Consider the following 72089-nt stretch of genomic DNA (forward strand, 5'->3'; position numbering starts at 1 on the left):
ATCAAAAATAATTAAGATCCTTGCTTGGGGCTAGATAGTATAAATCAAAAAAGCCTTAGGTTGCAAAGAAAATTTAATTTAAAAAAGCCCTTCCTTGTGCCAAAGATTTATCATTTCTAAAGCCCACTGGGGCCAGGATACTTTTATTTTTTCTTAAATTCAAAGAGCTGCACTTCTGTTTCTATTGATAAGTCCATTTGACTTTGTGTTACTAAGTCTTCTGAAAACTCTGTGGTCATCTCGCTTCTATTTTGTCTTCAAGAAAAGGAAACAGTTATCCAAATTCCTGAACATCTTGCATTTGATTGATCTCCATGAAGAATAATTAGATGCTGAGAAGTAAAATTTGAAGTCACTTCTTCCAAGATATTTTTAGTTGTTCTCCAGCATGGCTGTTATCTACTTACATTTCAGTTCTCCATAGAGAGAAATGTTTTTATGTAACAGAGCCTTGCAATCAGGCAGCATTCCTGGCTGATAAGTATACTTCTGTACTTATTAAGCATTTATTAAGCACAATATTTTTTTAAATATTAAAAATCAGAGTAAGTAAAGGAGGACCAAATTGCAAGTTATTATCCTGCAGGGAAATATGCTTTTACTGCATAAGGAAGAATTCCATTTAATTCAACAAGACTACCATGAGCAGACTCTTAGCTGGGAAACACAATCTGCAAAAGACACAAGGTCATAAATGGAAATGCTATTAGTGAAATCTGTAATGCCCTGATATTCAAGCTTCAAATGATCATTTCTAGCTAACAAGTGAGATGTGGCATACCACAAATTGAAAAAGGAATGAGGACAGAACAGTGTAAGAAATGGGTGTTGTGGAATTAGCGTTTTGGTCTTCCTGCTTTTACTTCTGTAAGCCACACCATTTGTCCGACAAAACTGTGAGAAGACAAGAGGTAACAACTAGCAAATATGAAGTGGAAAAGGGAACTACAATACAAAGAAGAAGATAGGCACAGATGGAGAGAGGAGCCATCAGGTATATACGTCCGGGAGATGAGATGAATCTGATTATCTGAGGCATGATCAACTGAGAAAGGCAGGAAAGCTGAAGCCAGAATGAGAGAATTTGATAATTCTTAAAGAGGAAGTACTTGAATTATAAGAGTGTTTAGCAAGAAAACAATGAACAATTTAATATGTCTCGTCTCAGAATAACTTCAGTGATTCCTGGACACTAACTCATATCACTCCCATTGTCAGACAACTCCACTGACTCCTCATTAATTTCAGAACCCAGTGCAAAATGAACTTCTTGATTATAAAATCCTCCACGGGCTTGCTCCGGTCTCTTTTTACTTCCTCTGCACATCTAGTGCTGGGTTTCTCTTTTTCCCTCCAGACAACAGCGTTGGTGTGATTAAAAGCTCTTGTTTCTACTGTGCTACCACATCACTTACTTTTCTGGTTTGCCAGTGGCTGTATGAACTCAGATTATTAATAGAGCTCATGCTGTCAGAGCGGGAAAACAAACTACTATTAAGAAACTGTAATGTGTTGGATTTTGAAAAAGAACAATTCATGTCTGAAGATGCATTTTCAATTCTGCAGCTGCGTATGCAAGAGCTTAACCAATACAAAATGTTGTGGCTGTAGCTGTACATGATGCTCAGTGTAACTCACCTTTAGTCTCAGTGATGAAAATCCTATAACAGGGAATGGAAAAGTAATAAACATCTGAGAACCAGCTCAGAACTTAGTTTAGTGCACCAAAAACCAGAGATGTCTACAACTGACATGTGAAAAAAATTTAATTTGTGCCTTTAATTTATGAAACTCAATCAGATTCCTGCTACTTTTATCTATCTGCCTATCTGTTGTTTAACTGTTATAATTATTGTTAGTTATCATGCCTTGTTAAACAACAGCACCTTTGGTGTACATATTAATCTGTTAGTTTGAATTTTTGTACTGCTAGAAGTACACTTTTGTTCGCACAAGTATATGGATTTGTTTTTAAGAGTATTTAATTTATCTTTGGCTTGCAAAAAATCTGCAAAAGAGACACAGACTCTTCTCTCAGAAATAGAAGGTTATGTTCCAAAATCAAGCTGCCTGTAAAGGAAACAAAATCCTTTGCCCACTATACTTATAGCCACAAGCAGGCAAATGTATGAAAGGGACCAATTTAGCTCTTTTATCTAATGTCACAAGAAGGCAGCTGCTGCCCATGGCATCTTTCATGGATTAAAATCCTTCTGTAAAGCAAGCAAAAGAACAGCATTTCGACATACTGCTGTATTTTTTAAAAAGTCTCATTACAGCCTCTTTGTAGTCTTTATATTTTTTCATATGCATGGTATCAGTCATGTGAAAATTAATACATAACCACTAGAGACCTCTGTCCATCTCACTCCTCTTGAAGCTCTGCAAAAGGTGGGATTGGATTTAGAAACTATCTATTAATATATATTTCTAGCTTCTATGACCAAAGAGACTGAAGACTAAAAAAGTAAGATTAAAGTTTACATTTTTTCCCATTCCCTACATTTATGGGAGTGCAATAATTCTTGAGTTATCTCTGACACTAAAGGTATAATTATTTTATTTCCTTTTTAGGTATTGCTCAATTTCACAAGAAAGTTGTAGGGAACCAAAATAATGTCATTGTTCCACTGCCCACCATTTATGTCTTCATAAATATGGGGAGAGCCATAATCAAGAACCTAGAGAAACATGAAACCTCAAGAAGCAATATCCCTGCAAAACACTCTGTGTGACAGAATGAAATGACTGAATTGGATCTTAATTCTCCACTCACACAAGTGAGCCACAGCTGCTGGCAAAAGTGTTAAGGCCATGTAAAAGAATCAGGTAAAAGAAACAGACAAAAGAAGCAGATACCTAGTAGTCAGCCTTGAGGAACGTCTCAACAAAACACAAAATAGGAGATCCCAGTTATCATTGTTCCTCCTTCTCTTCGTGCCACCCCTATGTATGGAGCATTATTAATGCAACTCTTCTTTCATAGGTGGGCAATGCTTATTAATTTACTCCCATTCACTGAGTGACTGATGTACATTTCTAAGTTACAGGCAGCCAATTTGGTCCTATTCCCCAAAAAGTTAAAGCACAGAGCCTGTTCTTGCACACATTCTGTGAGGAATCCATCTATGTTGAATAGCGAATTTTATTTTGGTTTTGTTGGTAGTCGTGCCTTGCATGCACCAATGATTTTGAAAGTAAATTCAAAACATGAAAGAAATTCCAGGAATTTCTTTTATGTATAAATATATGTGTATATGTAAGTATCTTGAGCATGGGTTTCATACAAGCTGGAAGACCCTGGATATTCACATAGCAAAATCAGTACAGTATTCTCTTTGAGTAGAACATATGTTTTCTACCAGAAAAGCCATTAAAAGGCTGCAACTTTCTGTTCAGAGATTAGTCAAAATATGTACAGAAATGATCTGAAAAGACCCTACTGGAATCATAAGGGTGGAAGGGAAGTTAGATTTTTCCTGCAAAATATAGACATATTCTAATAAAATTTGTTGACAGAATGGAGGTGAGAGGTACTACAAGCAGAGGACAGGCTGCACAGAAAGAAAGTAAGCATCACCTTGAAATAAATGTAGAAATAATAGATGGAGAGAAATGTACAGAATAGAATAGTGCAGAAATAGCACAGTGTAGAAAGAATCATGCTGAGAGAATAAAGTAATACTGATTTCTACAGTATGCCTGGAAATAACAGACTGGCATAGCTGAATAAAATAAATTGCTGCTTGTTTTGATCTAATTGCATATATAATTTGTCAGTGTGATGCCTGTGAGAAGGCAATGAAATCTTAACACTTACCCATCAAGCTGTTTTCAAGTAAACTTTGAAGTCACACAGAATCATAGAAGTCTTAAGGCTATTCTGAAGAAAGGTAATAAGTTCAGTGCAACTGTATGCAGAGCCATTACCACAAAAGTTGTACTGACACATAAGAAAGACTGAGAGAGCACATGGTCAGCCTTACTAAAGCAGGTCTGTCGGGCCTGTCCATGAGTCTAAAATGAAAAATAAGAGAGACAGAACAGGTTGCACAAATATTAAAGACAAGGATAGTGCTGACAGAAGACTAAGTGAAGATAAAATTGCTGTGAATATATATGCCATTAATCAGAACAGATCTGTACTTTTCAAAGCAGTTGTGGGAGTCAAAGGCAAGCAGATGCAAAAAACAGTGCTAGGTGTATTTTCAGAGGGAATCCTGTGATAACATTACTGTTGAAAGCAGCATCTTGAAGAATCCAGAAGATCACTCCAAGCTATGCTGAGAGGAACCTGTGCTACGAAAGGAGATCGTTCTCATTGCTGCAGGCAGGGACCACAATCAGGCTGGCAGTTTTGTGCTTTTGGCCAAAGCACAGAGCTGGAAAGGAATAAAGGTACTAGAGGAAAGATTCATTCAGCAGTGGAGTTGGTTTTCAGAAATACAGAATTCTATGATTGCTGCTTCTTCTATTTTACAGCATCACAGTATTATGATGTAAAATATTACAGTGAGACAGTCTCTGGTATCATTGCTTAGATTTCTCAACATTAGCCTTGCTTCTGTCTTAAATTCTGCCCATCTGAACAACCAGAAAATGTCCCATACACTCTTGTCCTGCCTGCTTGTGTCACTGCAATTGGAAGCAATAGAAGAAACAATAACTCATGGGATTACACCATAATTTTTGAAGAAGCTATAAGTGAAAAGCAAGATGCTACCAGAATTGAGCAAAAACAAGATCCTATCCTTTAAGACTACCAAATGCAGACAGATAAGGTAAGTTCAAACTATTGCTAAGAAAGGGATTGTTTTTAACAAGACACTCAGAAAGAAAGAAATTAAGGTGGGTTTTTTAGACGGAGAGTTAAAGAAAGAAAATACATAAAATGCCTGGAGTCTGATGTTACAGGAAAACTTTTACTCATTTCTTGATTTTCTGAAATAATCAGAAACATTATGTCTTTACTGAGGAAAAGTTCAAATTACCTAACATGCATTTTATGAAGTAAATGTTATATGTACATATACAGACATTTTCATACACGTGAAGAAACAGGAAAATGTAAATATGGAAGAATAAAATGGAAAAAAAATGTAGAAAAATATGTGCCAAGCACCACTATTGTTAATACACAGTTGGTACATTTTTTATAAGATTTTTCGTTCTGTCCTCCTACACAGAAACATTAGTAACACATAATAAAATGTGTCCATTATTTATTATCGACAAACAAATTATGTACATGCTCCCCTAGAGAAAGAAAACTGGAGATAAACAATCTGCAAAGAAAGAGAAAATATAGGGAGAAAAAAAAAAACCAAACAATCAAACAAGAGTAGAATCCTTTAGCGATAAGGGAAACATACTGATACAAGATAAACAGCCACCCGGGAGTTAGACTGATGATTTGGAGATAAATTAAATAGCTTCCCAAGAGAGATCAAGTGTTGGTATGTATTTGCCAGTAGCCATTCAGAAGTGATGTGGAACTCTCAACGGCCATTTGTAAATGGCTCTAGCTAGCTAGCTAGCCTGGTCTGCTTTATTTTATTAGCTGCACAATCTCATCTTTGTTTGATTGCTTCGTGTCTGTATACACATTAGGGGACAGAACATTTGTTATTTTCTCAAGTCTGCTGTTTACTCCTCTGGTCTACGCTTTTCTCGATTTTCAAAGTCAATACAAACTTTCTTCCCCTTAAGAAAAGACTTTCTTGTTTCTTTTTTTTTTGATTCACTGTTCATACAGAGATTTCAAAGAAACATTCCCCTACAAAAGGGTGGAGGGAAAAAGGACTGGGATTTCACATCTTTTCTGAGGATATAAAGCAGAATGCAAGTTTGCTGTGCAGTGATGAAAAGGCCTTCCCCAGTGCAATTCTGGATGATCCTTACTCTTAACTTTTGCACTGCAGTGTTTATACTTATTTCTCATCACAAAGCATCTAATATTAGAAGATTCTGAGTTTGGGTAAGGAAAGTGTAATTTGACTTTCCACAGAAAAATCAGTATAAGAGCCACTCCATCAAGCATCTGGGAAGACCTTTTCATATTTTGATACATCTAAAGAGGAGAAGTTTTGCAATACCTCTCCATTTAATTAGGCCTCTAATATTTTGTAAATCCTTTCTCCTTGTACTTTCCCACAGTGGCTGTAATCTCATTTCCAAGACACATGTTAAACACCTTGGAGTGTAGTCAATAACATCCCTGCTCTCACAGCAATAAGCCATAAAATGTACGTTTGAATTTAGAGTCAACAACCCTGCTGAAGGGGGAAGCATGGAAGAGGAGAACAGATGAATAGCTAGGATAATATTTTTTATTATCATTTCAATTCACTAAAGCAGATGTGATAGGAGTGATCAGTGGGGATATATACAAATTGTAACAGGCAGTAAAGCTATAGAACTAAGCAGCATGGATGATACATTTACATTTCTTAGAAATAAATATTTGGCACAAATACCCTCAGGAGGATTCTTGAAAACGTGACAGTGCTTTTTTACTAGACAAATAACTATTACACTATGTATAGGACAAAGGTGGAGGCAGTTACCGTGTTTTTTCTCTGTATTCACTACAATATCTGTAAAAATTCCTGAGGGAGGAGTGAGGAGAAAAGTAGGAAAGATCACTTAGAGGCAAAAATGGAAGCCATGACAACATGGGTGTTGCAGCTGGAAGTACTATTGATAATTTGTGATAGACATACGCTTACAATCCTCACTGACAGAGCAGCTACAGGCATCTGAGTGTCAAAGACATGGTGATAAAAACGATCTTAGGGAAAACATGATGTCAGTAATGCTGATACTTAACAAGAGTAATTGCCCGTTTACAAGCAATTTTGGGTATTCAGCCAGACGTGAATAAGTTGGAAGACTGAGTGTTTTAGAGGACTAGGCTATCTGTCCAGCTCCTTTGGCCAGCCTGTTTTGAAAATGAAGGTCCTTATAATTTATCTGAGTTCATCTGAGTGCCTTACACCAGCTTTTTGATTTTGACCAGTGGGACATGAGAAAGTCGCGAGGAAGTCATAAGGAGGAAACAGAGAAGTCAGGCTGGCAGCTCTTACAGCTCAGCTGCCCTGAGGATCCATCCCAGGCATGATAGGACAGGCTGAAAAAGCTGGGGCAGCTCAGCCTGGAGAAGGTTCTGAGAAGATCTGAGAGCAGCCTATCAGTGTCTAAAGAGGGAATGTAAGAAAGAAGAGGGCAGACTCTTTAGGAGAGTCAACTGTGAGGGAGAATTAGAAAATGATTTCAAAATAAAAGAGGGGACAATTGAATTGGATATAATAAAAACATTTTTTACCATAAGGGCAGGGAAGCACTGGCACAGGTTGCCCTGAGAAGTAGTGGTTGCCTCATCTGTGGAGACATTCAAGATCAGTTTGGACTAGGCGCTGAGCACCTGATGGAGATGTAGGTGTCCCTTTTCATTAAAGGAGAGTTGGACCAGATGATATTTAAGGGTCCCTTCCAACTCAAATTATTCTATGATTCAATGATAGCAGAAGGTTTTATCATAGTCCCTTGTAAAGAGTAGCAGGGCTGAAAAGAACTCAGTCTTACCTAAAAAACAGGCATTTTTTAATTAGGAGTCAGTCCTTAAGTGCCCTAGTGTGACAGGGCCATTAATTCTTCCTAAGAGTCTGATCCAATTTCTACTGGAATAAAAGCCATTTATGAGTATGGTTAACTATTAGCCTTAAGTCAGATATAAATAAGCATAATTATGGGCTCTTAAATCAGTAATGATCATGCTTCGTTATTTTATTTGCGGTAAGCTTTGTTTTCTTTAGGGCAATTTTAACTTTCTTGGCCTATTTTCAAAGATGTTAAATGGTTTAGCTTTGTTTTTTTTTCCTGTTTCTATTAATAGAAAGAACAACAACTACTATGTTCAGCTTCCAAGTGAACACAAGAAATTCCAATATGTTATGTTGGTCTGTTATGATTAATTATCACTTGAACATCATTTTAATAACCTTATCTTAAACATCAGCTGTTAAAACTGATGTAAAAATATTCCTATTCGAAGCATCTTTAAATAGTACTTAAATTTTCAGTTTTTATTAAAGTACTCAAAATATTGATAGTTTGAACTGCTTTTGACTGTATAACTACTTTAATCAACCATGCCCATCCAAAATGAAGCATATCCATCTTTCCAGGGTGAAAAGAAAATTTCTGCTGACTGCAGACTGATCTTTTTACTTGACTGCAGTACATCTGACATTTCTTTAAGTAACAGAAAATGCAGCAGGCTAGCTCAATTCTTCCCAGAGACTGGGAGGATGTGTGCATTTTAAAGCATTAACTGGGTCTTTTACATGAAAGATCCACTATCTACAAAGGTAGTTTTTCAGTCTGTGTTACAGTGACTTCTCTTTGCAATTTTTTTTCAAGAATTATATTTGCTTCATAGCTAAAGTTTGCAAATGTTGACCCTAAAGTTTCTCAGTGTTGATCATTTTCAAAGATGTCTATGATAAGGAAGAGATCAATTTGCAAGCACAATGCTTAGGATTAATTCAGCCTCTAAATTCTTTTGAGTAATTTGTCTCAGTAATTTTATGCAACACATCAGTTGAAATTATGTGATATTGGAAATCATAGGTATAGATGTTCTGAAAAGTCAGATCTAACTAGTGTTGTTGTCTGGCTATGGAGGTTGATATTGAGGTGGCAAGCACTATAGAACTATCAAAAGTATGGAGTTATCTGACTGGGAAATATTTTTTGCTTCAAAGAATCTTCAAAAAATTATTTGCTGCTGAAATAAACTGAATGCAATGTTTCAGATTTGTACTGGAGTTGAGAGTCTGTTCAGAATGGATGCTACCAACAGCACTGGAGAGAGAGGCTCAACCACCACCTATCATTATGAAATGCTTGACAGCTGGCTGGAGCAGAGGTATGGACTTTCAGCTGTACATTCTCAGACAAGTCTAAAATTATTAAAGAAATAATTGCTATTAATAAGGTACTTAATGATAAATGCAAAAAGAAGAGGTTGTTTCTATTACTGCATATTAAGCAAGTGGTCTAGGCAGAAGCCCATCACCAATCTTTGGAGTTACTGCATATTTTTTGAAAATGCTGCTTGCCTCATACTTAAGCTATAGACAGTTAATAATTTTGAGAGCTAGCTGCATGTTACTGGGAAGTCATTTAAGTTCAAAAGCCACCCCACAAGCATTTGTAAGAACGATATATTGAAGACCACTGATTTGAGAAAGAGCTTAAAGCATGAAGAGACAGGGAATTTAAGTGATTCCATACTAAATTTTATGTTCCAGGAATTGGTGAATACCTAGGAAAATTTTAGCCCCCTCAACAAGAAACACCTTCTGTCAAAGCTCTAATTACTGTTAGAACAGTACATGATGAAAAAAATATCTGTTTTCATAATGCATGAAACTATTTAATTTTTTCACAAAAACCTCCCAATCTCAAGACATCCTGAAGTCATCTTGAGAAAAACCTCCTTGATTATGTCTACACTGCAGTCACTCAACCTAAACAAAAGAAACATATCATCTGCATACTGGCAGCAAAGGGTACATGAACCACAGAATGACAAACTTCTAGCTTTTGACAGCTTGCTTCAGAGTTCCTGTACAGGATCTTCCTTTATGTTACTGTTCATGCAATGTAAATTAATGGTTGGCCCTAATTATGTGATTTCACCTTTGGTGAGCCTCACATCTGTGTCTGGTAAGAACATGGAACAGATCAACCTGGAAGTTACATTAAGGCACACGCAAGATGAGAATGTGATCCAAGACAGCCTGCATGGCTTCATCAAGGTCATATTGTGCCTGACCAGTCTGGTGGCTTTTTATGGTGGAGTGAAAGCATCAGTGGACAAAGGAAGGGCAACTGATACCATTTACCTAGACTTGTGCAAGGCCTTTGACATTGTCTCCAGCTATCTAAACGTGCAAGTTGTTTCTTTGAAAAGGGAAAAATAAATGTCTCTACCGCACATTCTTATCTGCATGCAAAGAACCTGAAAAATACATTTTCCTCGTTGTAAGAGGAATCCAATTGGAATTGCATGTTTCTTCTAAAGCTTCAACTCCTTTTAGCCAGCATTAAACTCAAAAGTTCTCACTAAGCCATGCTACAGATTTTCTTAAGCCACAGAAACCCTTGCCTTTTAATCATGGCCTTCAGAGATGCACATGCTCCCATATGAAAAGCACTCTGAAAAAGCATTCAGAAGCATGCTACAAGTGCTTTTACTTTGACCAATGGCAGATGTGAACATTTAGGTTGGAACAATTTCTGTTTAATCTGCTTCTTGCATAACAGCAAGCCTTGCCATTTCTTATCATTGTCCTTCAATCAGTCTCTCTTCCATCCTTTTTTGAACAGTCATTTTGTAATCCAGAATCTCAACTAAACAGGAGAATCCTTAACAATCAAAAGCACTAATACAGAGCTTGTTATTTATTAGTATTGGATGTTCAAATAAGTTTATTTGACTACAGAAATGAGTGCAGTCTGTTTAAAGATCTTGTACTGTTCCTGAAAATGCAGTGAACTATTATGATCATACATAGGAAATACTACAATGGATTATGTTTAAATATATTTTCCATTTGCTTGATGCAACTGAGAATGACCAGTTAGAAAACATGAAGATCCTAATTAAAAGTATTATTGAGCTTTCTACACAACTTAACTTCCATCCCTGCTGATTGTGCCAATCACAGAGATGAATATTTTTTAAAGTTTCTTTCACTACTGTATCAGAGAAAAAAATAATTTGTATTTTGAATCTCTGCAAAATTGTTCATTATGCAAATGTATTTTCTGAAATAGGTATGAGAGTACCAAAAGTGACTGGAACTGAAAAACAAAAGAGTCACCAGGATATGGAAAAAAATAAAATAAAACAAAGTAAAGGTGAAGAAAAGTATTGTTCAAAAGTCCAATATCATGTTTTTATTTGTTTCATGCACAACTTGTCTGAAAAAAAAAAAAAAGCATACAAAATCTTTTAACACTAAAAATACCTATTTAATATCTATTTAATCTGTATGGAAGTAATAAAGTCTGATGTCTGCAGTACCTTTCTACAAAGCTTAACAATGAACAACTGTACTGCAATATTTTTACTTCAGAACTATTCTTTGGATCATGTCAGTCAATTGGCTCCAAATTGGTGATATAAATTTGCTGATACAACGACTGCCTCCTTTAATCAGATAAAACACCAATTAACAAAAGCAGGCATGGCTCATTTTATTGCTAGGTTCCTACCACATATGTTCATATTTCCTCGAGTATGGCAACTCATTGACCTTGGCAATCTAGATTGATTTATCCAGTTCAAGGATCGCTTAGCTTCTGTGGTGAGTAATGGTTGCTCAGCTAACTGCAATCTTTTTCATTTCCTGTTGATGTAATAGTGTTTCTTATGTTATAGATTATCACAGCATTGAATTATAAGTTTGGATCCTAACTCAATTTGGCCTCTTTCAAATCCCTTTCTAGAACAGTTAATCAAGGAGAATCTCTAGCCCCAGTCTATTTCCTAACATATCCATAAATACAAGTATTAAAAAAAGGACATACATACACACATTAGAGAGAAAGAGAAGTCATAATATAAAAATATTAACCTCCCCACTAACATTCATTTATTCTCCTACAGACAAGGAACCTTTTATTTTCCGAGCACTTTTAGCAGTTTTAGCCAGATAGATGGAAATTTTATAAACGTATCAGAATCCAAACCAAAACTCTAAAATTTGTCATGAGGTGAATAAAAATATATTATAAAATCCTTGCATGAATATGCTTAAATGAATCATATGTCAAGAAATGAAAGCTAGATGTGAGTTTACACTACAAATACATGAAGTATATGCATATTCACCGATTTATCTCATCTGCTTTTTCACATGACAGTTTTCTGATGTTGCAGAACAAAAAAAATTATCAGGATAGTGAGAAATGTCTTACATATGCAAATTGTTATTTTCTTATTTTCTTAAGACTTGACAATCTAATTCCAGGCGTAAACTCCAATAATAAAACAAGCAGAGGAATTAGTAAGGATGTTGATCCAGCTAGTTGGTTAAGAAACTCTATGTATAAATATTCTTGAACTAGTATTAACAACATCATAACTTTCTGGGTTCTGACTAAAGCTTTTTGCTGGTGAAAAGGATAGAGGTTATTTCTGAAATGCAGCTACTACTCTTTCATAAGTAATTCTATAGCATTCAGCGCAAGGTAGAGTTACCTGAACTACATATTAGTGAGGCTATATGTAAAATAAACAGTTCAGGCACTTGCTACAAAATGCTGCAGCAGCATGCAGCTCCTTGCAAGCTAGTTTATCCCATTTTTTGGCACAGGTGCTGAATTGAATGCAGAAGGGTTTGGCACCACACAATGCAGCACTAGAATGTTCAGAAGAGTAGATCTATGCTCAGCACACAAATCTACGCTGGCACTGAGCTTCAATCTGTGTCTTCTAAGCACTCTCACAGTCCATATAGTTCAGAGTGACTTGTCTATGACAGAGTGAAATCTGCCACTCTTAAATGATCGGCATCACAGTAGCTCAGCATACTACCATTGCTTATGAAAATAGCATGTAATTTTTTTCCCCTGGTCTGTCATTTCTCACATGACACAGACCATATATTTTAACTTCATGACTAACTTGAGTGATATTTAGGTTTCAAAGTTTACTTTGGCTGACCCACTCAGGCTGTGCTCTGCTAATCAGGCTTTTGGAAAGCCCACCTGAAGCACGCTTTAATGATTTTTAACACTTGGCTTTTGCTCCAATGGGCTTCCACACTTGGCTTTTTTTCCAGATAGACTCAGCCTTCCAGTTCTCTCCAATCAGCCGTTCTACAGATTTCTGTCCTTTGTTGGTCATCCCATCCATCTGTCTTCCTCTAGTAATTTTCAGACTAGAGTGCTCTGGTAACATTTTCTAGCATATCATTGCTCCCTGGAGCCACCGAGGCTACACCATAAAACTGTCTTCCTTATGTCTCACACCGGTGCCTCCAGCTTCATGCCACACATCAGTGGCCTCCAGCTCATTGCTCTGCATCACTAGCTTCCTAGCCTATACTCAAGGATATCGTGCCCCATTTTAATCAGGATAAAACTCAAACTAAATGTGAAAAGTATTAAGTAAAAGCACAGATAAGGCTCAGCTACTTGCAGGCATGGTCATTTGTGCTTAATGAGCATTTGGTATAAACAGAACTTTACAAAACAAAATGGCAAATACTTTTTAATTTTTTTAATTATGGTTTTTTTTTGTAATTATGTTTTCAACAACAGTGTAATTTTAGATTTAAAGAGAACAGGCACCCTGTCACCCAAGACTACATTTCCAAGCCTGTCACATACTCCTGTTGTGATAACTCAGTGCTAAGCCAGCCTTTTTCACCACCTTTTATCTTGTTCACCATAGAACATGATCAGCTAAAGTCACACACAAGGTAGTTTTTTCAGTGCTTAATGAAATTAGTAAGATATTGTTAGACGGAAGCATATCTGTTACACTAAGTTGCAAGGGAAAGGAAAAAAGACCAGAGGTTCACTATAAAATTAAATACTGTACAGGAAAAAAAAAAGAATAGATCCACAATCCTGGAAACACAATTTGCTCTATGCACTTTCAGCCACAGTTCTGTTCAGAATTTTTCTTTCCATACTTATATATGTGGCTAATAGTTCTCACAGTACATTTTAGGTCATTTTGACACCAGCACTATCTTCTTCAAGGTGTCAAATATAAATCCCTTAATTTTCAAGCAAGTCTTCAAAACAGTATACATTTTATATCTAAATAGTAGTTTTATAGTTTTTTGGATTTTTTTTTTGCATGCTTTATATATGAGAGGAAAGCGATTGCTCTGAGGAATGTGAGTCACCCACTTGAGTCCTTATGCGAGTTGAAGACCTGGAAATTGTCTTATACTTGCTGCTCTTACAGATAGAAAATAGAAGTGATTTCAGTAGTAGCTTTATTAATTATTCTAGAATAAAATCAGTAGAAGTGAGAATATTAAATGTCTTTAATGTTCAAACACTTGACATTCTTAAGAATGTTTTAAATATCTAAAGTATTTAACTAACCAAAAGCAGGAATACTTATAATGTGATAATACGTATTGTTAAGTCAGATCCTGAGCACACATATAACATCACTTGCAAATTTAACATAATTGCTGCCTTTCCCATTAATGTGAACAGATTAAAACTCAAATAACACAAGTCATGAACAGCTGGCATAATACAGAGTCATACAGTGGCTTGGGTTGGCAGAAACCTCAAGGATCATCAGGTTCCAACTGCTGTGCCACAGGCAGGGCTGTCAGCCACTAGATCAGTCACTAAACCAGGCTGCCCAGGGCTCCATCCAACCTGGCCTTGAATACCTTCAGGGACAGGGCATCCACAGCCTCCCTGGGCAGCCTGTGCCAGCACCTCACCAATCTCTCAGTAAAAAGTATTCCCTCCAACATTTATCCTAAATCTCCCTTCCTTTAGTTTAAAACCATCCCTCCCACCCTCCCAAGATCTGCTGTTTCCCAGCCATTCTGCGATCTACGAGATCTACACAGAACAGATGAGTTAATGAGTGCCTCACTAGGCTCACTGGACACTGTGAGGCTCAGTATACTGCAGTCCAAGGGACCACAAGCCTTACTTACAGAAACTGCCTTTGCCACACACAGTGGAAGTCAAAATCAGCACAGCTACAGGATTTTGCAGTGTTACTCTCTGTCAAGTCAACCTAAGTCATAAGACTGAAAAATAGCCACATCATTTTAAATCAAAGGAGGAGTATGTACTCAGAACTCCGAAATGAAAGACATCTGTGATACAAACCTGTATTTTTTACACGGTACTGAAAACAAATTAATCCTACGTGGTGAAAGCCTACACAGTTTTCAGTCCCTGTTTGGGGAAAGGAAGTCAGGAGGAGGAGAACAATGTATCACAGACATTGCTTAATTAGCTTGGGTCATTTTTTTATTACATGAATTAGGTTGTATTTTTTTCTTAATTCCACAGTAGCTCCTACATCACATCATCCCAGAACTGCCAATTCAAGACTGTTTTTTTTTGTTTTTTTGTTTTTTTGGTTTTTTTTAATGACAAGCATTCTTCAGAAAGAAGAAAATAAAGTAAAACAGCCAGGAAAAATGAAACATAACATTCTAAAGGGAGTTAAAATGTCAAACACGCACTTGATCTTTTCATCACCCTTTTAGATTCAGAAAAGCAATGAAATGAGTGACATAAAAATATAAAAACGAAGAGGGCAGTGTATAGAAGTTAATCAAGTCATAGAGCTTTACTTTTGTCACCTCCATCATATAATATAGGACAATTTAAAAAGATTATACCCCTCAGGAGCAGAGAGAAATTCTCTCCAACAAAAGGAACTACTACAGATAAACTAGAGCTGTAGATAATTAAGTCTTGCCACTTTACTTATATTCCAAAATTTCCTATGAGAAGTTGTAAGGATAGGAAGTAGCAGATATAGCTACTTTTAACTAGTTACAGATCATCCTAGAAATTAGAAGTTACAAACTAGTAACAGGAGAAATTACTTACTGGTTTCCCAGAACCAGGATTCACTGAACTCTCCAAAGGTTAGGAGGGGTGGACTGTAGATCCATCCACCCAAACCACCACTGAGCCTTCTGGTCACTCAAGTGAATTGCTTCCACCTGCGCTCCCAGGGCTGGCTACCCCCCCCTCACCAGATGCTCAATCACTGGCTCAGGCTAATGGTCTCCATACAGAAGTGTATGTGATTTTTTTCCACAATCCAGTTACAGATAAGAGGGAAAGGAAAAGAAAAAAAAGACTCAGCATAGATTTTCAGATTTTGTCCCTGTTTCTAGACTGGGATTCTGACCAGGATCATGTGATCGACATACATTCTAAATATTCCACTGCATAGCTAAAGGCAGAAAACAGCAAGCATAATCCTGTTTTTATTTATTTTTATTTTTATTTTTATTCTTATTTTTATTTTTATTTTTATTTTTTTAACTGTTGATGATTTATGTTGTCTCCTCATTTTTTTCCTTCTCTCATTCTCATTTTTGGTTTTCTGCCTTTTTGATCTTCTTTGACTCTCTTACTTTTTAACTTATTTACAAATTTCTGTCTTTTGCTCTCTGCAACAAATAACATATACTTCTCTCTCAGTATCCAGTCTCACAGCCTTCTGCTATGTCTAACTCACTCCCCAGGCAGTGGAGAAAATGGTGTCTCTCTTGCTCCAGCAGTCTTCAGTGTCATTAACCAGGAATCTTTCATTACTCAAATCCAACCTTATTTTCTGCTTCAGTGATGGTAGTTCTCAATTAATTTAGCAGAATTTAGACAAAATAAATGATATTTTAATGTATCATATTTTTCCTGCCAGGGTAAACTATCATCTATCTGAATAATAATCACAGAGAAAATCATAATTTTAATGTATAACCAAAATCTCTTTGATGGGGGAAAAAAAATTCACGCAAGATAAATCAAATGGAAATTATCACTTTTGCTTGAAAAAATATTGTTATGGAATTTTACATAGACTGCTTAATTTTTTAGATGAAGAAAGAATTTTAAATAGCCTCAAAGTCACACATAACAGAGTGTAACATTAACATGAGTGTGAAAGATTGAATGCATGATTTTAGAGGAAAGATTCAGGTGATACAACAGACTTACTCTGATGCGGATCAGTAGAGACAGCAAGGACAGATACCTAAAGAAAATGAAGAAAGTGGCCACGCATTCAAGGATGTTGTACCAGTATGTCCTCTAAACTTCCAACATTTTGCACTTCTAGATGTCGTGGGGTTTTTTTATGGCTTATGAATCTTAAATGATTTTCCTTCCACGACTTCCCAAAATTGTTTTTATTATATGAGTTTTTCTAGGATCCATAGTGTCCTGAGTCACTTCACCATAAGCAGTGATTGCTGCTTACCTGTGCCCTGTGTGGTTGTTTTGATTTTGCTACGTGATAGTTTCATCTAACACTCTTCTTCCTCAAATTCTCCTTCAAAGGTAATGCAAATTATTGTTTCTAACTATTCTCTCCTGGTCTGATTGACTTCTATCATCCCTCCCATCAATCATTTATATTTCTGACTGAAGAACCTTGAAAATTGCTCTTCAGAATCCTCTCCATATCCTTTATCATCTTTACCACTTAGCTTTCTAGTCCTATTATGAAGCTTTTGATGATACAAGAACAGCACAATTATTAATCCAAGAATCCAAGAATGGAAAACATAGAATTGTCATGAAGAGCATAAAGATATTTATATTCCAGTTCTAGTAGATATCTTTTGCTTTATTAGCTGTTACTGAGCATTGAACTGATCTTTCCACAGCACAGACAACTATAAACACCAAAGACCATTTTTTGAATTTATAATGCATCACTGGAATAGCTTTTCCCATTTATATCTGTGGTCACTGAATGTCACCTGCCATTTTATTGTCTGGTCACTTGGTATCATGAAATAGATCAGTAACTTCACATAATCTTTTGTCACAGTTTATTATCATTGCCACGGCTGGTCCCTTCTTCCCTTTTTTCCAGACCATTTACAAATATGACAAACATCACAAGACCTGATACTGAACCCTACCAATGTCTAGCAGTGGTCAGAAATAATTTTTTTTCTTGCCTTTTATTGCTCTTTAACCACTGTTATTGAACAGTAACTCTACTCACATACAATAATTACCTAGCTTAGCATCTTTAAGACATTTGGTGAGTGAACTTTGTGAAATGCCTGTTTGGAAATTCAGGGAGGCTGTATCAAGTGATTTTGCTCTGTTCAGATACTAGGCACAGCTTCCCTTAACAAAAGCACTTCTGACTCTTCGTTAATACATTATACTACACGTTACATTCATATATGCAGTGCACAGGGTGAGAACAGATACTATGGACTACCTATCCAGTGCTTGGTGGTGAGCTCAGGCTGGGAACAGGGAAAAAATTGGGATGGCTGTAACTGTATATTTTTTTGCTTTTCAGATTGACAGCTGAATTGTAAAGGCCTTTCAAGTGGATATGTGGACACACACTGCAAGGACTTCCTAGCCAGGTCTCTAGTGAGATAAATGCAGTAAGGAATGAAAAAAAAAATACTCCCAGCTGGCTACCTTGAATCTCTTTGCTCAGAGGAATGTAAAACACATAAAATGGCATTTGGGATCAAGCATAAAACACACCTTCAGGAGGAAAACATGCAATATATAATCAATTCTGATTTTAAAAAATGATAAGGTGTGTGTGCATGTATTTAAATTCTTCTCCACATAACTAAACATATGCTACAAACATTTTTCTCGAGTGAGCCTCAAATTAAAAACAAAAAAAGAAAAAAAATCACCTTATGTCATTTATCAGAAAGGTAAAGATTAGAGATAGTACAAAGAGTGAATTAGGAAATATCAAAAAAAGATGTTTAGTTTAGAAATTTAATTCTGTGTGTTGTGTGTGGATATTGCAGTGGACCCTTTACTAACATATGGAAATATATACATGCAGATGTACAGATGAAAATTTAAAATCTTTATGAATATCTTCAGTATTTTTATGTAGAAAACTGCTTTCTGCTTTCAATTTGTTACTTTGGGATCAACATAATAACATGCATTGGTGTTATAAATAAGAAAATGTCAGCAGAAAAATATCAAGTACCTTTGCTTTGTCTGAAAAGAATCAACAACACAGAAAATATATAGACATATCAATAAATAATAAAACAGTCTAATTACTAAAAATATTAGTAAATCTGGAGCAAATATACTAACATAAATATAGCCATTGTCAAATAAATTGAACTTCATCTCTTTCACTGTCAGCTTCATTAGATACAGAGGAGGGCTTTACAACAAATCCAGGCATCATTAAGGTGTTATTAGAAACACCTCAGGAAAACAAGCAAACAAACAACAAACAGCTTTTACCAGATGCAAGGAGTGTCCATCAAGACAGTTCTGTCACCTTTACCTCCAGAGGCCTCATCCAGGCTCTTTTATCAAAACACCTCAGCTGATTTCACCTGTTTTTATAAAACATAAATGGGGAATGAATATGAAGTGGTTTCTAAGGAAACCAAGATAGTAATCACAGAGATCTTTATAAATCAACAGCTGCACCTGGAAAGAAAATTGGAGATTGGAGCATACCCTGGATGAAGCAGTGAAGTATTCTTTCACATCATGCTTATGGGTTTGTTTGTAGGTGTGGGACTGACATTGGGAGAGAGAGACGCATTTTATTTGGGTACCCAATACTTCCTATGGACTCATCACTTGTTTCTCAAGATTAGCTCATTCTCTCTCATACGATAAACTAACATTACAAGTGACTGTTCAGAGACCTCCCAGGCACCTTCTGTCACCAGCACAAGGTATTAGCTGCTGCAGCCACACCTGGATTTACAGTCAAACTCCAAAAAAAAAGAAGCAAGGCTTAGAAAGAAAATAGGTGAGACCAAGTATCAATTTCATATTAAAAGAGTAGGAGGGACAGAAAGATGATTTGTCCAAGCCTACTTTTGAGGCTACGTTTGAGAATGTGCAAAGGACACTTGAAATTACAAAGACTATTTCCACTTCATTAAGACTGTGCTTACAAGACTGTTACCTATGTAAGCAATGGCCAACAACACAAAAAACTGTGCACAGAGAGAGACAATTGTGCTTCGACAGCTACATATGGAAAAACACACAACTATCCCAACAGCATTATCTTCCTCTATTAGACTTGGTTTGAGGGTAAGCCAGGAAGTGGAAAAAAAGAACAGGCTAAAAGTGTACTCTTTTGTTTTTTCCCTTATTGATATATGTTGATCAGTTTGTGTCGTTAGCTTTGTTAGTTCTTCTTTGTCTATGAGGAAACACAAGAATATTTCTATGATGAGAATTAAGTAAATGGAATTGGTAGAATTTACATATTTAACCATTTAATAAACTGTTTAACGAAGATATAGTGTTTATTACAAAACCTGGGAGTCTTAGTCTGGAAAATATACCTCTTACTGTGTCCTTTAATGTCCTTTCTATCGTTAAATGTTCTAAAAATTCATCTAAACACCTGCTTTCATTTGTGAAACCTATATTCACTCAATCTAATTTGCAAAATAAATACGAATATTCATTTATTTATTACAGAAATTATAGGTTTCTGTTATCCTACTGTACAGTAAGCATCTCATGACACAAGGGCATTTTTGTGAGCTCAGTGCTTCCTTCCTATCTCAGGAACATGGACATTTTGCTCTTCTTCCCGCATCTGTGCATCTGTGAACTAGTAGAAGTTTATAATAATTGCTCTTAAAGAACAAGTCTGTAGTGCACAAGAGTTTGCTTTTCCACTTTACAGATATGGTTTATATTTCTTTCCACAGAGCAATGACACATTTGTCTCTTAAGGAATCTTTTGGATGTTTTGTTTTCTGACAACTTACTACTTCTGTCTTGCAGCAAGACCCTTCAATTCTTGATGGAAAAAGTGAATATTTTATATTGCATTCACCCATAAAGTATCATAAATATGATTTTAAAAAACAGTGATGCAAAAGGAGCCATCTGTCTCAGAAGAGAATGATAGGGCAGAACAAGCTGGCCATTGGTATTTGTTTCTGTTGTTACAAAAGAAAAGAACAAATGATTTGGGAAAGAATTACACTTCTTATGGAAGACCTGTGAAATATGGAAATTTCTTATTTCTGACATTTTAAGCAACCCAAAAGCAATTGTAATTTATACTGTTGTAGAGATGCAGCTGAATTAAACTCTCTGTAACAGGGGAATGGAAGTAACCACGATGCTGTTCTTTCTTTCCTCCAGTATTGTTAATAATCTTGCAAGTTGCCATTGTTGTTTGGGGTTTTTTTGGTGTTGCTTGTTTTTGTTGTTTATTTTTTCTCACCAAATTAGGTTCACAACATAGTAAAGAGAAAATAGCAAAAGGTAGGTAAATGGCTTACGTTTCATCTTGGTTGAAAGGTGAATGCCTTAGTGAAAACCTTTCAACTAATCTGAGGTCGAATCCTAGTAGTGTTTGATTATCATAACAGAATTACTTTATCTCCCCTAAAACTGTATTGAATACATCCAAAAATCATTCTGTGGATTTTTCATTACATATATATGAATTTTAAAAAAGAATATTTCCATCCCTTTTTATTACTATATTAATTCATTTAGATTTAAAATAATAAAGAAGTCCTTTTGGAAGATCTAGATGATCTATTATAACTTTCATAATATAAAAATTCAGAGGCACATTAAAGAGATAATTCCAAAAAAATTCAACATGTATATTTCAAGTCCCTTCTCTTTTCCCTCTGAATGTCCTCTTGCCCTTCTTTCTTTACAACATTCTCTGCTTTATAAGGCATTATCCTCTACTCACTTTTTTTCAGACTTTCCAGAATCCAAATATAAAATTATTTAAAGGGACTTCGATAACTTTATGCTAATAAAGCTCATTTGTATAACCACAATACTTTTTTTTTTTTTTCCTCCCCCCTGTGAGAAGAGAGAACAAGCAAAAAGAAAAAGAGAATAATGGTTGGAGAATTCATTTGTTCCTCATCCCACCTGCTTCTAGCTTTGGCTAGTGCAAAAGGATTAAGAGAGTTTCCCAGTCAGAACTAAGCCAGATTTCATCCCACACTTTCAAAATTATTCTAGTTCTTTCCAGTTGAAAAGATGTTTTAAGACATCTTGAAAGGAGGTATAACATTCAAATAATCTGCATTTTGACAAATTCAAGTACTTTTTTTAGTAATTACGCAAGCGTTCAGAACAGTAAGATTAGAACAGAAGAAGCAGGTTAATGTGCCAAACAAAAGCATTTGATAGAGCAGTTAATGTAATGTAAACCATGCATTTCTTTCAGTCAAGTTTTTTAAAACAAATAAAGCCTTTGAAAAACAGAGCAAGTAGTTCAAAAAATCCTATTTAAAAAGGAATAGCATAATACATATTGTATGCGCTTTAAGTGCAAAAGTGATCTCAGTCTCTACATTGTATGATATTTTCATCCACCCATCTCACAGTCATTTCACATTTCATCTCTTCTGAGAAGGAGACGGGAAAATACTTATCACTTAAAAAAAAAAAAAGAACTCCAGCTGAATTGCACACTTATACCGTACGATTATCAATCCCGTCATTTCCCAAAGATTGGCCTTCTGCAGCCTTCCTGTCCTTTTCTCATTCCAGAAATGCAGACACATTGTGCCATGATTACTATCATATTCAAAGTATTGTGGTAATTCTTACTATTATAGTTCTTCCCTGCAATGGAATGGAAACCTAGGGTAAAAACAAGTAGCATTCTCTACTACTGGCATTCAGAGATGAAGCAAACAAGGCTTGCTTCAAATCTATTTTATTTCTAACAACAACATTAAAAAAGAAACCAATATCTCCTCTTCGTATAGATAATATTTAGAGTTTCATCATAAAACATCCTTGTAAAAACTATTTAATTTACCACTACAGGGAGGGAGGATTTGATCTCTTATTAAACATTTTATGGAAAAGTCTAAAAGTGCTTTCAATTATTTATCTGAATTGAAATCTAAGCCCTGGCAACTGCTGGTATTACACACACACATAATATTATCAGCCCACTGAGTGCTATTAGGTCATAAAATGCTGCTGTAGCAACATCTCTGTTACAGCTGCTGGTGCTCATGCAACTTTTACTACAGTTATAAAGCCATTTATTACATTTTCTTTATGATGCTAATGCATTGCGGTCTGTTATTTTATTGTTCCCACTGTGATAAAGACTGAAATGTATGATATTGTGCAAAAAAATACAAGTCTAATAACATACCCTGCTGCATTAAAAATCTCTTAGATAAGCTTAAGAGGCTCATAAAAATATTAACAGGGGATACCAAAAGGGAAATATTTGGTGGGACATTTTCTTTCATTTATTTTATTGTTCCCCAAAGAAAGTTTTTTAATTGTGCTTTGTCAAAATATACAAAGGGTAATATGGATGTAACTTCTTTTCTTAATTATAATGTCATCATTGTGGAAGAACATAATTTGCAATATGCTATGAGGAAAGATGACTAAATAATATCTAAATGATCACTGAAAAGTAGAAAAGTCATTAAAAATAATCATTCCCTCATATCCAGAGGTGCATAGCAGTAGATAATTATAATTTGTTCAGATTTTCTAAATTTACCTTCCTCTTTAACGTAGTTCTGTTTTAAGAAAATGCAGTTTATTTTGAGAGACAATCAATTCATTTAATTAACTGCTACCTGGTGCTAAAGCTCATTTAGAGTCTTACCCATAAACTGTACTATAATTCAAATCAAGATTCATTACTCTTTAAAGAATGTGGGATCTCCAGGGTAGGTCTTGGGTATGGATGTGAATTATGCTTCAAAAGCAAGAATGGAAGAAAAAGAATGACTGGAACGTTTGATGTTTATAATACTGCACAAGGAAGACAATACCTTTCAAGAGGACTCTGACCACTGAGGTTGTTGTACATACAATGTCTAATTCCTTTTTTCTTAAAGCGCAAAAATTTCATCTTAAATATTGTAGCTTCCACTCTCCTTTACTGCTGTATGTAAGCTTGCATTTCCTCTTTTTCATTCACCTCTTCTCACATTTAAGTGCTTCCTTGAACCAGTCAGATATGGCCAAAAAGCTCTGCATCTCCAAAGCTTTCCTGGATAGTTGGCACAATCAATATCCTCAGAAAAGGCTTTTGCTCTGGAGAAAAGGCCACAACACCTTTCAAACCATCAGACTGGTGCATTTTGAAGTAAGAATGAAAGAGACATAAGGAAATAGTCCCGTAAATCCTGCTGTACAAGATTAAAATTTACTATGAATATACGAAAATCCCTTAGCAAGAGTCATGCAGCTCCCTTAAAAAAAATTATTCTATAAAAACGCACTCATTGTAATAACAGGGACATTTTAACACAAAGATTTAAAGTATAAATTGAAAGAATCTTAAGAAACTTGAAGAACATGAGCTTTTTCTTCATACTCACTATTTGTTAGAGAATATATCTTATTCTGTAAAGTTCTCCAAGCTTTTTTATGCTGCTAAGTTTGCCAAGGATTATCTAGTTCCCTAGACAACACTGAGCCCTAAAAACTTCTCTCCCCCCCAGCGACACATACAAGGCACAAACAGATGAAGTTTGAAACCAGCTTTTCTTTACATTTAGGCCAGTAGCTTTGTTTCACAGTGAGCTGCAGGCTTTCTCTCTCCACAACTAACAGTTCCTAGGTCACACGCCTCTTCTAGCATGTCTGTAACACACCTGGGCTTTTATTTTCCATCAGCAAAAAAATCCAATCATCTTACAGTAGACTGTGCACCCAAAGTCTTTCACAGCGCAGCATAACTTCACAGCACAGGTACTGGCCAACATATGACTTTGTCTTCTGGATCATCATAGTGGTGTATAGTAATTTGTGTTCTTAGCTAGATTTGCCTATCATCTAGATTAAATCTGTACTCCTCAAATTTGGCATATGATACTGGGGTCAAACAGATATGCAAACAAATATCTTCTCAGACAGAAATATCTTTTATAAGTGAACATGTCCACCTAAACGCCCTCAGTCATTTCTTAATTGACTAAACAGTCTCCTCATTCTGCTTGCTTAAACTGGACAGTAGCAACAAAGCAATAAAGGTTTTGAAATCCACCCCTGAGAACATCTAATTTTGCACCCATGTCTTGGTTGCGTCAGCTGACACAGAAAAAGTAATTCACTACACATAGCTTTAGGGCTATAGACATTCTTTACAGTGATATACCCACACACTCTCCTTTTGCTTCTATGAATATCCTGCCAAAATACTCAAGAATGCCTTACCTCATTATGACTTCATTATTTTGTAGTTTGTTCCATCATTACAATTATCAGAGATAGAATAGTAAATCTAACATGCCTCACACAATAAAACAAGGCAAAAGGAAAACAACAGTACAAAAGAAAATACATTAAAAATTAAATATTAATTGATGCTACTTAGAAGATGCACAACATCAAATAAAAGGTTATATAGCAGGGAATCTAGCACATATATATTTCTACATTCTGCACATTATTTTTCAAGACAAAATTATAATAAAAATTGAAATTAAGTTATGTTTTAGTTCTCTGTGGTCTAGTCCTTAGAACAGGGCAATGTATGATCTACTACTGGACTCTGATTTTAGGTTAACAGAACAATAATATTGCCAAGTGTTCTTAGGCCCATGAATGGGAACTCCACACTCCGGGGGTAATGTTCTCAACATGGTGAAGTAAAACAAAAATGGCAAGAAAATTTATGAAGACATTGCTCTGAATATGTAGCCTAGCTCATCATCCAGTATTGACAGAAACATCAGGAGAATGTGTACAGCTGCTGACAGCATAAACTGAAGCAGTATTTTGCAAATGTAGGTGGTCATTCTTTGGAACCAAAACAATAAGAGGAAGGAAGAGCAGAAATGGTTGCAATCTGGTAAAGAAAATATTTCTATGCTGAGCAAAATAGTGGAAAGATATTTTTTGTGTTTTAAAATATTTAGGTTACACAGCAACTGTTAATATTTTACCTGAACAAATGGGTAGCTAAAAGCAATAAATTAGCAAGACCCATCATCAAGTATATTACTAAACACAAAAGATTAATAGAGAATAGTGTGGGAAATAAATAAACCAGTCATCAAAAACCATCAATGAAAATATCCAGTGGCTGAAATAGAAGACAGGAGAGAAAGGGGAAAGAAGTAATTCAAAAATAATATACCCAAAAAGAAAATACTGAAACTTCATATTGTAATATCACAAAAGGTGAGCTGAAAGTATTGAGACAATCAGCAAAATTGCAGATATTGCAATTTTTAGAAAGTAATGCTTTGAATATATTTATCATTCTTTTCAGTTTGTTTCATAAAGACGACTAAGTATATGACAACTAATTTCTTGAAAGCAAAAGAAGAGTGCATGACACTCTTCACCACAAGAGAACAATAACTAAGGAACACTTATTTGAAAAAACATTGGCAAGAACATAACAGAAGCTGAAAGTTTTATTTCTGCATGCTCTGGAAGAACTTTCTGAAACTTGCCAATTAGTTGTTGGGATTTTTTTTCAATAGAAGAAATTATGAGAGTAATGGTTAATTCTCATCAGTGAGTGGAAAAAGGTGGGTAAATTTTCTATAGTGACAAAGCTATATTGAGGAAAGTGAAAAGCCCCTCATGAATGTTGAGAATATTAAATGAAACCACATATTAGTATGTTGTAGGAGTGTCTGACATTATATTTATTTTGTTACTGACATTTATATGTAAGAGCAAAGACATACCTATGTTTTGCGCATAGGTACAATGTCAGATAAAGGAAGATGTAAGAATAGAATTTCCTAAGCAGATTATTTGTCATTCTGGTTCTTTGTTATCTGTGTTTTTCAGAAATACAATATTGAAACATTAATTAATGACTATGAAAGCAAAGCTTACATTACACTTTTAAACAAACGTCCTCAAATCATGAGGGCAGAATGAAATTTATTAATTTATTAATTGAATAATCAAATTTTTATTTATTTTTGAAAGAGAAAGGAATAATCTCCAGGTTAAATCATATAGATATATTAAGATACTCAAAGGAACTGTACAAATGTTACATTTTTGGAGCACAGAAAGGAGCAATAGAAGATTTATTTGGGAACTGAAGTCTCTTAAGAGTTTTTGAGAAGCAAAAGGTTCATAAACAAGGAAGAAAAGAGCCCAGAAATAATGTTTCAGGAGTTACACAGTCTGCTGAAAGCAAAGTTGAACTTGTAAAGTACATTTCAGGTAACATATGTATGTTTGAATCTAGAATTGCACTATCCCAATTCTAGTATTTTCTTAAGGCTAGAAACAGGGATAACATGAAAAAATGGCCTCATAACTATCGACGTACTGTGGAACAAAAGTATGTAATTGCAGGAAAGTGTATGGGGCAGAAGATCCTGAATTTGATTCCAAAATTAAATGAGAACTATAGTCCTAGTAGAAAGATAACATGAATATACACGTGAACATAAATTCATGGGAAAAAAAGCTATAGTGGTTTTAAAAAAATCACAGATTTGGCTAATTATATGTGCACTGTCAGAGGAGGACTCAGAAAAGAAACTGAGAGTTTTATTGCTGTGGAAAAAAAACCAGCATGTATTATAGCAGAATGCATTACAGAAAAGACAGATGGTAGCAAAGATGTCAGTCCAAAGTGCAGGGTACATAGCCAAGCCCTAGGGACAATTAGTATTATTGTAATTGGATTCACTGAATTGGCCGGAAGTGAATATAAATTAGTGCATGACAAAACTGGCTATAGTATGTGCTGGCTGCTCTGCAAGAATGGATAGAGTGCATCACACCCTAGACAAAACTGTAAAGAGTAATGTAAAATGATAGTGACAATGTAAAAATATTGGAGGATCCTTCAGTTGTCATTGTCACAGAAAAACACACTAAAATGCACAGTAATATGATTATAAATGAGAAACAAAATTTCTGTCCCAGCTGCTTACTGCTAATATAGAAAATGGCATTGGAAATACAGGAAAAAATTGATAATATGAATAGTTCATCTGGATAGACTCAGCTTCTGAAAAAAAAAAAAAAAAAAAGATAACTCTTTCAAGTCACATCAGATATGTGGTTGATCCTAAGGCCACAACTAGCAGTGTTTTCTGTTCCTCAAAAAACAAAATACAAAAAAAAAAAAACAAAAACCAACAAATTGCACAGAAATCATAGTTGGGAAACAACCTTCATATAGTTCAAGCTGAAAAAATGTAATCAATATTTACTGCTCTGTCACGTGAGAGGGATCGTTATCTATTAAATCTACTAGTGGTAGCTGGAAAAAAGTCAAAGTGAAGATTCTTTTTAGAAGTATATTTGATGTTATTCTAAATTTGAGCAACAGTTATTCTCTTTTCCACTGGCACGTTACCAGTTTCTCATGGGTGGATCATAAATGATCTGAGTTTTCAAATACATAACCTTAGCTGTTGCGTTTCATCATTATTTTAAACATTTTCTTACAAATTTGGTGAAAGTTGACAGTTGGACACTACAAACATTATGAAAACCATCAAACAATTCTTCATGAACTGCAGATCCTAAACAACATTATTATCATTTCTACCTGACAGCAGTTTCTTTAAGCTGATTGGTGCATGCTTCCTAATTCCTGCTCTCACTGCTAAGAGCTACAACCTTCTGTTTAAAAAAAAAAAAAAAAAAAAAAAAAAAAAGCAAACAAAAGCATCATCAGGTATTAATTTTTTTTTTTCCATGTGTGAGATTATTTGGGAGATAAATCCAATTTCATTTCGCTGTATCTATGTCCCATAGGCTGCTCTGAGAATGAGAGATGCCCCATCCTTGAAGGCTCTCAAGGCCACATTGGATGGGGCTCTGGGCAACCTGGTCTGGTAGCTGGTGGCCCTGCTCATGGCAGAGGGTTTGGGTATAGATGACCTCTTAAGTTCCTTCCAGCTCAAAACATTCTATGATTCTGTGATGATTCTATAATTCTATTGAAGAAGCAAGGAACCCCAGAATTTTCTCTGCTTGATGTGATACCATCTAGGATTGTAGGACATACTTTTGTTGATTTTATTACATACATTTCTAGAGAACTATATATAAGTTTTGAAATTTCAGAAAAATATCATGGAGAAATAAAAACAAATTTCTATGTTAAAAAAAGAATCTATAAACTTTATAGTATAGTACACAAAATGTATCACCCTGGGTTCTACAAAATTCCAGAATTTATTAAAGTTTTCCACATAATACATCTAATCAAGATAAATACATAAAATAAACATGCTGCACAATCTGTCACTATATTGAAAGTCATCTATTTCAATACTTAAAAAACTGAGACTTTCAGAAATGTTCAAACACACAGATTGAGAAGCAGATTCCTGTGACTCAGAACACAGAGAAGCTGAAGAGAGACAAACAGATACTTCAAACCAAAGAGTCAGAAATGTCCAGAACAATTCTAAATTTATTTGTCAGAGGATTACAATAATTCTAAACAATGAAGCATTCTTAATCTAAGTATTCTTGCATTTTTGCAAAAAGCTAAGAAATATTCTCATCCCACTAAGAACAGCCATCTGATCAGTGAGTCAGGTCTGAGATCAGAATAATCTTTTCCTTCTCAAAGCCTAGATCATCCCTAAGTACACCATCTCACAGCAGCTGAGGTACAGCACTGTTGAGTCTCTGACTGTTCCTGTTCTCCTGATCACTGGAGATGAGATTTAAATTTAGGCTACACAGTTCAGTGTTTTCACTAACTAATATGTTTGCGTTGCAGCATTAGATCATTTCTCTAACTAAGGACTCATAACAGCCTTATAGCCAGACCAAAAAACCTATCTACTTTATAGAATATAAATCAACTTCGAGATAAGAACACTTGAAAGAGAGTTTTATGACAGAATATCCATTTGTTTATTGCTAGGCTGGTCTTGAGGGTGGAATGCTGACACAAGGCAGGGTTTTAAGCCTGGCTCTTCTTGACAGTTCTTCTAATCATGGCCTTTGGAGAGAAGTATTTCTGTCCTCAACCAGTTCCTTCTTCCTCACTGCACTTTGCAGTTTTTTTGTTTTGTTTTGATCGTTAGGCATTCTAACCCTTCCAAGACTTGAAATCTCAAATATACACAGAGAACACTCTGATCACAACTCCTAGCTCACGCAGTCTAAGAGAGTTAAAATGAAAAAATGCCTCGCTTTTCAATCCAGGTAATTAAAGATTTAGGTAGCTCTATACACGTCCTGGTAGAAAATTCAGTGTTGAGGGACTCCAGACCTCACAAAGGAAATACAGCAGCTGAAATGGGATTTTTTTTTTTTTTTTTTTTTTTAATGGCAATGATGTTTAATTTGGATTTAGCAGACTAACTGCCATATTAAGAAACTAAGTCTCTGTAGTGAACTTTCCCCAAATATCATCTGGCTGGTAACAAAATCAAGAAAACTTTGCAAAGTCCCATTTTACTTTCATGGAACTCTCTTAAGAGTTTTTAATACCAGAGTTGCTCCAAAAATAATGCCTCTTATTTGATTATGTTGGCCCATGATGTCAGAGATGGGTGTTGGTGGTACGACAGCAGAGATTGAACCTTGCCACCAATATTCCATGACATGTTGTTGCCATGTGACAGATGGCAGCAGAGGGGCACTCTGACAAAATGGTGTCTGACATGGAAGTGCCTATGAAGCAAAGGGGTGTTGGTGAATTCCTCCATGTAAAAAAATTGCACCAACTGACATTCATCAATGCATTTAAAGAGACCAAACAGTGAAGTAGTGGGTGGTGCTTTTCATAGCAGCTATGAAACTGGATCACCACAACTGATGCAGATTGTTACAAATGTGGCACGCAGGCTCTTGTTCACTTCTGGCAAAAAATGTGCACCTAATGGTAGTGACTATGTTAAAAAAAATAGCGTTCTGTAGACAAGAATTTGCACTCCCAGACTGTGTTATTGTGCTCTCTGCATCAGTTGCAGTTTCTGTGGAAATAAATAGGAGGCATTATGTTCTGAGCAACCCACGTAAATTGGGCTTTTCCTTTTGTTTTAACAAATTGGAGCTGGTATCACAGCAGTAAGGTTTTGGTATAGCAGATACCACAGTTGGCTCCACTGCCTTTTCCTAACACCTGATCTTTCATCTATCAACCTTAAGCAGCATTTTGCTTTCTGCCATTATTATCACACATGGTATGTATCATACTTGGCAGCAGCTTTCTTATTATTTAATCAGGAAGTCAGCTCTTTTCTAAGCACTAGTGGTGCAATTTATGTCTCATGCAAAAGCTCCAAATTGTAACTACATTCGTGCCATATAAAAGCACTGCTCACAAATTGAGATGAAGAGACACAGGAGTGAGCTCTCTGTTGCTACCAATACTCTACACATTTAATACTCAACTGTGTACTTAAAAACAAACAAAAAAGAGTATTTTCAGTTTCCTGTACAGAAGAGCATCACCAAGACTTAAATCCCTAATATGAAACTAATTTCAGAAGCAGATGGCTGTATACATTTTTGATGGCCCTTCAGTCTCTTTATTGCAAATAAAATACTTGCTAGGTTTGGTAAAACAACAGCAGAGCACAGTTGTCTTATCTGTGTATATTTTGACTAAGCACAAGTTATCAGTTTATAAATGATGCAACACAATTAAAATAGAAAAATTATTTACACTACATTTATCATTTGGAGTCATTACTGAACATATGCACCTAAATGAGTAGGCACAAGGTACATGTCCTCTAAGGGCAGCTCATCAAAGAAAAATAAAAGTAAGCTTCTTTCTAATAACAGAAGGCATCCTTCTGATATATATATATATATATATATATATATACACATATATATATATATATGTATATATAAGCCTAAAGCATGGTGGTATAATCAAAATTATAATTGACTGTCATAAGCCTCAAGCAAATGTAAAGCACTATCTGTTTTATGAAACTTTGATCAGATTGAGATTAAATTATTTTTTATAGATAAGCAGTATGTGTCAGATCTCAATTATCCAGAGCTGACGTACTTGCAGGGAACTCTGTTCATTTCATGCAACAATTTTTGTATGGAGAGCTTCTATAAAGAGTAATTTTGGTAGTTTCTTCTACAAAAGATTCATTTTTCCCAAATGGCAAGCTTACAGATGATCTCATTTTGTCAAGTTTGTTGTTCCCGGAGAGATATGAAAGAGAAAACCAGTAGAACAACTACTATCTACTGGCTTTCTGAACTGGGAGATATGAATATCCTTTCAGAAAGGAAAACAAATGAGTGTTCAACTTGCAAACCCAGTCTGTCTGTCCTACTCTTACTACCGAAAGCAGTGAGTGACAGCTATATTTCGCAGGATAGGGAGACAGCTGTGGAGCAGAAAGGTTAAGAGCTACTGAGTTAGATTTGCTAATATCCACCTCGTAAAGTGATGTAACAGTAACCTCTTACCATGTCTGTCATTGCTGTCAGATCTGGTGCAGTCAAAGTGTACAGAATGAATAAACTCTTCACATATCGCTTCAGATTCGCTTCACTACATCCCTCCTTTCTTCACTCAGTGTTTTGTAGGGCCATGTAACAGTACTGCCTTGTAACAGTAATAACACCTTTTTTTTTTTTTTTTTTTTTAACCTCCAGCAGACATTGTTCAATTACCAAGGCTCATCCTGAAAGCACTATATATTTATTTAAACAAATGAATTTTTATTTATTAGCTTCCTATCAATAAAAATAAAATGTTAGTTTTGAGAAAAGTGATATAAATTTTTTAGCTTTAGAAATAACACTTCAACAACCTCATCTTTTGGACTGAACAATGTCAACTCAGAAATTAGACTTACACAGAATATCCATATAGAAAAGACAGTTGCTTCTATAATTTGCCATACAGCTGAAGTGAAATTTTGCTACTTCAGATGAAGAGCATTTATTCTACCATAGGTCGATATTTCTATCTCGATCTGTCTGGTAATCAGACTGCAGTGAGGAAAAAAGTAATAAGAGACATGATTTACACTCAGGGGGGAAACCAGAATTTGAGAGGTTCTGAGGGGAGATAGAATCATATATGAGATCTTATTGTATAGTAGTCACAGTACATCAAAGTGAATTACATATCAACCTATCCCAAAAGGAGAACTGACCCTTCCTCTTTGGAAAGAAATCCTGTTGCCTGTTCAGATACTATAAATATTTAGTTATTTGAAAGACAGGTCACAAGGGGAAGCCTAGCTGCCAGACTGCCAGTAACTTTCAGATGTGCTGTTGTATTCACAGCACAAAACCAAAGTTTCCTTTTTTGCTCAGAAACTACTTCTCAAAGTCTTTTAGTTTCCAAAAGCTAGGTTTACTTTATCAATTCAACATATGAGAGACATTTTTTTAAATCAGAATCATAGAATGTCTTGGGCTGGAAGAGACCTGAAAGATAATCTAGTTCCAACCCTCATTCTGTGGGCAGAGTTGCCTCCCACCAGATCAGGCTGCCAGGGCCCCATCCAACCTGGCTTTGAAAACCTCCAGGGATGGGGCATTCACAGCTTCTTTTGCAGGTTAGTTTTTTTTTTTGGTTTTTTTTTTTTTTTTTTAATCAGTTCTACTATTAAATGTCATTTTAGATGTAGGAAATAGCTGCTGAGGAAATTCTTTGAATTGTAAAGACCCTTTGCAATCAATTGTTCTACCCTCCTGTTTCTCTTGCGTAACTTCCAGCTTTTAAGTCCCTATCCAGTTATTTTTCCTGGTAGTTTCTATCCATCTAAGCTTGCCGATATTTAAGCATTTAGCTGATTTAATTTTAGTGCCACCGCTCTGCTCCTAAAACTGCCCTCCTATTGATGTAGTTATATTTGCAAAGAAGTGCTTTTCCATATAGCTGTTATTTCAATAAGCAATATATGCTAACAAGTCAAGAGCTTATATATCTAGAAATCTGCTAGGGCTCTGTTGGCTGGACTGCATCATAAAATAGCTGGGAAATAACAAAAGTAACTGTGACAGCAACAAAAAAACAACTTCTAGTGTAGACCCAGTATGTCATCCTGTCTCTTTATCTAAGATTATTTTTCTTCTTTATTTTTTCCCTAATAACCCTCTCTATTATCTTCTCTGGCTTTTGATATTTCATGAGTAACTGCATTCACTGCTAACTGAGACACTCCATTGCTCATTGTTCGTAAGTTCCCCACACTTCCAATACTATTTAATTTGGGAGGGTGGGGATTGTAAAACTGAATGCAAGTAGGAAAAAGAGAAAGGGTAGCTGAGTAGGCTAACAAAGATATTCACATCATGTGTCCAAGAATGTTGTCAGTATTAGACTTGGTCATTAAGGGAAGATCGGAGGCCAAACCCACATCATTCCCCACTTAGCTGAACATCCAGCCTTTGTTCATTTTCTTTCCATTCTTACAGGCATATCAATTTGTAACTCTTAGAAGTTTAGATACCGCATTTCTTTCAAAGGCAGTTTCTTTGCTTATAAAGTGTAGGAATTCTTAATTAAGCATACTGCCCCCTTAAACACCTTTGTCATTAATTATGAATGTGAACAATCAAATATTCTATCCTCATAATAATTCTAAGATTAGATTAATATCAACTCTGAACTTTAGGATGACCTCCAAAGTTCAGAAACAAAAGAGCAAGCAAGAAACAAGAAGTATTAATTGAAAGGAAACTCCTCTTTGCAAGTTGGTGTCAAGCAGACAATGATAGGATTTGTCACAGCTACATCTGCCTCTAAGTTTGCTGTCTATCTGAATTAATATGGGAGAAAAATGGACCAAAATTCTCTCTCCTCTTTCTGTTGTCCAACTAAATGTGAGAATACGTCTTAGCATGAGGATATTTGTTGTATCAGTATCTATTTTATGACTTACTCTTTTTTTTGTTCATAAACAAAGGATTTGATCATAGATCATAGATCTACTGGACTTCACTCAAGAATATGTTATTTTTTTCTTTTAATATGTTGTTGTATATGCAGCTGTACAGTTTCGCAAAATCATATAATTGCTCAGGTTGGAAAAGACCTTTAAGATCATCAAGTCCAACTGCAACCTAACCATACTACCCTAACTCTAACAACCTTCTGCTAAATCATGTCCCTGAGCACCACATCCAAACAGTTTTTAAATACTTCCAGGGATGGTGACTCCACCACCTCCCTGGGGAGCTTATTCCAGTGCTTATCAACCCTTTCTGTAAAGAAGTTTTCCCTGATATTCAACCTAAACTTACCCTGGCAAATTATTTAGTGTACTCATATCAATAGATATTCTATATTAAACCCTTGACAGATGAAAAGTAAGGAGTTTTAAAAAATGATTTATAAATAAGTATATATTAAAAGCTATGGAAACATATTTCTCAGTAGCAAGCTCAATCTTGTCCTGATAGACATTACTGTCCTGTTTTGACTTTTCTACCCACAGCAGACCTCCACTGGTAGAGAAGGATGCACAGCAAGATACAGAAGAAGAGACAAAAACTCTGTGCAAAAAACAGTTCACACTTGATGGGCTAATTCTGATCTTTGTAACACTGGCTTCATTAATAGCACCAAATGAACAGTCCTGCTAGTTTCATTTAGAAGGCCTAAAACTGTGGATTTCAGGGTCAACTGACTCACCTTGGACATATTAATAAACTATTTCAATAAATATGAATTATGTATGTAACTCCCAGATAAGATATATATGAAGATGCTACATGCAATAACCTTACCACAGCTTTATAGTGACACAAGCTAATAAGCATATAGTTAGGAAAAATACATTTTAAAGTTGGAAACCCCAGATTAGATTTAGCTGGTATTTAATGGCATATTTTTTATTATATAAATTTTTTCTCACTAGGTATCATTGCTGGACCAAATTAAGACTGTGTGGTGACTTTAATCTCACACTTCTGATTTTAAAATGATTAGAATTCTTGTAAAGGTATATTAACTTTAATTTGAAAGCCTTGAATCCTTACTATGGAAATAATTACAAAATTCCTGTAAAGTTTTATGTCTTTAAGTTATTCATACTTATCCTGCCTTAGCACTCTTTTTTCTTTCAAAGAGGACTTAAAAAGAAATTCAAAATGAATGCTACTATATGCTGTCCTTAACCAAGTGAAATAAATAGGTATTAAAAATAAGTATTTTTGAATTATATATTAAGGAAAGATTCGTAGGTGCCAGCAGAAAACAAGCAGACTGTTTTGATGTGAGAGCTGGCTGCCTAAGCAGAGAGAAATGAACTGAATCTGATCTTTGTTTTGCCAGTCTCTCTCTGTTTAAAGTGATAACAAACAGAAGCCAAGCTCCGGACTTGCTGAGCTCTCTTTTCCTTTACTTAATGAGTGATGCCTGGCAGAGAAGAGAGTACAGGGGGCTATAGTATTTCTACTTCCGGGAGTGCCCTATCTATGTTGCAAGTCTGCTTTCTAGAAGGAAATTAAACAATTGCTTGCACTACTTCTTCTGCCATGACAGACCTAACAATTTGCTGAGCCATTGTTCAAAATACATTATCTGTTGTCTATAATGACTACAAATACAATAAACACTATTAATAAGCTAATTACCTGATCTATAAGGTGGCAAGGAATTTGGAACTAGATGAACATTAAGATCTCTTACAGCCTTAGCCATTCTATGATTGATTACAATTCTGTCAGAATCTGTATGAGACTTCAACCCATTTTAACATATACATAAAAAGTGTCTCCATTGTTTTGCTGAAACCTATAGTGACAAAGAAAGGATGGACAAAGTTGCTAAACTCCCCAGAGGATCTAGCATGTAATTAACGTAAGTTAATTAATGACTTCACACATCAGCTCTGTGCCCAAAGAATAAATGTAATTTTGTGAAGAACATGTAGTATTTCTCAAAGATAGCAAGATGTTCAATACCTGATTTAAATGCAAAATCGAACTCCTTAACTCAAGAGTCATGACAAGGTTTTCCATAATAGCAAGGAAGAAATTAATTTGATATATCTTATTGATATAGCTTATTGCCATGTAGAAATAAATCACTATTTATACCATATTGCACTTTACAGAATTAGCAGAGTTGAGAAAATGTAATTAAAAGGATAAGACAGCAGTCACATTGCTTGTAGCAATGGTAGAATTTCTCTCTGAATTTTTGCTCCATATTTGATGCTTTTTAGTTTTATAAAAAGTTGATGAAATGGCCTGGTCTCTCTCAACCATTGCTACATCAGCCACTTTCTGCAAGGTTTCGGCCCCAAACAAATTGGAGACTATGCTTATGATCATACTAAACACATTATCACTAGAGCACACATTGTAAAACAAAAAGGCAATACCTATGTTCATGGATGAAAACAGAAAGGAATAATTTCTCTGTGTTTCTGTAAAACAGACACCTCTAGTTCAGCAAATAAGAAAAAATACATGCCATCCAGTTGGTATAAAGTTTTTATAATAGTTATAGAAAGATATAGATTGAAATCAAACCTGATATAAACTTGAATCAAGACAAAGCATTGTTTAGGTTAAAAGAGCACACAGAAATCTTGACCCAGAATAGTTGAGTTCCCCAAGGAACTGAGGGTCAAAGACTTAATAAAGGATAGGGCGATAGAAAATTTGGGTTTAGAGCAATAGAGGGAGTTGGTCAAATTCACATCAAAGATTTTGGCTAGACACAGAATGGAGTAGAGATCTCCAACATTTTGTCTAAAATCTCAACACACCCATTTTCTAATATTGGGGTTTTTTTTTCGGTTTTTTTTGTTTGTTTGTTTTTGTTTTTGTTTTTTTTTTTTTCTTCTCCTCCTTCTTTTTCCAGAGACAGTGCTTCTTAAAAACAAAGAGGACAAAAACACTTTTCTGAAGCCTCTATAAACTCACATTTAGCAGGTAGTTTAGTTCCCATAATTCAGCTGACCATCTTTCCACATTAGAAAAAATTTCTCCTTTCCAGACTGGTTCAGGCTTATAATCAATTGGCAGATATTTATAAATAATTACTAAGGCATAATCAATAACATTTTCTCAGTATTACTAAATTTACTTAAGCCCCTAACAAAACAAGTTAAAAATTGGTGTGTTGTAACAGTTGAGAAACATTTGAAAATGTAATTAATCTGGTCTGAGATCTCCAAATTCAAAAATTTTTCTTTTGAGTTTTTTTTTGTACCTGACACATCAATATTTTCTCAGAATTATCATAACATTTGTAACACTCAGGAACATCACTTCCTGAAAAGTGACTCATTTGCCTTTGTTTACTGTATAAAGACATAGAACATCTTACTAGGAAAGACTCAACACCTTTTATAAAGAAAGCAAATAAAAAAAAAAAACAACAAAAACAATACTTAAGGAACTGAAACTGCGAAAAAACAGCAGATTTGAGTTTCTGTCAAAGGATATTTTAATGCAGCTTGTAATTTACAGGTAGCTGATGCAACAAACTGAGTAAGCATTCCAAAATATGCATAAATTAATTCCTAATAAACTTTTTTAAAATTCTGTATTTATTACATGCAAGCTATTTAAAACTGTTAAGGCTGCAAAGCTTTTAACAGTTGTAAACTTTGATTAAAAAAAAAAATCCAATTCTGAAACTGAGGATTAGCAGCATTTTTTTTCCAATCTTATCACTCATCTCTAGTTCACATCTAGCTCATATACATTCTAGCCAACAGCATATGCAGTCTATCCCTTTATCCCAGCAAACATCAAACACCAAATTTTAAGTAAGCAGTTAAATCACAAGCAATTATTTCAACTCAGCTCCTTAAAAGCTCCTAAATTACACAGAAATCCATTGATAAACTTTCCATATGTTTAGAGTTGTTGTTGCCATAGCTTCTGACATGATGGTGTAGGGATATTAAGACATTCAGAAATAACTGTTTAGAGAGTGATGTTATGATAGTATTTCTAATTAATAGTCCTGCCTCATGAGAGGAAACTGCTTGTACTGCAGACACCTGCTAAGTGGAATTCCACACAGGTTTGCTAATTCACCTGAAACTCATGACCCATGTTTTTTCTGGTCTTGGGGTCAGAGTTTGACATACTGTGCACTGGTCTGTGCTACAAATATCTGTGATGGCTAAAATTAATTTATAGTAATAACACTTTTTTGCATCATGACAAATAATAGTCTTAGGATAATAGCAGACTGCATTCACTGACTTCTCTTTATAACAAAGTAGCACAATCTCAGATAAGGCTGAGTTCTTACCCCTGTAGTAGTGTTAATAATGGATAACAAGTAATTTAAGTGAACACATATACATTCTCAAAATAAGAGCTGCTCAAGCTGTGGTTATTAAAGGCAAGATAAAAGAAAAAAACTAGAAAGAAAAATTCCAGGTTTAATACTTCATACAGGTAATGTGCCAATAAGAGTTTATAAAGTCTTAAAATATCCCGATTATAGAGAAATAAAGATATTCAGTAAATATAAGACAGACTAGTCTTTTGAAATACTTAATGATTTCTAGATAGAATTGGCTTGGATGCATTAGGATGAATGTACAATTTTCACGCTTTATATAGAGAAATTCAACTTCAAAACAAAAATTCATCCCTAATTCATCCCTAAATGAGAAAAAAAGTGATTTCTGAACATTGTTAAACATACAGAAGATATTCTCAAACAAGAATTTGTATTCATTTTCTGTATTGTCTATGTAATGTATTCTATTAAAATAAATGTACACATTATGTTTATACGTTCAATTAGTTGTTTTTACTGTATTTTAAAATATCATTGTCAAGATGACAGCATCCAACTTTTACCTTTCCTACATTTTTTATAAAAATTCCACAGTGAAGCTTAACAAAAAATGTATGCAGGATCAGAGATCTGCAGAGTAATGGCAAGATAACCTTGTAACCACACAGTCAAGTTCTGCAAGTCCTGTATCATTCACTTAGTATGAAAAAAAAATTCTTCCTTGACTACTGGATAATTGCATAGCTGATGACTTAGAAAAGTCACTTAAATGCATCAGCAATGCTGGTGTTGACATCTGCCAAGGTCATTTTGATACAGTCTTTTACAATCACTCATTTTCATGAAATGCACATAGACTCAAAGTGTGCTTTACTTTCCTTAGAGAGAGCAATAATGGAAACCTAACAGCATTTTGAAATGCTTATGTTGTCATGATGGAAGTTGCTCTGAAATTAATAGGAGCATCAGGGGAAGGGGACAGAATGCTAAGCCTGAATTTTAACCATGCGATGACTTCCTGGACTTCTATGCATATAGGCTGAACAATGCATGCTACTTAACTGTCTCCTAAATGCACAAATGATGCATTTCCCAGATAGCCACATCCATCTTAAAAATGGAAGCTCAGAATGCATCTCTAGACATCTTTGAGAGATCAAATGATTGAAGAGGAGAATAAAGACAATAAGTAAAAGACAATTAATCTTAACCTTCAGCACATCCTACTTCAGCAGTGAGCTCCCCACCGCTGCTGAGACAAATGAGAGAGGATACAACTGACGTCTTCTGAACATGCTGAAGTAGACCTGGAACTCGACCAAACAGATGCTGAAGCCTCACTTAAAACATCTGAGAATTACTGATTGCTAATTAGATAGATCTTTTCCACCTGTCAGCTAGCCATCTATTTATTTCACTGTGATGATTTACTTGAGGATACATGAGAAAAAAAAAAATAAATAAATGACAAAATCAAACAAAATGATCTTAGGAGTGAGATTACCTTTCACTTATCCTACCAGAAAGTTAAGCTGCTTTATCTGAAGGGAGAAAGAGAAAGAAGGAGAGGGAAAAGGAAATATGAGTGGATCATACTCTACTGAAGAGAGTTGTGTCAGACAATTTTAATGAATATTAACAATTGAAAAATTAAACATTTTTTAGGTGAAGACTTATTTTTCCTGTGTCACATAAACCAGGTTAGTTTTACAGTTTCTTACTGGTATTAAATAAAATTTTGAGCAATGCAGAAGTTCTAGAATACAAAACCAACGTAACATGGGAGTCCATCATGACCAAGCTATTGCTGCGAAGTTATCAACCAGCAGAAATAATCATATTTAATCAAGACATACAGTTAAGATATATTCATTTCAAAGGTATAGTTAGAATCTGCTACTCTGCATGGTACTGAATGCTGAAATTTCAGACATGAATATTCATAGCACATTTTCACTTGATTTCTGTGGAAAAAATTGAACATGTAATGGATATAAAATTATAAGAAAGGAACATAAGAGCACCGTCCACCTTCTAGCATGTGATGCAGCTGTATCTGTTATATAGATTGCTAAAAGCCTCTACATTACAGGACAAAACATTGGCCAACAGATGCCAGCTTCAGACCCTTCATTCATTGCCAAGGGCAATGCTCTACAAACGGCAGCATCCATGACAATGAGCCTGAAGACAAGGATCCACTAAGATATACCAACTATGAATAACGAACATAAGTTTTCTTCATGCACTGTAAAAAAAACATGTGAACATAAACTAAACTATATTCCATTGCTCTGCACAGAGGTGTATTTTATAACAGTAACATCTGATGACACTCTAGACTCTGATAGGGAATCTGAAGTATTTTTCTCATGTCAGTAGAACCGTGAAAGAAAAATATCTTTATGCTTTTATAACACATGCAGTTTGTGAGAGTATAAATTGTAGTGTTTTACAACATGTGGGTTCCAACTAGTGTATACAACCTGAATGTCAACTTCACTACAGTATCCAACACTTTAAAATACTTATTGCCTCTGATTCCCTCTCTATTTGATTTAGCTCCTACACATTTCTTTTTATGATTAGCTGTAACAAAAATAAATCCGGAGTACTTAAGATAACACTTTACTGCAGCATAGTAATTGTTTCTGACATCTTCTGTTTGAAGCAGATGGCTGATTTCAAAGAAAAAAAATAAAGGAAGGGCTAATAGGACAGACCTTCCCCTGATGTAAGATGAATAAATCCCTCTGATTTAAAAAAAGTAATAATAAATTGAAAATATAATGAAAAGAATCATTGTTACACTGATATTTCCAGCATCAAACTCTTGTCCAGCCTTGCTGAAGAGAAATTTTAGACAAAAAGTTACTAGATATAATCAAAATGTGTACTACCACCCTATGCTCATATTAATGGTTATCCCACTGTTTTGAAAATATTAGAATACAAATCAGAAGTATGGACTTCATTGAATTACAAATTGTTAAAAAAAAAATATGAAAGCAATATGTTGTTCACAGAGTGATGGGCTAGAATGTATTTACACAAATCATCTATTAAATCCTTAACTAATAATTATTCATGCTCAGAGATACTGGGATTGTTTCTTCAAACTACATGTGGAAAAAAAAAGCAAATAATTACTCAGGTAATGCATCCGTAATTACGAATTATATTTATATGGAATACAGCCACACATTAGTTCCTCAGTATACAGCATTAATCCCACAGATTAAAAATGGATAGGAAATTAAGAACAGATGCCTCATAGCAGTGCTCTGTTAGAGATGCCTGCATTAATGCCAAGCATACTAATATAACCACATGATTTCCAGTGATGCCAAGCTTGGGTCCTCAATTACCTCACACATGACATAGTGCTTCCAGATCCAAAATCATCTCATTCAGAGCTCTGGGATTTCTTCACAACACTGCACCACATATTATAGACATACTCTAATGTCTCTGGAGATCATTATCAGTTTCCCCCATTCCACCATCTGCACAGTGTATGGTCTGCTACATCAGAAAATATTTCAGCAAGCAAAGTTAGTTCTACCATTATGAACAAAAACTAGCACAAAAATTTCGGCCTTGAAAAATAGCACACTTAACATTTTAAACAATGATTTTAGTGCACAACAACTAAGGGCACTTAAAAACCTATAAAGTATTAGATTGAAAGATCATAATGTTTTAAGACTAGCAAATATACCCTAACGAAAATAAGAATAAAATACAAGAATTTATATATTTTTTGTTTTATTACAAATAAAACAGGATGCACTGGACACAAACCATGTGTGTTGAGGCACACTGTTGAGGCTCTTTAGAGAAGTATTACTTCTAGAGGATGCTATCAGGGAAAGACTGTTGCAAAGAGTACACTATTGAAATAAATTATATGTGAACAATGACACATATCAAAGAGTGTCAAGTTCAGGGATAGCAATTAACATCTGCATACTCTGAAAAATTTTAAAGAAAAACAGGACAGTTTTAGAAACAAAATACTGAAGCTTTGTCTCTAAAGCTACATAACACTCTGCTCAATTTCTAAAATAGCCAAGCAATGACTGCCATAATTGGTTAGCCTAAAATGTAATTCTGGAGAGAGAAAATAATTGACTTCCTAGGTAGAGATCCTTCCCTTGTGGAAGCCATCTCTTAAATGAGGGAGGGGGAAACCATGTTCCAGTCCTTCTGGTTGCGCAGGTGAATTGCTTTCACCATGTTCTCAGGGCCGTGCCCCTTCACCAGATGCTCAATCACTGATTCAGGTTGTGACTTAGCAATAGAGGGTGGTGGGCATTTTGTTTCACTATGAATGGTTTAGAATTATTAGTGCAAAAACCTTTACAATCTGCAAATTAGCAAATCTTGTATCAGAATATTCTTTGCAGAAAAGTTAACACACAAGCTCAATGGTAAACCACTCTCACAAGTAGTACAAAATAAATTCAGCAGAAATATGAAACAAAGTAGTTTTTCAACGGCATTACTGAATAAATACTAGACTTCATAACAACGCTCCCCTGAGAGATTCATGCACTGATCTTAAACATCAAGTGTGTAATACCAAAGAATGATACTGAATATCTATACTCGATTTTAATGCTCTTTAAAATATCACACTCTTTCTGACTCAAGACTGTTGCTTCTTCAGACAGTTTTCTTTCATCAAAGGGACATCCATGCCCAACTCAGTATAAATTCTTCATTTCTTTTAAAGTGATCAGAATAATGTTTTTCCAAAGAATAATGAAGAATGGGTCAGTATCAATCTCCTGGACATTGGGATGTATTGCAATACACCTTTTATCAGATTTCAGCAAACAGAGAAGCAAGTTAATCTTGGGTTACCATAGCATTTTATCTCTATCACCTGAATAAGGGTATAATGCAAACAGCATTAGACATGTATTTTGCTAACAGTGTGTGTCTTTATTAGATATACTTACAACTATTAGTCTAAGTGGAAACTATATCAGCTGAAGTCTTTATGAGCTGAAACTGAAGATGTTCCAAAGAGCAAACTATTGTAGTTACAGAAACCTATTATAATTCCTCAACAAAGAAAGGGCAAGTAGACTATAAACTGACTGAGCAAATAAAAGTATAAAGAGGCCAAAGTACTAAGAAGGAGATTTTTATTATCTAGGCAAAGCCGAGAGTACATTAAGTGCAATAATGAGATTGGAGGAACAGTTAGATGCACATGTATAATACGAAGCAGCATTCACATTCAACTCTGAGAACAAATAACAGCACAATAATTTTCTTGATAGGAAGTGATACAGAGAATATGCTTGAAGATATAAAAGCAAAAGAAAATCTGTGAAAGGAGGTAAGATTTCTGTGCTTATAATCAAAATAAAAACAAGAAAAAAAAAAAGAAGCTTCCTTAAGTCAACCTGGGTGGAAGATGCATGGAAGACACTTAGTAAAGACAAACAATGCATGCATAATAATGATACTTAGTAAAAATACATCAGAAATAAAGCAAAGAATGGGTACAAATAACACAAATTAAAGACTGTTTAGAAAAAAAGATTTGCTTTGTTGAGCATCTAACAGCCCAAAGAAAGAAAACAATGAATGGTGTATGGATGTCTATGAGAGTTTACAGAAAATTAATAAGGAAGGTTGCAGAAAAGCACCTAATAAAATAAAGATAGCAGGATAAATCAGGATATACTGTAAAATGTTCTATTTACATACCATAGAAAGCAAACAGAAAAAGAGGAGGAAAGGTATATTCTGGTGTTACAGATGGATAAACATAACTTCATTTAAAAAAAAAAAACAAAAAAAAAACAAAAAAAAACACAAGAAGAGTAAAGGCTAGAAACCAACACCCAAAAGGAGGCAGGAAAATTTTTAAAAGTTCTCCCCATTTTGCATAGAATAGATAATTAAGCAATTGCAGCTATACAAAGCAACATAAGCTCCAGGCTCAGAGGAATTACATTTTAGAGTTCTACAGTAGTCAAGGAGAGAAAAAACAACCAGCTAAACTCAATCATAGAATCATAGAATCACAAGGTTGGAAACAACCTGCAAGATCATCTAGTCCAACCATCCTCCCATTACCATTGCTACCACAAGCTACTGTGGTAGTTTTGAAGAAGGGAATGAAGAGGATATTCAAGATATGAAGACATGTGATAGGGCAAGACTTAAAAAACTGCTATTGTGCAAGCTAGTCTTTGGCAGAAAATGAGCATAATTTACCTATGTTCATAGCTAGATTCATAAATATCAGTGAAATAGTAAATATGAAGTCAGTACATAAAATCAGAAATGTATGTGCATCAGAAGAGCTTGAATTATAGTCATGATTTAGACTGCAATTTCATTTTTCTCTAGGATGTTTTTGTGTGATTAATTTTCTTGCAATATTGCTTTTCAATACAAAATAAGAGAATTTTCACATTTGAATTTCACTTGTTTATGTAGGTTTCGCATACATAAAATCTATCATTACAGAGGTTTTTATGGTAAAGGCTAGATTATCAATCACAAAACTTAATTCGGTTCAGGACTCAAATATGGATATAAACAAGCCATTTGAGCCAAAGCTCAGCAATGTGGTTGTAACCATACCTTAAGTTCCTTTCTACATATAGAAAGGTTTACTAATAACTAGAAAAAAATTCCTGAAATGTATTAAAACTTGCAAATTGCATACTTCATTTAGATATGGAGAACATATCAGTATAAACTTAGTAAGAATTAAAACAAATATTTACTTAAAAATAACTGTTTAAGGTAGCACTTTATCAAGATAAATTGAAGTTTTTTTGGGCTTAAGTTCTGTCACTTAGAATGGTAGTAATAATTCCATATTTTCTCTACTTTTTCTGTATGCAGGAAAATGCACAAGGTTAACCCACTGTCCAAGTATTGACTTCAGATTGGAAATTTCAGTCAACAGCTGTTCTCTGTGTAAAGCGTCCACGTCATGGAGCCCCCATCTAATTCAGGGCCTGTATATCCAATTACATAGGTTGTTCTGAAAGCATAGATAGAGCAAATACTTAGCTACAGAGCACTATTTTTCAAGTCACTATAATTAGCTATGCATTTTTGCCAGTGATGAACAAACGTGTGCATGCCAAGCCACGCATGTAAAAAAAAAATCTGCACCAGCAAAGACGATCCACTATTTCACAATGGCAATGATAGCAGTATTGTTGAAATGCACTGTGATCACTTCCACTGTTTGGCCTCCATAGAAGTTCAGCAAGTATTGAGGAATGCCAACGTGTGCTTTTTCCACAGGGAGGAATTCAATGACACACTTTTCCTTCATGCACACTTGAATGTTCACTGCCATTTTGTCAGACTGCCCATCTGCCACATGACAACAAAATATTATGGAATAGTGGTAGGAAGGTTCAACCTCTATTTCCATACCAACAACATCTGCCTCTGCCACTGCAGGATGCCATAATGAAACAAGAGGCACTACATTCAGAGCAGCCTTCATATTATACATGCAGAAATTTCCAAACACTAGTGAATACACTTATCACTTTGCACTGCATGGACAACACCAACATAAAAACCAGTGGAAACCAGATTTAGGGTACTTAAAAACTATATTTCTAGGAAATATTATTTGCCTGGAAGGAGAAAGATCAGGACCCAATACAAATTTGCTTCCCGGTTTGATTAAACTGCACATTAGAGACTGAAGAAACAGCTAATCAGTCATGGCTTTTGTATACACAGTAAATTTAAGCACAAGTTCTCCTGTGATTTCAAAGCTGTGTAAAACTGATTACTATAGTGTTGAAAAAAATACAGAGAAGCAGAACAAATGAATTAATTTTTAATAGTTTTAGTTTGTGGGCTGCTAAATTGTTCGTGCAGTTTATTGCACAGAATACATAGTCATGATGAGCCTGGAGATGGGATAATATCACAGAGGCTCAGATAAAGTAGAATACAGACAAACCAAAAGATTTCAGGACATTACACATAGTGCATGAGAAGATTAAACATTCCAATGTAATACTATATACTGCTTTTTCTTATTTCTTGTAAATGAGTGAATGGGACACTTCTAGACACTTATGCAATACAGTTTTGCATATATGCAAAAATATATATTAAAAGATTAATAGCAGCTGACAGCTTTTCTTCAAGATTTAACTGTTTATAATACATTAAAGAGACCTAGCAGAAGTCAGTGATAAAGACATCTAGTACACTCAGGAGTTTTTACAGGCCTGCACCATAAGAAATGTAGATACAGAATTTACAACATCATGCTTTCCTTCTACAGCTTCAACAGTAAAAAGATACCTCCTGAGTTTCAGAAAGAAAATGAGTAAGTCTCCTGAAGAACTTTCTTTCTCCCCTTACTAAATCTTCTGAAGAGTTTAGCCTTTACATTGCCTTAGGAGGAAGCTGAAACACAGATTTTTATTTCATTGGGTGAATTGAAGGCTTCATTGAGAATTTCTAGGTTTTAACAAATGAACCCTTTTTCATTATGTGGCTTTGTATAAGCAGCTGTGGATGTCTGCTTTTCTGCTTGCACTTAACAGCATTTGTTTGCATTCCCTCTTACATTTAGAGTTCAATTCAATTTTTAGGATAAAGAGACTTTTTCTTTACTTCCCACTTAGAACAATTTGAATAGAGTAGGTAGATTTTAGCCTCCTTTTAGAACTTACAAGTCTGTGAGGGTATAGGAGACTCAGGTTGTGAGAATTCATGAGATTCTTGATGCTGATGTTATTCCCTTTTCCTCCACCCTCATAAAGATCACTGGAGATGCACCTATACATACATGTCCCTTTTTTTTCCCAGTGTCTTTTGAGGTGTTTATGCTTCTGAATGCAACCGCTGCTCATTTCAGCCAACCCATGAAGCTCATCCTCACAAACATGAGAGAAATTATAAATGAAAATTCTCATTTTGAGACAGAATTGGCTTGAAATTTGCATATTGCTCTCATATCTACAGGAACATTTAAGCTCTAGACATGCATCAGGGCATACTTGAACTGCAGGAGGTTTCTGACTTTGAGCAATTTGTGGAAAAAGGGAAATATGGTTAGAGAGACTGCAATAAAAGAGTCTTCCTTCCCCAAGTAATACAAATAAGATACTTGTCACTTGCAGCTAAGTAATCTGTGCTTGGATACTAGATAAAATTATATGTACAAATAAAACAAAGTAAAAAGTGTAATGACAAAGATGTGAAACCTTGACAGAAAATCTTGACAAAGACACAGCAGGTATAAGTTACACATCAATAAAGGGAACCTTTAGAAAAGAATGACCAATTTGCAGCTCACCATAGAAAATCTCCCAGTTGTTCCTATGCTACTTTCTTTGGACCCGTTTAGATGTGGAGATATGCATACATTCATATACAATTAGTGCCCGTATGTGTAATTGCATCAGAATCCAACATCATTTGCTAAATTATTTCAAGAGACTAGATATCACACCTGGAAAACATGAATTGTTCATAAGAACTCTCCATGTTTTATTTCTGATGGATATTTAAGCTACCATCTCCCCTAAAAACATACCATATTTATTTGCAGAAAGGCTTTTCATTGATACAGTTAGTAGCATAGACTTACAAAAACTTTTACACTGATTCATTTTACAGCAAGTTCAAATTACTTTTACCACTTAGGAAGAATGACTTTTTTTTTTGTAAACTAAGGCTTGTGTAAAGATATTACCTGCACAGTTAACTCTGTCTTCTTATGTGTGAGTATTGTTACTGCAATAACTATTCAGCCCAATGGCTCACCTCAGGAAGCCTCAGAAGTAAAGAGACCTGTATGATCATGCCATTTCATGTATCAGAATCTGTAAAAAAAGGCCTTTAAATTAAGCTGTTCGTGTGGAAAATATGTGTAATACCCCTTACTTTATTCATCATTAAGACTGTTCATGAGAAAATCTCCAGAATCTTGAGTCAGCCACAAGACACAAACCCACAAGAAACTTTAGTCTGTTAGTTTCAGCCCTCATACACTGCCACGCATTATTCCTTTAAAGTGACATATTTCTTAACACCAAGTCATTCAAAATTGTGTGTCAGTGAAAATAAAAATAAAAAAATATATATCTCATTTTAAAAGGACCTTTGTGCTTTCATTTGGAGTTAAATGCCTTCCTGCAGTGAACGGAAACTTAAAACATTTCTTCTGAACTTTTTCCTCAAGATGTCATGTTAGTTTAGAGCACTACATTTTTATATCTGTCTGCCTGTCGGTTTGTCTAGCTGTAATAGTTATTTATGTGCCTACATGAAATGTTGCGATACTTGTGTTTCCACTACCAAATCTACCACCACAAAATCCAGCCAGTATTGGCAATCTAGATAGAAAGTTCAAAAAGTCAGAACTCTGTCAAAAAAGTGAGATATGAGCTCCCATGAAGAGCTAAATTTTAGGTTGAGATATTAAATACAAGCATCATAGCCTGTTTTGTAAATAAAACACCTATGAATTCCTCAGTCTTCATGGACTCAATACAATGTTTATATGGCTTTTTTCAGCCACAACAGTAGTGGACATTTTATAATTGTTTTAAAATTGTTTCCTGCCATTCTTTACTTTCTCCAAGCCTGATAGATTTGAGACAAAATTCTGATGAATACTGACATAATAAATCTGGCTGTCCCACACACTAGAGTACAAAATAGAATTTGGTATAGATATGCCTATGCTACAGCTAGCACCATGGTGGTACGTTATATTAGACCTCAATTTTTTAATGTGCAATTCAAAGATCTCTAGACTGTGCCACACAGACTTACTGTTATTCTCAAATTCATCTAATGAGCAAAAAGAAAACACATCATATGCAATGCCAATGATTGCTAAAATTATGGAAATCTTAGCAGTCTATTCAAGAACAATCAACTCAGATTGATTATTAAAAAAAATCATGGTTGCAGAAAGTTTTAATAATCAATAATAAAATTAAAATCATTACACAATATGAGCACCTACTCCCTTTTTCTCTGATAAATAAACACCCTCTTGGTAAGACTGTGATGGTTTTAGTTTCCTCTTTCACTTTCTAGAACTCACTTGGGTTTCTTCTGTGTTTACTGATAACGCCTAGATCTCTTCTTTCTTCTCTGACCATTTATCCACATTGACCCTATATCACACATTTTATATTTGTCAATTGCTTGTTCAAAAGTAAAACAAACTGAGCATAGCCACAGGACATCAGAAAAATGGCTATTCCAGACCAAAAAAAAAAAAAAAAATAGAAACAACAAAACACAAAAGTTTCAGGCAGGGCATGGCAAACATAGGCATTGTCTGATAAATCCCATCTGTGTGGTCTTTCCAAGCCAGTACATATCCTGAGGCCTCCTACTATCAGTAACAAAACAGTACACACACAACTCAATGCCCTATGAGGTAACATCACAAGAGAAAGCACAAATGTCATGAAATCTTATTAGGACATTTTAAAGTGATTATGATCCATACTGATGTACATATATATAAGCACATTTTATAACAAAACAGAATCTTAATACATCAAGTTAACTGAAAGAAACAGATGTTTACATTGGTGCCCACGGGTGCTGTATCACTTCAGGGTTATGTCATTATTGCCTACAATCTACTTCAGACACTTATATACCACTGAGGAATTCCCTGATGGCTGTAGCAGTCATAGTTTGGTAATATAACCAAGTAGTTACGTTTCTAATCTGCCACTTTGAAATATGTATCACTGATTTTTTCATTTTGTTACACTAGATCTGAATTGTCAAGCCTAATATAAAAGGAGATCAAATTAAGACGGATTATTTTTGACATCATCATTACACATGGGTTCTCATTGTCAGTAAAGATGAAAAAATCTATGATACATTTCTTTGAATTATAATCAGTTCTTTTTAGAATTTTCCCTCACTGCATGTTTTATTTAACCATACAAATATAAAAGTAATATTTCAGTGAGGAAGCTTACGGTGAGGTCATAAGCTCATTAGACTGTTGCCATAAGTAATATAAGCCTCCAGGAAAACAATAAACCTCATACACACCTGAGAAAAAAAACTTCATCTTGGGCAAATTGTTTAAAGACTTTCTCTAAATAAAATCTCAGGTTGTCAAAGTGGATACAAACAAAGCAGAAATACGTTTTCTTAATTTGAAGTTTCTTAGATACATTTCTTTGCTATTAGCTTAAAATTGACTTGAAATATTTTATATAAAAACACTATCTAGAAATAAATCCATTTTTATATGCTGTAATAATTGCTTAGTTATAAAATAAAGTTACAGTATCTAAGAGACTGGTTGAAAGGAAGCCACAGCTTCCTTGAGGGAGTACACGGTCATTTAATTTAATTATCTTATTCCAACTGGTGATAATATCCAAAGGGAAAATGTTTCTAAATTTACTTTTTATTAAAATTGAACTCAAGCAAAGCCAGCAAAATTTATATATACCGCAAGCATTTCTTAGCTTCAGTGCTGCTCTGAAAGAAATTGAATGAGAATTCCTGATATTTTAAAATAACAGAAAATAGACAAATGCAAAATACTAAATGTAAGAAAAAAAAATTATTCAACATAGACCAAAGTAAACTACAGATCCTATGAGCAAAAAACTTTTTTACTTTTCTTAATGCTTACATTGTGAGCTCTTTCTACCAATTTCCATATACCATTGAAACTGGCAATACTCTACCATTTATCTCAATTTGAGTCCCAGTTGTGCACAACTACTACCAGCAGAGATTTTCTGAAAAAGATCAATGTATACATTTGAAAGAAAATATACGCATATCAAAATTGTCTCAGAGCTATTGTAGACTGTTGTGTTATAGAGCTATTGTATCATATTGTAGACTAATACAAGCTACAAGACAATGGTTCTATATACCACTGTATTGCTTTTCCACTGCAGCTTTTGAGCTTTATCCTGTCTCTGTAATCATCATTAGTTACAAATACTAACCACTTGAGAATACATACTCAGGCAAACTGTTAAATACAAAAGTGAACAAGGCCAGTCAGGAAGTGTTGACAGCAAACCTATTCAAAGCTTTTACTCCTTAACTACACTGTGCTTAATTGGGAAAGGCCCATTTTGCAGCTACAGCAAAGACTTAATTCCTGCTCCTCTAGAAAGTAAAGAGCTGTTCTCTTCTACCTTCAAGGTGACATCTCCCATGCTACAGAGCAGTTCAAAGATAAAAAGTATTTTTAGCTCTCCTTGTAGTTCTTAATACAGCTACAGCCATTACACAGCACATTAGTTTTTCCAAAGGGATGTTCTTAGCAATAAAGTAGACTTGGGGTCTACCACACTGTATGATTTTATTCTTTCAGCCTGTTCTCTTTTTTTTTTTTGTATCCCACATGTTCCAATAATTTTAGTGCATTTTCTGTTTTCTATTCCATCATTCTTTTGAATGCTTTTCCAAGTATTTCTTCCAAAAGCTTTTCTGTTGCTTATTTTTTAAACATGTTTTGAAGTTAGGGTCATTTTTGCTACATTTTAGGAAACTGACACCAGTGGCTTTCAAAAGTCCATATAAAGATTGAGTAACTTATTGACACATTCAAATAATTGAAAACTTGAATAAACTTATGCTCTGACTTTTTAGAGTTCAACGCCATACAATTCTTCTCGTTCAATCCTCAAGTCTTTTTAGAAAATAAGTCTTATCAGGAGAAACATGCCATCTTTTTTTCTACTGTCACACCAAAGTGTATAACCTATTTTAGCAGCTTGTTTTAGGTGTGAATTTTCGTCAACATTAAAAACGTTTCTAAATGTAGGTTGTATGCTTGTTCAATTTTCAGTCTTTTTTTTGCCACGTTTATTTGTTATACTATTACAGATTAATACATTCTTTCCCCTTTAAGCAAATTTTCACAGCTTTTCTCACCTTCATTATGTTCTTTAACACATCTTTAAAAGAATAAAAACCAAAAGCTTCCAAAAATGTTTTGTATCTTTTTCATTTTTTCTCAACATCATTTTTAAACTGACAACATAACAGGGTATTCTTCAATCCCATATATTAAATTACAACTGGAGTTTATTTCCCTTCTATTTTTACATATCATGACACCACACCTGTTACTCTGACAGAATCCTTTTTTTTTTTTTCATATTAGTCCATCACCTACTTCTTAAATAGTTATTCAACAGTCTGGCTTAAAACAAAAACATAAGAGTAACTACAACTAATTCTAACCAGGAAATCACAAAAAACTGTAAAAATAAAATAAAATAAAAATCTATCAAATCTAGTTATTTTATTTATAAATAATTTTTATTAATTATATAAATATAAAAGTATTTTTATATTTTTATTATTATTTTTATAATTATTTTTGTAATTACTAAATTGACTATAGTAACATTCTTTCATTCTGATGTTTAAAAATCAAATTGTGTCATTTTTTGCTTATGTAACCTGTTGGTAATGTAAGAGTAGCCAATCCAAGTTTACCACTCACCTTCTTTCATGGAGATGCTTTTCAACCTCTTGTCTCCCAGTCTGTATTTATCTCCAGAGCTGCCCTGCCCGGTATACAATTGGTACATACAGTTGGTATGAGTGCTTTGAATGCTTAGCACAGTGCTCTCATTCTTTTGGCATCTCATATTACCCCCATTAGTTAATACATAGTAATAACTATCACCAGTAGGTCTCTGAAGTACTTGCCTCATGATTTTAGTACTCCTGACTGGGAGTTATTTGGACCTGTAAATTTTAAAAGGTTATCCTGCAGCTCATTCTATTCTCTCCAGTTACTAATGGACCAGAACATACTTTATATAAGTGTATTATCTTCCTTATTCCAAGGGAAGTAAAAAATATTTATTCAATACTTCAGTTTTTTTCCACACCACTGCTAACAGTTTTACCATCTGTATTTCTTACCTTGTTCATATCAAACCTGTGATTCATTTTGTTTCAAATGTACATAGATCACTCTGAAAGTAATGCTTCCTATTTATTTCTATGAAAACTAAAACAAAGAGCAAGACAACTATTTGATGGAGCAAAATCTCAGCTACAAAACACTTTTTTCAACAAAGTCACCACAATTAGCTATGGATTTTCATCAGCAATGAAAAGCCTACATGTTTCATACATAAGTACCTACACCAGCAGGGGTGACCTGCTGCCACCATCACCATTGCTGAAATGCACCACCCACTGCTTCACTGTGCTCACATCCATTGTTTGGTCTCGACAGGCATACAGCAAGAGTTGATAAATGTCCATTGGTGCCATTTTATCCACATGGAAAAATTAAATTACACACTTTTTCTTCATGTGCACACTTCCATGTCAGGCATCATTTTGTTGTACTGCATTTCTGCTTGCTATCTGTTGCACAGTAACAAAATGCAACTGAAAACTGGTGTGAAGGTTCAACCTCTACTGCCATGCCACCAACAGCTGCTTCTGACATTATGGGCCAACATAACAAAAATAAGAGGCATTTTGGAGCAGCCCTTATAATACAGAACTGGATTTATATTATCCTTAGCAATGCCAGCTGTGGATATTTTCCTGATATTTTTATGTATTTTTTTATCTTATAAATCTTTCCATTTATAACAGAATTTACCTTATTTCCACTTACTTTGAAACCCTGTAGAGTCTTCTTTGTTTCTAATTGCTGCCATTTATTGGCTCTTAGAACAAATGCAGGCTTTTAACCAAATCTGTCTTCCATTTCACTGTAGTGGTATAGACATTGGATGTCTAATCTTTCCCATATTTCCCTAGATAATTTTCCCATTTAATTGTTTCCTCTGTCTTTTTTTTTCCCCTGCAAATCATACTCATTCAGACTCTTTGGAAAATTCTGAAACCACAATCTTACTGTTAAATGCATATGCATATATATATATATATATATATGTACACAATGTATACTGATCAGCATGTTCACTGGCTTGCTTGCATTGTAAGTAATCTAATCAGATAATCAATAGGCAATCACCAAAATCTAGGTGATTTAATTACCTCCAGATTTATCTTATGTTGAATTCAATACCTTCTGTGTAACAAAGTCTCTGCCCATTCTATACAAAAGGTACAAGTTGTGCATGTAAACTGATAAGTCTAACACTTAATGTCTTATTTTAAACTGCTTTTCCTGTTAAATCTTTATGAAACTTTTTTCAAATGACAGAGTTTCTTTTTTCCAGCATTGCCACTCACTAACCTTTATAATTTATACTTTTGATCCTTAGCTATTTTGTGATACAAGTTTTTAAATTATTGTTACAGATTTGGAGGTAATGGATGTTAGCTAACCTGGCATTTGCAGAGATCTTTATTTAATGCAAATTCTTAGTTATTTATACATATTAATTCTCTCTAAGTCAATGCCACTGAAATATTGCTATAACCATTTTAAGTTCATCTCCAACTAACAAAAATTCCTGACAGAGATAGCTATGAACAAAATACTATTGCACAAAAAAAGGGAGCTAGAGCCACTGCCTTCTCTACATGCAAGAGAATAAGGATTAGGGCTTTGAGGCTATGATTCAAGCATGGAAAACTAACTAGTGTTTTACTCCATCTCGTGTGGCATCTTTCCATGAATAAACCAAATTGGCTTGCTTTACAGCATTGTGCAAATGCTGTCACAGAGCATATTTTGAGGGCAAGGAAACTTGGATGCCCTGTCAAGGGATCTCACCATAAAAGCTTCCTCCCCTGGCAGAAGAAAAAAAAGTAATTTATTTTTCCCCAGTACTTGATTATCTTAGTGAAGGAAAGAAATCCTTCACTGATGTTACTGTGGTACTGAATGAAGTGCCCTATTTAGCCCTACAGGCATTTTCAGTCTTGGTGTAACAGACACAAGGACTTTCACATTTCCAATGTAGTTGCTAGATCAAAACCATGCTGATTGGCAGACACAGTTTTTCTTTCCTGATATGACTTTGATAATTGAATCAACTAATAATTGTAGATATTTCCAAAGGAAAGGTCAATTTTGACAAACAGCTTCTTGAAAGATGCTGAACATAGTGCTATCATCTTGCAGCTTTATTATAAATTATCTGATAGTAAAAAACAATTTGTCTGCAGTCAGTGTGAATCTGCCTTTGGAAAATGCCTAACTCATTCATCCAGCCTGCCAAGTTTCTATCTGTATCATTGGCTTTCACCAGCTGAGAATCTAGCATGCCATTTTTAATACCAGAGATGTGAGCAACTTATTATAGCTTTACCAGAAGAAAAATGGGAATTAGTTGTCTTTAAAGATTGTGTGTTTTCCCTGGATTACTCAATCATGCAACAAGTACTTCTGTAATTGTTCTCTCCACAGCTCAGACATAAAACCATTATGTTATCATGGAAAACCCTATGGAAAACAGATTAATAGATGAGCTTAACATGACTGCTAACGTTCTGAAGGATACTACAATACAGGAAACCACATGTGGGAAATAAAAACCAAAAGCTCAAAAGACAGAGTACCCTATAGTAACCAAGACAGACTGCCAAAGGAAAGCTTCTGTCTGACCCAAGCTGTAGTAGAAAGGCAGGCATGCATAAGCTCTCTTCCTGGAGTTATATTGTTAACCAGGAGACAGCCAAAGATATGATTTTATACTATTGCCTACCATTCAGGGTATCTGCTTGATTATCACAGGGACAAAACAAGAATAAAATATTGGTTCTAGTCTTCTGTTCTCGGTATCTTGTAACATATATTAATTGCAGCAAAAAACTGGAAATACTAAGCTGTAATTTCACATCATAGAATGGCCAGGGTTGAAAAGGACCAAAATGATCATCTCATTTCAACCCCCCTGCAATGCACAGAGTCACCAACCACTAGACCAGACTACCTAGAGCCACATCCAGCCTGGCCTTGAGTGCCTCCAGGGATGGGGCATCCACAACCTTCTTGGGCAACCTGTTCCAGTGTGTCACCACCCTCTGTTTGTTGGCTGTGTCTATCTCATGTTTTGGCCCAACAAATGTTCAATCACTTTAAAAATAAATTTGTTCCTGAAAGAAAAATTGAGAGATTTCCCTGTACTGAAACAGTTTTCTGATGAGCACGGTATACTGAGTTTCCGTAGACACACTGATGGAAGAAGTCTTTCCTTTCCTACACCAGAACCTTATCTACTCTAATTGGTGCAACACAGAATGCAGAAGAGAGATGCTGCTTATTTAATAGGCAGGAAGAAAAAAAAAAAAATCATTTCCCTGCACACTTCCACAGCATCCTACAGCAAATATGCTCCAAACATACTTACACAACCAGAATCAAAACACAAGATAGTGAAAAAAAAATACAGAAAAAAAATACAGGACCCATGACTAGAGAAAATAAATTAATTCAGGGAATTAATACTATGCAACAAGTCCTTGACTTAATCATTACATTACATAGTCATTACATTATTGACTATTATCCATAAACCACAAATAAGGTTTACTGGAATTACTTGAAATGTATAATAGATCTTGGAAAAGAAAATCCTTTCTATCTGGAATCCTAGCTACCTCTTAATATTCTGCTAAATCCTTGAAAGCGGTACTTTCATTGCAAAAGCAAAATCAGAAAAATGGATTCGAGATCCACAGAAAACAACCCTACCTCCCCTTTACTTCAGATTTTTATTTTAATCCTCAAAATTCCATTCAATTCATAACATTAGTGTTATAGAACATTGATTCCTAGGCAGTTTTCATCTCGCACCTGTTTTTTACTTCCAGAGAAACTGTCACCTTCAAATTATATCTCTTTAAAGAGTCTTTGTCTTTGTAATCAATATCACCTATTTCTGTAAGAACTCAAGCATTTTATATATCCATTTACTTTGCCCTTTGTTAATTCGTTGCTTTTATCTCAACTTCAAAATAATAAAGAATGAAGTCATTTTTGTGTGCATAAATACTCAATTTTACTCTCAAACACTATGTTTTGCAACATTCAGCTTGCCCAGGGAAAGAGTAGTTAAGGATAAACATACACACAAAAAACAACCTGCCTTTGGATATTTTTTTTAAACACTAGAAATGTTTTCATTCCTTGTCAGCCTCATAATTGCCTCTGGATTTTCTACTGCTATTAAGATTTTTCACCTAAATGAATTGACCAGATGATTTTACTTTTGTCAAGCATCTGTGAATCAGCTGTAACGTAAGTGCTGTTTATCTAATATAGCTGAAATTATTGTATTGAGAAATACATAATCCCCTGTTTTATTGACCAGACATATTGTAAATATTTTTTATCATTCTAGCTCTGAATGAAGAGATAATTTTTATTTGACTGTTCTCTCACGCTTCTTTATTTCATAATGTTCTTAAATTTCATTCTTCTCTCTCCATAAACAGTAATAGCATCAAATATACTTCATGCTCTATTAGACCTGTACTGCTTCTGTCACACTTTGATGACATATCACCAATGTGTATGGTGTTTCAGGCTATATGCTCATACTAACCTGCCAGGCGTACATCCCTTGATATGACAGGATATGATTTTCCTTCTGCTCATTTCAGTTTTACAAAGACCGACCTACATTTATCTCATCAGATTGTTGGGAAATTCCCAGAGTGCCTTTCCTACCTACCATAGGTCAAGACACTACCAAGATTTCATTTGCCTTAGTATTTAAAGGCTTGGCATTTTAATATTGTATTTAGAGGCTGCCAAGACAGCTAGAGCCTATTCTCAGGATCAGTAACACAATTCTGAGTGAACACCAGGTTATTTGAGAACACAAAATCAGCTAAAAGCAGGCCAGAACAGAGATCTACTTAGCAGAATTTCCAGAAGGTGAGTTCCCATTAGCATCCTGAGGCCACTGAAATCCTTTGAATATGTGCCCCACAGCTCCCCTCCACCAAACCACACACTGGGTTAGCAGGCTCCAGCCAGTCTACCTCTAAAAAAAAAAAAAAAACAGAACACAGTAATCTCCTTACACACAGTTCATCCCTTTCATTGCCTTACCTATTACTACACCTTTGTCCAAGGGGAGAGGATGAAGAACCTCAGCAAGCTGTCCTGTACTCAGAGCTGATTCCAGGGCGCACTGGGAACATGCGGTGGAAACACTTCCACAGAGTTCCACAGAGGTCATGGGCATCAAAGTGTGGTTCACAGCACTCTCTGAGAAGATAGCACCAGAAACATGGTTGTTTTCAATATCTTAATTCTCTGGGATAATGTTTCTGTTGTAGGTATTCTCTTGTTCTCTTCTGCACCTTGTTGCTTCAATGCAAGCATTCCTTCAAAGGACAGCAGCTTCAATCCCTCATGTCTCTGATGAATGCCGTCCTTCCTGAGCAGGTTCCGACTGTATGATTTATATATTATATATTCTCTCTCTCCCTCTATATATATAAAAAATAGCATCCTTTACCTCCAGATATGCCTTGGAAGTCAAATGCAGTATTTCACAGAATGCCACTAATCGGTACTATTTTTTCAGCTTTTTTTCCAAGAAACCTAAGTTTTCCCTCTAGAACTCCTTTCTATTCCACTTTCTCAACCACTCAACCACTGTTATGCAAACAGGCCACAGTCACAAGGTCTACTATAACACTTCCTTGGAAGTATTCCAGACTACTATGAGCTGTATCACCTCTATTACTCTGCTGGTTATCCATGTCATTTTCTCTGCTGTGACAAACTCTATATCTACTTCACTTACTAGCCCTCATCTAGTTTTTCCTGTATGGTTCCAGGAGGATTTCATTGTTCCTTCATTTCAGACAAAAGCATATATACACACACAATTTTTTTTGTGAACAAATTTCTCTGTGGCTTAGTAATGTTCTTTCATGCTTGTAAAGATGAAAGTCTTTCAAAGTCTTCACAACTTCCTTGAGTATTAGTAATAACAACAGTTCTACACCATCTCACTTGGTGAACATAAAGTAAAGCTTTCAGTAGTCAATAGGTATAACAAATATAATTGGTATCAGCACATGAAAATGAGATTTCACCAAAAACTTTTGCATGCTAATACAGTGCATTATTAAGCTGAAAAGTACTAACTGAAGTCTTGGGTCCAGTCTCCTATTTCATTAAAATCAGAGGATGCGTTAAGAACTCCTTAACAGGGATAAGAAAAGCCACAGTTATTTCCCCTTTTTGAGTAGCAAATCACAACCTTTTGCTGCCAAAGCAAATGGATAAGAAAATAAGGTCTGGCAAACCTAAAGTGTCCTGCTTAACCAAAATGTGAAAGTAGGATTTTTGGCAAGACTTAAAAGAACATAGAAAACATCATCTTTTGCACAGGTTGGCTGCAAGTTGAGTACTTGGAAAAAAATAGAGGTTTGTATGTTTGGTTTTCTTTCTGTTCTTCTTCCTCTACCACATTCAGGGAAGTAAAACTTTATAAGCAGTTTTAGCAAATAAACAAATAAATATATTTGCTCAGGCTTCCAGTTGTTATTTAACAAAAAATTGGGGGCTCATATTTTGAGGCAATGAAACAACAACATGCAAGACAAATTCACAAAACCTATTCAGACCTAAAATCTAAATAGGTTTTAGAAATGTACCTAGAAACACAGTCTTTCAGACCATTAACAATACAACTATTACAAACAATTACCTGTCATGTTCAACTATGTGACCAGAGTATTTTCCATCTTTTATTGAGACAATAACAACATTAACCAAATTCTACACTATCTTATTGCAATGCCTCACTGACAGGCTGTCATATTAAAGCATCCCTCACGTACAAGAAACAGTCTATTCCTGAATAAATATTTGAGAATTTCTAGTGAATATGACTCCCACATTATTTAGTACAAAAGATTTACTAAGGTTTTTGTATTTTTTTTTCCTGTCAAAACTCTAATGGAATGAAATTAACACAGATCTTCAGAGAGTACAAGAAATGTTTCTCTTGTCAAAATTTCTCTGCTAATCATTATCTGCTACATACTATAGAAGTGGATATGTGAGCCTTGAATAAAGTTTTAGCAAGGATTACTTATTTAGTTATTGAAAATGAACATAAAACAACTTTAAGTCACTGAGCTTCTGAACTGTTTGCTCTTCAGGCTTACTGGGAATATTGTTCCTAAATTCAGGATTTAAGTGCATGTATTGGTTGAATTTTGAATTTATATACCTGAGCAAGAAAAAAGTAATTTACATATGAAAGACAAAAGCAGCCATATTTTTCCTATGCATTTTTTTAATCAACTACATGAACATAAACATTATATACATATAAATTTATCTACGTATTTGGAGCTTTTTTTATAAATTTTATTTAAAATACATAAGATGGTTAACATTGTAGATATTGTAAATGAGTCCTACTTTACAGGCTCATGCTGTTCATTTGCTGATTAAGGATAATTCTTTGTTGACTGCAATAACAATTGCTCTCTAGATCTCTATTAGTACATATTTTATTAGTGTAAACATATCATAAATCTGAATTAAGATAACATGGCCTGGTTTTATTTCATTGTATTAGAAACTGTGTTATTTTTTAGGATAAGAGGAGTAACTATTTAACTACTCCTTAGAACTGTAGATCAACAAAGAAACATGGAATCATTAAGTTTGGAAAAGGCCTCCAACATCATCTAGTCTGCCTAACACCAATATTCCCCCACTAAGCCACGTGCCATAGTACTACATCTACATGTCTCTTGAACACCTCCAGGAACTGGGACTCTATAACCATCCTGGGTAGCCTGTTCCAGCACCCAATCAATCTCTCAGAGAAATTTTTACTAATATTCTGTATTCTCCTGAATGTTCTTTAAGGCTTAAATGACTATTTTGTTAACTGTCTGTATAATCAAAGAATATTAGACACTATAATCACAAAATAAGAGAGTTACGCAAAGCAGACTGATAACAAATGAGAATAAATAAAAGGCTTACCCCTATCCTGGACTCACCCACAAAACTCTAGCAGAGTGGATCTCCAGAAAAGAACCTTCCCCACTGTTAGCCAGCTCTTAAATAAGTCTAGGAGGGCTGGAGCCAGGCTCCACCCCTTCCGGCAGCACAGGTGAATTGCCTTCACCTGTGCTCCTCTGGCTGACTCATTGCTCGCCTCAGGTGATCAATCAGAGGTTCAGGCCATAACTCAGCAGTTCCCAAACACTGTCTCAGTGATAAGAAGCATTCTCCTCTGCTTGTGTTTCAATTTTCTTTCCTTATTTTATTTCCTCCTCCTCTTCCATATGAAAAGCCCCTGCTTTCTCCTCTTGTAAGCATGTGTAACATGATGGAAAGGCACAACAATGACAGCAGAGCAGCAAAGCCCTAGGCTGCAGGAAGTGAGGATCTACTCAAATGCAATAGCAGTAGACATTGAAAAAAGCTACTTAATACAGAAGGCCTCAGGAATCATAGAATGGCCTGGGTTGAAAAGGACCAAAATGATCATCTCGTTTCAACCCCTCTACTATGTGCAGGGTCGCCAACCACCAGATCAGGCTACCCAGTGCCACATCCAGCCTGGCCTGGAACGCCTCCAGGGATGGGGCATGCACAGCCTCCTTGGGCAACCTGTTCCAGTGTGTCGACACCCTCTGTGTGAAAAACTTCCTCCTAATATTTAACCTAAATCTCCCCTGACTCAATTTAATACCATTCCCCCTTGTTCTATCACTATCCCCGCTTGTAAACAGTCATTCCCCTTCCTCTTTATATGTTCCCTTCAAGTACTGGAAGGCCACAATAAGGCCTCCCCAAAGCCTTCTCTTCTCCAAGCTAAACAAACCCAGTTCCTTCAACCTGTCATTGTAGGTGCTCCACTCCTTGTCACGCAGGTACACTGCATGCACATGAGCTCCCCTGGGTTGGCACTGCCTTCCCCCTAGGTGCTCAATCACTGGTTCAAGCCGTGACTCAACATTTCCATTACAGCTTGGGAAATCACATCCCAGCCAATCATTTTGTTCACCTTGCACACTGCATGCCTTGGACATGAAACAGATGAGATGTATACACTGTATTTTGGTATGGGAAGGGATTCTTTAATCTGCTATCATGTGGCTCTTTGTTCCAACATCATCTGTAGCTGGCAACTTTACCATTTAGCAGCATGAATTGTTCATAAGCTCTGTGGCACCTGTTCATTACATATCTTGATCTCAATTTTATGGACTGATCAGGCCATTTTGTATTTTTTAATTTAATATCAGATTCCTTAGCAGTTAAGATCTGGCCAGAATTTAGAGGAAAATCTACCTGTAGTAAGATGTTCATACACCAAAAAGAGCTGCAGAACCAGATCAACAGATCCAGGCTCTGAGAACATGTTGAACATTCCATCATATCTCATTTCACATGGAGGAGTGCAGGTTGGCATGCAGAAGGACAGGAAGCAGAAAGAAGTTCATATAAAAATGCTGAGGGCCAGGCAGGGCAAAGAGGAGACAGAACATAATTTAGCAGAGTTGAAAATGCTAGGAAGGGTTGCAGTAAATTCAGGTGAATGATACTTTTCTTTGTATGGAGAGAGAGAAAAAAAAAAAAAAAAAAAAAAAAAAAGGAGTGGGGATTAAAACAGCTTTCTTAATGCACACATTTTGTAATATTTTGTAATAGTGGAGATAGAACTATTTGTAGTATTTGTAGCAAGGGAAGTGGTACTCCTGCGTTCCAAAGGTTAAGCACATATGCCATCATTAGGAACACATGCAGCCAACAAAGAGAGAGCTAGAGAGAGCTGCCCTTGTGCAAGTAGATTCTGGGGTTCTATTTTTTTTTAATCATAGAAACAGGAATCAATAGCATAAACTATTAAGAGTGGCTTCCCTTTCTTTCTCAGCTCCCATATAACAACTTTGGCTTGAGACAGCATAAGGGATAGATCAACATTAATTTAAAAGGTTCAGCCAGGATCATTTTGAGAGTCAAATGTTAGATCCATAAACAGAGTTGGCAGTAGAAGTGCTGACATAATTATAGCAATGTAAGCAAACACTTCCATGCTTACAAGTTTATAAAGTGATGCTTTTAAAACTATTTTGCTCCCTCTGGGAGGCCAAGGTGGTAGGGGTTCACATTAAATAAATTTTGTGCAGAAACATGAGTTTCTTTTTCTTTAGTTTCTTGTTTACAGCACTGCAGGGTATGCAGTGACACTCAAACCCCAAATAAATATCTATGTACTTTTTAAATCCCAAGCTGAATAGCAAAACAGCATGTATAGAAAGTAATAAGGTGGTAGCTCAAGCCTAGTGTGAAAATGAACAAATCACAAGCAAGCATTTTTTTCCAAGCTTAGTTTTGATGTGTTTGTGTTTTCTGATAAAAGCTGACACGTAGAAAAATTTGCTTTTTACGACACTGATGGAGTCCCAGGAAGACAGGTGACAGGAGCAAATGAGAACAATAGAAATATCAGCTCTACCTGCCCTACTTTAAAGAAATTTTGTCACAAGGAATGATTCTTTTTTTTTTTTTTTTTTTTTTTTTAAATCATGACTTTTGTAGCTTATGAGTTGGTGATGGAGGAAAGAGTTCCTGTGTTCACTTTTCAATTCAAATTTTTTATTTCTTCTATTATATTTATTAATTAAGGAGGAAAACTGAATGGCATGTTTTGTGGGTGTGGTGAGACAGAGAGGTGTTTACTGTAGACATATATAAGTGTGACTGATTCTGAACTCTCTGTACTAAGGAAAGAGAAAAGACTTTAATGTGGGCCAAACTAATAATAGGAAATGAACAAGCAGTCTTTTGTTCTGACATCCTTATGAGAGTCTTCAGTAATAACTCTTTTTTAGAAAGGCTTCACTTTCATCCCACAGAGAATCTGCCACAAGAGAGAAAGATGCTATTTCTGAAAGCTCTATGTGACTTATTTGAAAATAGATAGAGGAGAGAACAAAGCTTTCTCCTTTAAACTCATAGAGGAATGCTAAGTAGCTGATTACAGATATTCAGAACAGAGGAAGAAGTGTGCCTATAAGAGCTTCTTTATGTGGTCCCGAAGGTTCAGACCCATGGCTTAAGAACTCTTTCTTCCCTCCCCAAATCACAAGAGACTGGTTTAAGATATCATAAGAATATTGTTTTAATTTAAAATGTCATACAAAGAACAAAATGCCTACTGGAGATACCTCTAAGCTTTCCTTAGGCTCTCCTTTACAACATAAGAAAACATATATACTTTTATAAAATATATAAGTTCTCAACCTTTAACTTAATATCAACAGTCCTAGAAGCGAGACTTAGAACGTATACAAACATATGATATTAAAGGACTGATAACTTTGAATGTAAGAATTGTTTCATTTCTGAGTATTCACTTGCAACATTCAAATAGGTCCTTAAAACAACAAATCTTTTAGATGCGTACCTGATAAAACAAATAAGAAAATTACAAAAAGATTTACTAGTCAACTGCTTGTATCAGTAACAAGCCATACGTATGGAGGATGATGTGACCATCATCTCAGAGCTCCTAATGGAATTAAATAGTTCTTCAAAGAAGAGATAGAAAATTTGAAGAGAAAAGGAAAGACAAGAAAAGGAACGCAAATAACTCTTTAAAGAGTGCTTGAGCAGATATAGATCAGTCCACAAATACAAATGGGAGATTAAATGTTGCGGCAAAACTTGCTCTAGCCCGACAAGGGGAAATGGTTTTAAGTTGAGGGAGGGAAGATTTAGGTCGGATGTCAGAAGGAAGTTCTTTACAGAGAGTGGTGAGGTGCTGGAACAGGCTGCCCAGAAAGGTTGTGGATGCCCCATCCCTGGAGGTGTTCAAGGCCAGATTGGATGGGGCCTTGGCAGCCAGGTCTAGTATTAAAAGGGGAGGTTGGTGGCCCTGCATGTGGCAGGTGGGTTGGAGAATCATGATCCTTAAGTTCCTTTCCAACCCTGGCCACTCTGTGATTCTGTGAATACCAGATTTACAGCTAGTCACTACTCTTGGCCTCAAATGCTTTAGAGTAAACCTATAGATCCATATTAGGAATGAACTGAGTCCTCAATGTCAGAAACCATTCAGATAAGAATGGGCCTGCATTCATTAACAAATCTTATGCCTTACTAACATTTAATAGATTTTAATGTATTATTCTCTACATTTGTTTAGTCACTGCTGCTTTTACATCCTTATTCAGGTCATTTAGTTCATATAAACCAAATAATTTCTGTTCTGCACATTCTGAAATGAATTTGTTGCGTACCAGATGTCCACAAAGTTTTAATACCGGTAAAATTTGCAGCATCCATCTCCAATACTTTGAATTTATTTTCATGTTCCTAATTCTCAAGCAACAGCTTGAGAGCAACCTAGTTGACTCTCCTGCCCCCAGTGAATCTTGTACGACTTCAATAACAGTCACGTATTTCCAAGACAACACTGCATCAAACAGAAGGAAAGTAATCCATAAGATCAGTGAAATATCTGGTCTAAAAATAAACACATTAAGTTTAAATCTCTTTTCATGGAATGAGATGGTTCAGCCCTGCTTCCGTGCATATGCACAGGGCCAGACTGTCCTGTGAAAAATGCAATTAGAATCAGCACTACTGGATGTAAGCTTATTCCAAGACAAAACAAGTCCTTGTTGCTGTTAATATCAACCCTTTGATTAGTATAGCAAATGGATTAATTATTCACAGTGATTATATCAACCCACATGGTCTCCCTGATCTCTATGTTAAAAACAAACAGAAAAAAAAAAAAATCTATTCCTACTGAATTTGATCCAATTTCAGAAGGATATAATTTTATGTCATTATCTTAATTTTCATATTTATTTGAGAGAAGCATTCCAAAAAGAAGGGCTCCGGCTTTTCCTTAATGTGAAAAGTTCTTCTTTGAGGAAGAATACATCTGATGAAAGAACTTTGACTTTCAGCTCCAAGAGATATTGTATACTAGCTCTCTGTATCATAGCATAAGATTATCACTCATAATTTGTCTCTTACCCAGCCTCCAAAATGTTCAATTCAATTTCTTTTCCCATGTCATTTCACAATTGTCCAGGTTTCTATATTGTTGAAAGCATTTATACTCTGAGCTCCAATGCCCTGGAAGCCACATGTGTGTTCATATACAGCTGGTTAATCACTCCACTCAACCAACTCCATTTCAGTGGTCCTCACCTTCACTGTATATGAAGACCTGTCCCTGTGTGTTCTACTTTGCCAAAGGATCCCAGCCATGTTGTCACGTGTGTGCTACAAACACAACTGTGGGAAATCCACTCGTAATCACCTTCAGCACAAAAGTATATTGAAAAGCCTGACAGAGGCAAGGATTAATTGCACAGCTATACAACTAAAAGAGCATTGCAAAAACCTCAGGATGCCTGTACAATGGTGAGTCCTGGCACGCTTCATCTCCATCCCCCTTCAGTAGGAAGTGCAAATGTGTGCTGGCCCCTGCCTTCAGCTCCAAGCTAATTGTTGTGCATGGCAAGCCCTCAAGCAGGGTTAGTCAGATGTTCTGCACAACAGGCAGAAGGTACAGGCAGCATCAAAGGGGAAGCCCATCAATAAATCATGCAACGAAAAGCACTTAACCCCTGAAACAGATCTCCCTGCTGAAGCAGACCTTGCACCTGGACAAGCAGCCTTAAGGCCATACTCTCAGTCTGATTAGGGAACAACAGGCTCAGAAAAAAAACCTCAGGGGGGAAAAACAAAACAAAAAAACAATCCAAATTGAAACTGCAGCTTGTTAAGTAGTCAGTGCCACTGCATTCCTATAATGTATACTGGGAGGGACCATCATACTTTGGAAAATAAATAGAAAACTCCTAACTGCTCACCCATGTCTTTACTTTTTACCTCTCCTCAATTAGCTTTGAATTCAGCCATCCATTTGAATCTGCTTATATGCATGGTATTTTTCTCTAGGCTACAAAATTTAACCATTTTCCTCCTTAGGGCTAGTTGGAATATTTTTCGCTGTGACGTTATTCTAGCCCCTAAAATGACACTAGTAACAGGACTCTAGTTTTAGCATCTTATTATCATCCTGCCAGCCAAGCTGACTGGTTTTTAACAGCATAAGCCTGAAATTCCTCCTAATAATTACTGTTGAAATATACTCCCAACTCCTAGATTTGGGCATGGCTAATAAGTATCCTGCTCACTGAATGTGCCTGTCCAGATACTGACCAGCTGTTACTGCTTAGAATACAGTATATATTTAGAACATTGAAATATCCTACTTATAATGTCTTTTGTTTAGTATTCGCACACAAAGACAGGCAAGTTTTCTGTCAGACTTCAGAAGGGATCAGTTTCCACAATAATATTAGCGCAAAACCTAACCATAGGAGGAACAGAGAAGAATCACGTGAAAGATATCTGCAAGCCTGAAGGTGCACATCAAAATCAAGGTAGACAAGATCTCTTCTAGGAGAGTTTGTAGATAATGAAAATAGTAGTTAGATTGATACAGAGAAGAATATAAACAGCTGTTTAACACTTTTGCATGCTTTCTGATAATAAATCCTCAATTACACTTCTTTCCATTACTCAGTAATTGACAGAATGACTGTTCTCATTTGTCTAGAACTCATAGCACCTCTCATTTCTTTCCTGGATACAGTACAATGATAAACAGCTGTTTCAGCTGCCATTTCTATAAAACTCAGAAAGTGTAAGTAAATTGAAGCTTTCCAGTAAGGACTGAATGCCTTCGAGACTTTTTTCTCCTCCTTGTGTTCTCACTTTTAGTTTTCATACAAAGCAAGACTTTAAATAAATCAGCAGTGAATTCAAGGGAAACATAAAAATATAAGGAAAACCATCGCTGTTTTGCACAGCCATAAAATTACTGCAGGTACCTTACACTTGTGTTCTAGTTCTCATAGTTTTCCTTTCCTGTGCTGAATCATTCTGTAGCTTTCTCTGTCCCCTGTCATTAAATAAGGTTCTAACTGAAGGACTGAAGTCATAACAACGACATTATACTAGCTTTAATATCAGAGATAAGATTCTTAAGAAATCTGCCAGTGCATTCAGCATAGCTAATATATAGTGGAACACAAAGTGTACAACTCTGAATAACCACCTTTAGAAATTGAATACCCAAGACACTACATCATCACTACAGGGACACTCCTAAAAGTAATGTGATTACCATGAATCTGACAAAAACAAGCCACTCTCTGCCCTCACTCAAATGCATTTTGACATTCTACTTTTTTATATTAATTTGATACTAATCCTGATTTTGATTTGGAACCCTATTCTGTAGTTCTACTCACGTGGGCATAGATAGATTGATGCTCCATTTAATGGAAATGGACTAAATTCTGAAATGTTGTGAATACAATTTCTAGGAAATACTCTACAGGTGTAATTCCATTAATGACACTGAATCTATTAGAAGACATGTTTCAGTTTTGCCACTTAGAAGTCAGCAACAAAGCAAGAAAAGCATCAACTGAAATGTTTAACTGTAACCATATTTTCAAGGCTTCTATCTTCTCCATCTGATAGCAAGCAGAGGTCACAGAAATCTTTTGTGTGCAGCAAATACCCACTCCCACATGAGGAAGAAATGGTCAATATCGTCTCCAGTGTCAGACAACCCCCACTCAACCTAAACATTGTCTGTGGAGCATCTTCCCACTTCTAGTTCATACTACATTTTTCCCTGTTCTAGTTAATGATAACTGTGAACAGAAAAGAAGGAAAAAAATGCACTGAAAATTGCAAAAGTAGGATGCCTTTTTGACATCAATCACTGTTTACTGGGGGGAAATATAGCTATTGCTTGGATCTAATATATTATGAACTGAAGCTGTTACTTTGAACACTTGATCTGTGGAATGAATGCAGCAGATAGAGCTCACAGATGCCAACAACACGGTTTGTACTCTACCTTCAAGTGGAATACATGTAACTTTTCAAGTTACGTACAAGTACATAACATGTACACACAACTTTAGATCATCATCAAGCTAAATCAGTGCAAGTCTGGAATGCTCAAGAGAAAAATCTCTTGAAGTTGATGTTTTCCTTAGAGCAAGTCTAAATCTATGAACCCTCTGAAACGCATGCTGCAACCTCTTCTGCCTGTCAGCACTGCAATTTTTAATGGTTTAGCATTCCAGTACCTTGTTCTGGGAATACTTTTCACATAAATGAAGCCCTGCTTCCAGGTTAACAGGAATAAATTTTAAGGTGAAACTGCATTTTGGATAATTTCAAATACCTAGACAAAATCTGCAAAATGTCAACTTGGCAAATCTGTGAAATATAAGGTTGTTGCAATATACAGGTATCAGTAAGGTAATAGACTTCATACTATAGAATGTCACAACTTGTAAACTGATACAAAATAAACAGGAAATACACATATTAGAATGTCAGTAAGAACAGAAGAATTATTCTAAGCAGTTTTACTATTTAGTTGTGTTTCTTAGTATATACTCTCTGTTCTCTTCTATTTGACATCATTAATTGTCTCCTGGAAGGCAAGGACTATCATAGATATGATGTTATTAATGGAAGTATGATCATTTCATTTCAACTTCTGCTTCATTTCAATAAGCCAAATTATAAAGGCAGACATAGAAGCAGCAAAAATCCTCCACACTACTATATTCTACCTAATAACAACTCTACAAGATTAAAGAGTTACAGTGACTATTAGGCTGCATGTGAAATTTTTGTGTGATGCTCTGCCCAATAGAATAGAACAACACCTTAAATGTAAAAGTAAGTGAACATGAAATAAGAGCACACCTACCTAACACAAGTTTGATTGCTGTCAGGTTTAGTCCTATATCTACAGACTGAGAAAAATGTTTAAAAGTTACCAAAAGGGCAAAGAATGACTGAAGGATGAAAAATTCATCCTGAGCAAAAAAGTCTTCAGTAGAGACTCAGAGAGAAGTTGATCATATCCTGTAAGTTGATACACAGAACAGAACACCTAAATCTAGCAGATGTAAGTTAATATGCCAGATGGCTAGCAGCTGAAATCTGAAAAATTCAACCTAGAAACCAGATAACATATGAAAGTAATTAGTGACGTATTTTTTAAGAATTGTTGAAGGGCTTTCATTCAACATGGAATTTATTTAATCATTTTTAAGAAGGTGTCCTCCAGTTCAAATATAGTTGTCTAGATTTTAACAGGAATGGATACTGTCAAGTCCTACAACTTTGCTATGAAAAAGTTTACATTAGAGGATCACATTGATTTCTGGAACTTCAGCAGCCTTTAAACATATTAACTACCACAAGAAATCTGAGATTATTTATAACAGGATAACACAGACAGCATAGAACAGGACGAGTAACAGAAAAATTTCCATTCTATCTTCCCCAAGCACTTACTGACAGCAGGAGTTGCTGTGACCCAGGTGCAAGATTTTTCATTTGAATTTACTGAACCATGTGAGTTTCTCTTGGGCTCACCACTTGAGTATATTTAAGTCTCTCTGACATTCCATTCCTCATGCATATCAAATGGCTTGATGTCATCCACAACGTTGCTGAGGGTGCAGTGGTTCCCGCTGTTGATGCCACTGATGAAGACGTTAAAGAGCACTGGTCCCAGTAAGGAGCCCTGAGGGACACCACTAGTCACTGATTTTCAACTGGAAATCAAGCCACTGACCACCACTCCTTGGGTATGATCTTATAAACAGTTCCTTATCCATCAAACAGCCCACTTGTCAAATCCATATCATTCCAGTTCGGTGAGAAGGATGTTACAAGGGAGTCTGATATGCTGTCAGAATGTTACCATGTCCTGCTGGATGAAAGATACTGAAAAACAGTGATGGCAGAAGATAACCACACATGATGCAGGAATTTCCCTCATCCATTTTAGGGAAGGAATCTGTACAGCTTGCTGTAACCCAACAACATTCTTTTCCTCCTAATAAACGTTAATTTTTCAGGATAATGATGCTTGAATCATTTCAAGACATTTAGGCAATTTCTGTAATTTAAACAGAACTGAATTCTGGAATATATTCAGAACTGTAGCATTTCCAATCTGTTCCTTTCAATGTCAATATTACAGAGCTCAAATAAGTCTACCTGTACTACCTGCATGCCAGCACGATGCATGCCAGCACGATTAGACTCAACTTAATTCCAAGTCAAGGCAACACAAAGCAAGGGATACTAAATAAAATTTTATCAAAAGTCACATAAAACCACCAGTTAAGAAATGCAATATTATATTAGAGGTGAATGCCTACAGAACTGTGGGAAATTGAGGCC

The sequence above is a fragment of the Tetrao urogallus genome (assembly GCF_951394365.1).
Source record: "Tetrao urogallus genome assembly, chromosome: 4".
In the NCBI taxonomy this organism is placed as follows: domain Eukaryota; kingdom Metazoa; phylum Chordata; class Aves; order Galliformes; family Phasianidae; genus Tetrao; species Tetrao urogallus.